The sequence below is a fragment of the Xyrauchen texanus genome, chromosome 5, assembly GCF_025860055.1.
Source record: "Xyrauchen texanus isolate HMW12.3.18 chromosome 5, RBS_HiC_50CHRs, whole genome shotgun sequence".
Classification (NCBI taxonomy): domain Eukaryota; kingdom Metazoa; phylum Chordata; class Actinopteri; order Cypriniformes; family Catostomidae; genus Xyrauchen; species Xyrauchen texanus.
In genome coordinates this window covers 23,890,576-23,962,415 of record NC_068280.1, presented here as the reverse complement: position 1 = coordinate 23,962,415, position 71,840 = coordinate 23,890,576, and the positions used below count along the sequence as shown (strand labels likewise).

General features: G+C 40.2%; 3 protein-coding genes and 1 long non-coding RNA gene across 7 annotated transcripts; 1 reads left to right on the top strand and 3 right to left on the bottom strand.

The window, feature by feature from the left end:
- Nucleotides 1-20,893: 20,893 nt before the first annotated feature.
- Nucleotides 20,894-23,069, bottom strand: LOC127643388 (uncharacterized). 2 transcript variants are annotated; one of them, XR_007970505.1, is made up of 4 exons: nt 22,992-23,069; nt 22,829-22,898; nt 21,785-22,288; nt 20,894-20,978 (listed from the first exon to the last, which is right to left on the bottom strand). It is a non-coding gene; the product is annotated as an uncharacterized LOC127643388 (long non-coding RNA). The 2 variants fall into 2 exon arrangements; XR_007970504.1 differs by lacking the exon at nt 20,894-20,978 and having other exon boundaries at nt 21,207-22,288.
- Nucleotides 23,070-31,157: 8,088 nt separating this feature from the next.
- On the bottom strand, nt 31,158-36,408 carry mzt1 (mitotic spindle organizing protein 1). The gene is made up of 3 exons (XM_052126077.1): nt 36,154-36,408; nt 35,693-35,838; nt 31,158-32,939 (listed from the first exon to the last, which is right to left on the bottom strand). The coding sequence occupies exons 1-3, from the start codon at nt 36,203-36,205 to the stop codon at nt 32,910-32,912; spliced, it is 228 nt and encodes a 75-aa protein (XP_051982037.1). The 5' UTR covers nt 36,206-36,408; the 3' UTR covers nt 31,158-32,909.
- A 162-nt stretch (nt 36,409-36,570) lies between these two features.
- bora (bora aurora kinase A activator) lies at nt 36,571-45,999 on the top strand. 2 transcript variants are annotated; one of them, XM_052126043.1, is made up of 12 exons: nt 36,571-36,608; nt 36,766-36,967; nt 37,046-37,152; nt 37,232-37,277; nt 37,381-37,462; nt 37,570-37,623; nt 38,166-38,222; nt 38,832-39,061; nt 39,198-39,351; nt 44,014-44,615; nt 45,219-45,359; nt 45,516-45,999. In XM_052126043.1, exons 2-12 carry the CDS (start codon nt 36,815-36,817, stop codon nt 45,534-45,536), a joined length of 1,647 nt encoding a protein of 548 aa, XP_051982003.1. In that variant the 5' UTR covers nt 36,571-36,608; nt 36,766-36,814; the 3' UTR covers nt 45,537-45,999. The 2 variants fall into 2 exon arrangements, with proteins under 2 accessions (XP_051982003.1, XP_051982004.1); XM_052126044.1 differs by lacking the exon at nt 36,571-36,608 and having other exon boundaries at nt 36,728-36,967.
- A 1,267-nt stretch (nt 46,000-47,266) lies between these two features.
- Nucleotides 47,267-56,374, bottom strand: LOC127643376 (interleukin-5 receptor subunit alpha-like). Of its 2 annotated transcripts, none has more exons than XM_052126063.1 (11): nt 56,258-56,374; nt 55,911-56,055; nt 55,558-55,601; nt 55,369-55,486; nt 55,148-55,259; nt 54,831-55,000; nt 54,031-54,167; nt 53,805-53,946; nt 53,612-53,717; nt 48,695-48,776; nt 47,267-48,613 (listed from the first exon to the last, which is right to left on the bottom strand). In XM_052126063.1, the coding sequence occupies exons 2-11, from the start codon at nt 55,987-55,989 to the stop codon at nt 48,542-48,544; spliced, it is 1,062 nt and encodes a 353-aa protein (XP_051982023.1). In that variant the 5' UTR covers nt 55,990-56,055; nt 56,258-56,374; the 3' UTR covers nt 47,267-48,541. The 2 variants fall into 2 exon arrangements, with proteins under 2 accessions (XP_051982023.1, XP_051982024.1); XM_052126064.1 differs by having other exon boundaries at nt 55,558-55,598.
- Nucleotides 56,375-71,840: the final 15,466 nt, after the last annotated feature.

The following is a 71,840-nucleotide window of genomic DNA, read 5'->3' as shown; positions in this document are numbered from 1 at the left end:
CAAGTTTTTATGCTTGTTTATGTTTCATTAACAGAAAATGCGTTAACCACATTTAAGAAAATTAACGCATTCAACTTAGTACATAGAGATTGAATCATTGCATGGCTTCTGTGGTTGTTGTGGTTGGCGGTAGTTGTTATTTTATTCACACTTTTAAACACAAACAATAAAGTCCCAAGCTGGAGATCTGGAGAGGAATAAAATAGCTGTTCACATGCTCAAACACAATCATGTTTAAGGCTGCCATCTTATTAGTGGCAATGACTAGCTGCCGTTGGTAGTGGGCAGGGCTTCATATAGCACAGAGTCATTAGGATTTTCAACATAGCCAAATATGAATACATGTTTGTAATTTATGAAAATATCTAATGACTAGGTGCTATCTATACAGATAACACCTAGTCATTAGAGGGAGAGCAATGAGGCAACTAATTTGTAAAAAACTGAACTTCGGTAAACAGGACATCCTAGCTTGGAAAATTTAATGGCAAAGGCACTGACTCAAGTGATGTATTAGGCAAAAGGGTATGCCAAAGTTCCACTGATTAGAGTTTGGCCAAGGTGGGGCCAAAGGCAAGGATGGAGACCATAGCTCTGGCAGAACAACAGCCCAGTGAGGAAGCCAAGAGGGGACAACAGGCAGGGGACGAGGCAGAGGAAACAACTCCAGAGGGACCACATGCGAGGGATGGGATGTAGGCCACAGTTCCGAAGGGACCACAGGTGAAGGAGGATGCTGAGGCTAGACCACAGCAGACACAAAAATTACAGTTCTAACAGGAACATAGGTGAAGGCCAAGGCAGGTGAACAGGTAAGGGATAATGCAGAGACCATGACTCCAGAGGGACAATAGGCTATGATGAAGGCCAAGGTGGGACCATAGGTGAGGGCAGAAGCCAGGGATGGTCCACAGATGAGGGCAGAGACCAGGGTGAGACCACATGCAAAAAAAAGAGGACAAGGCAGGACTTCAGGCTGAGGTGCAGGCTCCATAGGGACCACAGGCAAAGGAGAGGGCTTCAGCTGGATCACAGGCAAAGTAAGTGGCTCTGGCAGGAGTACAGGCGAAGGAGGCTGCTCCACAGGTGAAGAGGAGGATCCGGTAGGGCTGAAGGTGGAGGTCATATTGGAGGCTTTGCTGGCTTCTCTACACCAGCAGGAGTGAAGGAATAATGCAAAGGCTGCGGCTGAGCAGCTAGGACTACTGAGGTGGCCAATGGTTGAGGCGAGCATCCAGGACTACTGAGGAGGTGGCAGAGGGCCCCTCCTCACCAAATGGCCAAGACTACTGAGGAGGACAAGGAAAGAGCAGCCGGCACTACCAAGGAGGTGGCCAATGGCTGAGTGGCCAGGACCACGAAATAAGCCAAGGGCTGAGCAGCCAGGACTGCTGAGGAGGCCTAAGGCTGAGCAGCCAGGACTGCTGAGAAGGTTGAGGGGTGAGCAGCCAGGAATGCTGAGGAGGAGGCCAAGGGCTGAAGCAGAGTGGCTGAGGAGGAGGCCAAGAGATGAGGCTGAGTGGCTGGGAAAAAGTAGGCCAAGGGCTGAGTGGCCAGGACTAGGAAGGAAGCCGAGGTTTTAGGCTGAATGGTCGGGACTACTAAATATTCCAAGAGCTGAGGCTGAGCAGCAGGGACTTTGGAGGTTGAGGTGGGACCACAGGTGAGGGTAGAGGCCAGGGTGAGACCACAGGTGAAAAAGGATGACATGGTGGGTCTACACGCAGGGGTGGAGGCGGAAGATGAGGTGGGACAACAGGCAAATGAGGCAGCTCTGGGGGGACCACAGGCAAAGGAGGAAGCTATGGCTGGACCACAAGCAGAGTCAAAGGCCACAGCTTCAACGGGACCAAGGACGAAGGAAGAGGCCCAGGCAGGACTACAGGCGAGGGCAAAGGCAGAAAATGACCACAGGCAGAGGCGCAGACTCTGAAAGGAACACAAGCGAAGGACAGGGCTTCAGCTGGACCACAGGCAAAGTAGGTGGCTCAGGTGGGAGCAGAGGCGAAGGAGGTGGTTCCAAAGGTGAAGAGGAGGCTCAGGTAGGGCTGAAGGTGGATGTCATATTGGAGGCTTTACTAGCTTTTCTCCACCTGCAGGAGTTAAAAGGAAGAATACTGAGGCCGAGCAGCCAAAAGCACTGAGGAGGAGGCCAACAAATGAGCAGCCGGGACTACCAAGGCAGAGCATCCAAGGCTACTGAGGAGCAGGCCGAGGGCTGAGACTAAATGGCAAGGCCTATTGAGGATACCAAGGAATTAGTAGCCTGGACTACCAAATTATAGGCCAGGACTACGGATAAAGTTGAGGGCTGAGGCCAAAAGGCTGGGAATTCTGAGGAGGAGGCCAAGGAATGAGCGGCTGGTAATACCAAGGAGAAGGACAAGGGCTGAGTGGCCAGGACTGTTGAGGAGGCTGAGGCAGAGCAGCCGGGATTACTGAGGAGGAGGCCAAGATATGTGGCCGAGTGGACTGGAAAAAAAGAGGCCATGGGCTGAGTGGCCCCGGACTGCGGAGGAAGCTGAGGGTTAAGGCTGAATGGCTGGGACTACTGAAGAGGCAATTGGTTGAGCAGCAGGGACTATGGAAGCGAGGGCGGAACAGCTGGGACTGAGAAGGCTGAAGACTGAGTGGCCAGAACAGAGAAGGATAAGGGCTGGGGAGGACAAGGCAAAGACCGATCAGCCAGGACAGGACTGGGGAAACTCTTTAGGTGACCGGCAGGAGACTCAATGTGGGCCAATGCCAGGACAGGAGCGGAAGGAGGTTGGGGCGGATTATTGGGGAAGGTGTAGGAACAACAGGCTACTCTGGAGTTTGACCAAAGAAATCAACTAGATAGAGATAGAGATCTGATACTTGGTTAGGCTGTTGGAACAGAGCAAAAGGTGTCACCAGCCTCACCGGCTACTGTTGCTAGTAGTTTTCCAAGGTCACTAGCCACTCAACATTTTCACGATCCAAAATCCCTCATCTCGGAAAAAGTGATAAAAGGTAAATAGAGACTGTAACTGCATGCATTTGTTTGGACATTTTATTATGAACGAAAATTATATTAGTTTAGCAGGACACAAGCCTAATGATGTTAGTTATCTTTACAATATCTGAAGGCAAACATGGCCAGTTAGAAAAGTCATAGGATAGAACAGGAGGAATATTTTTCAATAATTTGTCCATAATTCATGTAAGTTTTAACCCTTTCATTCTAAATTGTACTTTCCTATGAAAGTTTACCATTGTTATAACATTGTTCTAACACTCTGGATGGCTCCACATTACTGTGTTTAGGTTAGTGTTAATAGTCTTTCATAAAAAATAAAAATAAACTATGGTATACTGTAAGTTACAAAAAACAACTAATAGCCTATAAACCATTCACCTTGTCCTTTAGCGAGAGCAAATCTGCACCATGGTTCAGGTGACCTGGAACGTGCATTGCATGTGTCAAATGGAGATGTTTTATAGCACCTGGGAAGGAACTAAACTCCTTCTTGGCAATATATGTATGCCACAACCGCTTTGTGTTCGGTTCGGATCAGGACAAGCTGAAGGGTAGAACTTTGAACTGGTAAGCAGTCCCCTCGAAGGTGAATCTCAAGAATGGCCTGTGGTGAGGGACTATGAGTAAATGAAAGTCAATAACTTTCAGGTCGATTGACAAGCTAGTCCATGGGACGTACGAGGGACAGAATTGGCTTCTGAGTAATCTTGGACATAAACTTTAAACATCTTAAAAAAAAATAGGACTTAAGCCACCGGCCTTTTTGGCGACTAGGAAATAGCGGCTCTAAAAACTGCTGTGAGCATCATCTGACAATATTGCCTCTATCGGGGAGAACCAGCGTGTAATAATGCAGTTGATTCGAGGCAACTGCCTTGTTTTTTGTTTTTTTAAACAGACATCAAAATGTCATGACACAACTTGTTCCCGACTTGCAATGGCAGAGAATGCGAGATGGCTATTAAGTAATATGGAAGCACCTAAAATCTCTATGTTGTGACATTGGTTAGCAACATGCCAGAATACTGCCATAGTAAAAAACCAGAGCGGACTGTGCTTCGTTACAGAGGAAATGGCACACTCTTGAAATGAGAAGATTGCTTAATTAGCACCGCAAGGCGACAGGGCCAGAGACCTGAACTCTCACTGACTAGGGAAAATGTCAAGTCATAATAAGCTGTTCCTGCAGCTCTGGAAAAAACAGCACTGGTGGTGAACATGTTGAGCACCTTTTTTTTGGAAGGCTTAAGTGAGAAAACTTAAAGCATCACCATCGCAGAGGCTGCTTAGTCCACCTGCGGGAGAAAATTATGTGAAGCTTCACACCTGAGTGCATACATGTCTCACTAATTAAGCTGCGCTCTGTATCCCATCCTCACTAGATTTAGGAAGGGGAGAGGACCTAGCAAAGAGGGTGTGTTTGAACATCACATGCTCGCAATGAACCTGATCAATCTCAAGGAGCGCTGCATGTCTGGCATAGATAATGATAGTGACATAGCACCCCTGAAATCATAAACTCCGTTGGGCATAATTGTATCATGTGCACCGCACACAGATCATCAAGGCCGTTCTGGGCAGGCAAAGCTACTTTAAATGGAGGAGAGGAGAAACACAAAAGCATGAGCTGGTGAAAAATTATCCTCAACTTCTCCATGCTCTATATCCTGTCCTCATGCGCCTCCCTCATGCAGTCAGGAGCTACAGAAGGATTATGGCAGGAGGAGAGGGTACCGGTTTCGGCTTTCAGAATGAAAAAGAGCAGAGAGCAAAGTATTCTAAGTTTTATGAAACCACCAGAAACGCAATCAAACTCAGCAAGAGCGGTCAGCGTGGGCTCTGCTCAGACAATCACAGCCTTTGTGCTGAATGGGCAAAGCCACTTGATGTGGAGATTCTCCTCAAATGTCCATGCTCTGTTTCCCATTCTCACGAGCCTCACTAGTACGGTTCCTTGGAAGCTGCAGAAGTATAGAGGGAGGAGAGGGGGACAGCTTCGGCTTTCCGAACGAAAAGGGGCAATACTTTTTGAAAAAAAAAGTTCTTATTGAATTATAATCCATTGCAGAGATGCCCAAACTAGGGCCAGCATTGACATTTCATTTGGCCCGCCTTGAAGTATATGTTTTTGTTTTGTTTTGTATAATGAAATTATAAAGGAGGGGAACCAGGGCAACTTTAATATTTTAATATAAAACAGTCAGCAGAGCCTGAAATTCGGCACGGGAATGCGGCACATTTTTAATAGTGCCCACAATTTCCACATTCATAATGTGGGAAATTCCCCCACACTTTTATTCACTTTACAGAGCAGCTGCAAATTAGTCTCAATATTAGTAAACCAAAGATGAACGTATAAAATCACTAAATTAGTTTTTGTATCAAACTGTAATTCCAGAAGCTGCACAAATAAATCCACTCTATCTCTCCCTCTCTCACACTCGTGCAGTTGTCAGCAGTGTCAGAAGTGAGCGTGCAAAGTGAAAAAGTGCTTTGGTGTTAAGCCACGTCTCCGTAAGTGAGCAACGCAATAAAACTATACCGTTCCTGTTTATAATCAATAAAGCTGTTAACATTGCAAGTTCGTGGTAGCGAATGCCTTTCATATCTTGGCACTCCCTCATTTTTCATAATGCAGCACATTTGCAAGAAAGGCAGAACTAGCAAAAATACTTTGTGTAATATACCAGCTGCACGATGAAGAGAGATGCTTAAACACCTGTTCCATCTCTCATCTCCATCTCTAGTTCCATCCAGGGTCGGAAAATGGGGCTCTGGGCTAAAAAAATCCTCCTGCAATCTGATACATTTCCAAATTAATATATATAGTAATATAATATATAACAAATGTCGCCAAGTCAGTGCAGGATGCTCACACCATAAACACGCACTCCACTTCTCATGCTTTGCATCAGTTCGGTGTCATGCTCACGCAATAAAATTATCAAATGATACAATGTACTTAATAATAATAAATCAAAAACAATATCTGGATGTGTTAAATAGTCCTGATGTTAAATAAAACAATATTAATAATACAATAATAATTTTAAAGAACATTAATCACTTCTCTATCAATATCTCTAACAATATCTCTAATTAATGTTCATTGTTTTATTAAATTGGATTGAAGGAGTTGCTAAGTTTTTTTTTCAAAAGCTCCTTTTTTCCAAATCTGGAGAAATGCTGTCATCTACAGCTACTTGGGTAAAGACCAGCGAGTCTACCTGTGCGAGTCCACCGAGCAAGGATACAGACAAGGTGCCACTCACCATAGCACTTAAATATCTTTTTATTTTATCCCTTTTCTTATTTTTCTTCTACATACTAACATGTCTACATCACAAATAACATATGCCTTCAAGCACATCCTTGTTATCTGTTACAGACCGTTTACATGATATAGATGCAGGACAACACACAACCCACACAATCTACAGCCACTTTGCACTTCAGCACCTGCTCCGCTCTCCTTCTCAGTTGGATTCTGGAATTGCCAGCTGACAAACTTTCTCAAGGAGTAGGATGTCCTGCTGTCCTCCTTCCTGGAGGATGGTAAGCCACTTGTGGTTCTTGGTGATTTCACATACACCAAGTCAAGCTCTGGACCACTGAACTGAATGCTCTTCTGGCCTCATTTGACTTAGAAAGACTAAGCACCACAGCAACTCACAGATAATTTTTACACGTAACTGTACCAACTCAAATATTCTTGTTACACCTTTACGTGTCTCTGATCACTACTTTGTTCAATAAACATGACTTTCCCATCTACATTAAAATGGACTCCACCTTTGGTTTACTTTCACCGTAACCTCTTTCACCCTCTCACCTTTCCACTGCTGTTGCTACCTCTCTTCCCACATCAAATTTATTTTCCACCCTTGATATAAACACTGCCACAGACACACTAATATCTACTTTAACAACCTGTCTAGACGACATCTGTCCTCTCTCCTCTAGGCCAGCTCGTACTACACCACCTAGCCCTTGGCTCTCTGACGTCCTTTGTGAACATTGGACTAACCTCAGGGCAGCTGAGAGTAGATGGCGGAAATCTAAAGATCCAGCAGATCTAGGTAATTATCAATCTCTACTTGCAACTTTTTCAGATTATGTTAAATCTGCAAAAACTTCCTACTACAACAACAAGATCAACAGCACCACAGACACTTGCAGCTTGTTTAGAACACACTTCTCTGCCCTCCCCCTACACCACCTGTCACATCACTGACAGCAGATATCTTCGCCACATTTTTTACTAATAAGTTTACAACCATCAGCAATACAATCTCAGCACCTCACCCTGTCTAACACCTGTCTCCTGTATTCAACTCATCTGTTTCTATGTTCTCTCCTCTGACTAACACTGAGGTCTCTAAACTCCTCCTCTCCAACCACCCCACCACCTGTTCCCTTGACCCAATTCTTCTCACCTTCTCCAGGCCATCTCTCAGTCCATCCTACCTGCACACACACACATAATTAATGCAACTCTACTTACAAGCACTTTTCCCACTACATTTAAGTAGGCTCAAGTAACCCCGCTGCTGAAGAAACCCGCACTTAACCCCACATAAACAGAACACTTCAGAGCAGTCTCTCTCATCCCATTCATGGCAAAAACACTTGAAAGGGCAGTTTTCAATCAAATCACGTGTCCAAGCCACATCAGATACTCACTGAGATACCTTAGGGTTCGTGCTTGGGCCATTTCTCTTCTCTATATACACAACTTTAAGGGGGTTAAAGGGAAAGGAAGAGGTGAGAACTGGCTTAATAATATAAATAATATTTAATTAAATAAAAATACACACACACACATGGCAGCTGCCCGTAATTCTCTCACTCTCGAACTGTCGTCACTGGCCGACTTTATCCCTCGTGCGCCCCATCAGGCTGATTGGGGACCGGGCGTGCATCGTTCCAGCCCAGCCCTGCCCTCCTCCACTGCCTTGTGCCCCGTCTGATGGCTGGTCATCCCCGCCCAATAGATTTCTCATTTGCCTTGTGGATTATCAAATATCCAGAGTACAAGGATTTAACTTTGTGAACTATCTTGAGTTTTTTTGGATTATTTGAAGAGCACTTGAAGGGTGATTTTCTATTTTTTGTGTGAGTGGATTTTTCTACAACATCAAAGGGATTTGGACATCTTCCTAAGCATTGACCATTTCAAACTTTCATTGTAGTGATTCTATACTTGCCTAAAGATTCCCTCATCTACGACTTGAACTGATCTGATAAGCCTTTTTTATTTTTATTGTCATTGCCATTATTTTTCTATTGGTTACTTTACATTACTTTACAGACCATCTTTTGGTATATTGTTTTGACTGTACTGGTTTAATTTCAATTAATTCTCTTTATCATGTACATGCATTGTTCTGTTTATTTCTTCTGATTTACCCAAAACCTCAATTCATATAAAGGTATAAAAGTTATTTCTTGTCTTTAGTGTTTGTGACAAAACACTGGAAAAACTAATAAGATATTGTGGCAGGGCAGAGGGCGGGGCCGGGTTGTGATCCTACACACCCGGTCCCGTATTGGGCTAATCAAGCCGCTGAGGTTTAAAGGTCGACTGCAGGGTGTCGTGCGGGAGAGAGAGAGATCATTTACGGACATGTCCGTCATGTGTGTGTTTATGTTGTCTTTTAAGTTTCTCATTAAAATATGATTTATATCGTCAAGCCGGTTCTCGCCTCCTCCTTTCCGTTGAATACCTTTACACTGGTGGCGAAACCCGGGAAGGAGGAGGGATACGCTGTAGTAGAGTTCTCGCCACTACCATCCACCCCAACGGAGCAGCCGCGGCCATCTGCCGGGGGACGAGGAGCCCAGCCACCTGAACGAGGACGATGGCCGCCGACTGCGAGGGGAGAAGGGGCTCCTAGCCGACTGCCTGGAGCGGTCAGGGCCGCTGCCAGGGGCGGAGGAGTCGCCTACCGGCCGCTGAAATGCGGCGGGGATTAAGACCACCGACCGCGAGCGGGGAGGGGCTCACTGCCGACCGCCTGGAGCGAGAGAACCGCTGCCAGGGGCGGGGGAGACCCCTTCTGTTCCCCGAGAATGCGGCGGGGTGTTCCGTCCGCCAGGGGCTGGAGGACTGCCTCGGATCCGCCTGGAGAGGCGCGGCTGTCGTACCATAGAGTGTGGATGAGTGGCCGAGGAACAAGCTGCAGCCATGTTAGAACAACTCACGGAATGTTTCAACAAACTTGAGGAATGGATTACCAACTTCAGTCAACGGGTGAGTGAAAAAGTTTCCACTATTGATTTTGAGTCCCAAAATGCAAGGATACGGAAGATAAGTTGTTATACTGCATAGACCGTGAGTGCGGCAGAGTCAGAAAACATCTAGAACTGCGCATTCAAGATCTTGGGCAGGCAGTGTTAGATTGTTTGAAGAGAAGAGACCAACAACTTGATCAGAGATTAAAAGCTCTCCAACCTTTTATATCCACCCCAATTCAGCCCATGAGTACCAATACTGTTTTCAATTCACTGAGAGATCAAACCTACAGTCTTCAGTCAAATACGCTACCAGTCATAGACAGTTCAAATCAGTACAACCCACCAGTCAAACTTGAGTTCCCCAGTTTCAGCAATATCCGGGAAGAAGATCCTATCTTATTCATCGAAGGATGTGAGGAGTATTTCGCTGTTCGACCCTTGAAAGATAGTGAAATTTTGGCTTCTTTAACTACCGTACTTAAAAGCACTGCAAAAGATTGGTGGATGGCTGAGAGAGGGAATGTCCGTGACTGGAAATAATTTAAAGAGTTATTTCTGCGATCTTTTTTGAGTGAGGTTTATGAAGAGGTGGCAGTGAGAAAGCTGATGGAGAGGAGACAAGGCACAAAAGAAAGTTTCAGCGACTTTTCTTTCTACTATCATGCTCTTTGCTTGAGATGGAAGAAGGGAATGTCAGAGAAAGAGTTGGTGAAAGCCATTTTGTGTAACTGCAATCCACGGCTTGCTAGCTTGCTATGCGAAAATATCAAAGATGTGGGAACTTGTAAGAGTAGGTACACAGATAGAAAGGGACTTTTGTGAGTCCAAGAAATACTGGAGTCAAGTCAATGTGGATGAGCAAAAGAAGAGAAATCCTTCAGCTCATGATTCACACCGCAAACCAACCATAGCAAATACCAGAGTTGTCCAAACTTGCCAAAGGTCTGTGCAACACAATATCAGAAATCTTATTATTCCCATAATGCTACAAGATACACATGTAACTGTTATGTTGGACACTTGCAGTACTTCGTCATTCATTCAAAAGTCATGTTGGAAACAGTTAAGCTGCCAAGAAGCATACCTACCAGATGGGGGACAAACTTTCCTTTTAGCCAACGGACAACGTCAAACTGCTGTTGGAAAGGTATTTTGGAAAAGTAAAGTGCAGGGTCGTTCAGTGTAGCTGACACTGTATATAATGAATGACACAGACTTAACAGTACCCATCATACTGGGCATAGATTTTCTGTTGAAATCAGGAATGGTGCTGGACTTTAATAATGCGCAGTATAGTTTTTCCCCAATAGAAGGCGCTGAAGCATTTCCATTCCTTCAGTCACATTTCCATTCCTTCAACAGGACATTCATTCTACCATTAACTTTTACCTAGCCATACCCTTACAGCCTTGCAGTGATTAAGTTTTACAGTCCATACGTCAACTGTCGCAAAACGCAGACATTGACATGCAGACACAGCAAGAACTGGAAAATCTGATGTTAAGCTGCCCCACTGTTTGCAACCAGAAAATTGGATATACCAACTTGGTCAAGCAACGTATCATCACCACAGATTAACTTCCTGTTAGAAAGAGAGCATACAAGGTTTCCATCGAAAAGCAGAGTTTCGTTGAAAGTCAAATCAGGGAGCTGCTAGATAAAAAAATAATTAGACCATCTAGCTCTCCATGGGCATCACCAGTGGTGGTGGTACAGAAAAAAGATGGAGGATCTAGACTCTGTGTTGACTACCAAAACTCACCTTGATGCCTATCCAATGCTACAAATACAGGACATCTTGGAGTCATTACATGAGGCAGCTTTATTCTCTACACTGGACTTAAAGAGTGGCTATTGGCAGCTAGAAACAATGTTAGATTGTATTCAAAAAACAGCCTTTATTACATCTTCAGGCCTATATGAATTTCTACGCCTTCCTTTTGGCTTGAAAAATGCAGCAGCATCCTTCAAGAGACTCATGGAACATGTACTTCAGGAGTTGAAAGGAAAATGTTGTATGGTTTACATTGATGATGTCGTAGTGTATTCCAAAAATAAGCAAGACCATCTCCAACAGATTTTCAATTGTTTCCACAAAGCAGGTCTCACTCTCAACCTAAAAAAGTGCAATTTCATTCAAAAATCTCTCACATTCCTAGGCCATGTCGTTTCAAGCGAAGGTATCAAAACCGAACCCACAAAGGTGTCAGCAGTTAGTTAATTTCCCATCCCACAGTCTCTCAAAGATGTTAAAAGGTTTTTGGTTTTGGCTGGTTGGTACCATCGGTTCATCCCCAAATTCTCAGAGAAGGCTGCACAACTTCACGCTTTGAACCAGAAAAACTCTACCTGGATTTGGACAGATCAGTGCCAACAAGCACTTGTTCTTATCAAATAAGACTTCATTCAAGCTCCCGTTTTAACCTCTCCAGATTTCAACCAACCATTTAGTGTTCAAACCGACACCAGTGAAATCGGATTGGGAGCCGTTCTTACACAAGAATCTGCAAGGGATGAACACGTTATTGCATATGCATCCAGACTACTGAGAGGGGCAGAAAAGTCGTACTCTGTATCCGAGAAAGAATGCCTAGCAGTAGTATGGGCGGTAGAGAAGTGGAGGCCATATCTCGAAGGGCGACCATTTGAAGTATTAACTGATCATGCAGCATTGACATGGGCTTTTCAGCACCCAAAACCATCATCACGCCTCATCAGATGAACCATACGACTACAAGGATTTAACTTCACTGTCAAATACAGAAAGGGTCAGTGTAATGTGGTACCAGATGTATTATCTAGAGCTCCATGCCTCACAATTTCACCAAACATCATTGCAGTTGCTCAAGCCTCCAATTCTATTTCAACACCTGTCAGTATGCCAGTAGACCTCCCACAAATACAGGATTTGATTTACAAAGTACTAATTCAGTTCCCACAAGATGTATCACGAGTTCATTATGTAACAGAAAATGGATTCCTATTCCATAGTGTTCCAGATGGACGAAAAGGTAAAAAACTTAAACTTGTCATTCCATCCATCCATCGTCAAGCCTTTCTTGAGTATGCTCATGACAATCCTCTCAGTGGTCACCTGGGTAAACTCAAGACCTTACTCAGACTACTGGAAACTGTATACTGGCCAGCTATAAGGGTGGATGTTTGGAGACATTGTAAAGAATGCCAAATCTGTCAAAAATACAAACCATACTTATCAAAATGATCTGGTCATCTACAGTCTACACCCATTGTTGAACCTGGTTACATGATGGGTGTCGATCTCATGGAGCCTTTTCCAAAATGTGTCAAGCAAAACAAGTATCTACTTGTTATTGTGGATTATTGTACTAAGTGGTTGGAGATGTTTACTCTGAGATCTGCTAAAACCCCTCAGATAGTACAAATTCTGGTAGAAAAGATATTTACCAGATGGGGAACTCCAGCATACCTAGTCTCAGATTGTGCTGCACAATTCACCTCTCAACTCCTCGGCCTGGTGTGCAAGCAGTGGGGAGTCATTCAAAAACTGACCACAGTCTACCATCCTCAAACTAATCTGACAGAGAGTGTCAATCAAAACCTGAAGACCATGATTGGCTCTTACGTCGGAGACCACCTGCTGAAGTAGCGCTTGGATGTAAATCAAAAGGACCAATGCAGAGAGCTCTACATAAACCACCTGACCCCAAAAACCCTGCATATCCCATTCTCGACAGACAACAACAACTCCTTACTATAGTGAAGGAGAATGTGAACAGAGCCCAAGCTAAGCAGAAGCGATACTATGATCAGCATCGTAAAACAGTGCAAGTCCAAGTGGGGGATGTGGTTTGGACACATCCTTTATCTAGAGCCGACGAAGGGTTCATGGCAAAGCTGTCTGCACAAGTGGAAAGGGGCAGCAAAAATTAACAAAAAGTTAGGGCCTGTTAATTATTCTGTTTCTTTTATTTCCGATCCAGACAGCACTGAAACGTTTTGTGTGCAAAATCTTATGATTTGTCATGGTTATGACAAATCTCCCTCTGAGGGGAGGGGAATGTAACAGTCTTAGCTGTTACCCTTGTATTTTGTATCATACTCATCACTAAGGGGCGCTTTAGTGCTAAAACCTCTGGTATTTAATCTTGTAGTATGATAGAAGAAGTCAGTTTGTTTGGAAGAGGGAAGCATGGGATTTTCCTTGCACCTCCAGCAAAACTCAATGGAGTCCTGATTGAGAAATTTGTTTCCAGTTCAATCATGTAAGTTTGTTTCTTCTTGTGTATTTGTTTTCACTTGATGTATATAGTTTATCTGTGAGCTCCCTAGCTAATGCTAGATTCTTTTTCTTTTTGTAGATGGACTCTTTAAATCTTGTTTTATGTTTTGTCATCTTGAAACTTTATATGTAGTTGCAAAGGCAGTACATATGTGAATATCAAGTGGTTTCTCCCCAATGGATTTCTCACTGCATTTGCCTTGTGGATTATCAAATATCCAGAGTACAAGGATTTAACTCTGTAAATCTTGTTTTTTTTTTTTGTTTTTTTTTTGAAGAGCACTTGAAGGGTGATTTTCTATTTTTTGTGTGAGTGGATTTTTCTACAACATCAAAGGGATTTGGACATCTTCCTAAGCATTGACCATTTCAAACTTTCATTGTAGTGATTCCATACTTTCCTAAAGATTCCCTCATCTACGACTTGAACTGATCTGATAAGCCTTTTTTATTTTTATTGTCATTACCATTCTTTTTCTATTGGTTACTTTACAGACCATCTTTTGGTAGACTGTTTTGACTGTACTGGTTTCATTTCAATTCATTCTCTTTATCATGTACATGCATTGTTCTGTTTATTTCTTCTGATTTACCCAAAACCTAAATTCATATAAAGGTATAAAAGTTATTTCTTGTCTTTAGTGTTTGTGACAAAACACTGGAAAAACTAATAAGATATTAAGCATCAAGTTAAGAGTTGGTGGGCCCCTCCTGTTATTCATATATATATATATATATATATATATATAGCTGCGTGCTGCTATTGTGGCCGGTGGTTATAGTAGGAACCTTGGTCACGTAGCCCAGTCAGGGTCTCAGGATGACGTGAGAGTATGACCGAACTCCAGGCAAGTGTCACTGACAGAGAGCACTTGCAGGTCCCCAAACCGCTTGATGGAAGTGAGCGCTGTAAGGAATAAATTAAATGCGACATTTAGGAGTGAACTTTAAATTGCCTTCATTCTTACACCATTATATGTAAGGATATTTGGTATGCTAAATTTAGAAGGGAATTTAGGGTCTTGAAGTATGTGAGCTATGGACTAAATTAAACGGCCCTTATTGTACATTATTAGGTAATGAAATGTATAACAGAATTATTCATGTTTGACAACCATTATAAATTATATAAACAAATAATCTAGTTATTTGTCTTAATAGATTCTCCACCATTGAAATCGTAATACAATGTCTAGTTGTAACAGCTCACAATTTCTACTGTAAGGAATTAGCTTTAATAAGTTAATTATGATTAATTCATTATTGGAGTGATTTTATTCTCATGGCTTATTGAAAATAATATCACACGTATTTAGTAGGGCTGTCAATCGATTAAAACTTTTAATCGAATTAATTACATGGTGTCCCGATTAATTAATCGCGATTAATCGCATATACAAATATTTGCTGAGAAAGCCCCTCATATAACAATAATTCAATGTATAAAGATTATACATATATAATTATACATAGTTATCTTTAAATATTAAAAATGTTATATATATTTATATTTATATATATATATATATATATATATATATATATATATATATATATATATATATATATATAAATAATAAAAATATTCAGATAATTAAAATGCAATACATTCTTGTAGCTAGAGTTAATCATTGATAAGACAATACAAAAAGCGGCTTTAGAATACAATGTACTGTTTACTAGCATATTATTGATCATAAGTCAATCATTGGCATACAGTTCACAGCAATCCATTTCACAAGTGAATTTGTCAATCAGTTGGAGATTTATTATGAGGGCTTGTTTAAGAGCCCGTCAATCTTCACTTGTGTCAGACATGCTTGTGTAGCCTCTCGGGTGCATCACATCAGAAACATAACATTTTTAGTTCACTGTTTCAAGTTAAATATAGTTTAATACTCAATCTTTAAACACATCTTGAGATCCCTTAGTTCACATTTGTGTTCCTTCAAGTGTTTTGAACGCATGAACGTTCTTCCTACTGAAGTGTTTTCTTCACTGTATAAACTGTGCGTTGCTCATACAGCTGAAATTTCACTTACTGCCCTCTGGAGTAAACAGGTGATACTACAAGCTTGCATTTGTCAGGAATCTTTCTTATTATGGTGCGATTAATTTAGTAAAAAATTTTTAACGCGTTATTTTTTGTCAAATTAATCGCACTGAATTAACATGTTAAATCGACAGCCTTAGTATTTAGGTACAGCTTTGAAGAGAAATCTTTTAGAAACAGGGATGAGATTATTTATCAAAATATTCCACAGTGACATCCTCTTTGAACACAGACAAACTTTATTACTATTCTAAGCGTAAATCTAATCTAACACATATATACATAATACAGGTTGGAGAACAGAGTGACAGAATGTGAAATAAATTATCAGTACAGTGAAAATTAACTTTGAGTCTGTTGACAATACCTTAAGAACCATTTATACTTCTTTGAGTCTACATCAATTTGCTATCGGATTACCCAAATTATTTAATTAATACACCAGCACTTTGAGCACAATATTGGAGATGTACTTGCGTGTCTTTGGGGTTTCCTTGCATTCTTTGTGTTGCTTGGTTCTTGGTCAAAAGTTCATTCCATCTGTGTTTTGGATCTCTGTGTGAATGATGATTTTGTCTGTATGAATGACATTTACATTTACATTTATTCATTTGGCAGACACTTTTATCCAAAGCGACTTACAAAAGAGGAAAACACAAGTGAATCATCTTAAGCAGACAGTGGTATGAAAAGTGCCATACTACAAAGTTTCACTCTCATCAGAATAGTATACAAAACAGAAATGTAAATAATAAAAATGTTTTTTTGTTTTGTTTTTTTGTTAAGTGCTTTTGGAAAAGATGTGTTTTTAGCCGTTTTTTGAAGATAGAGAGTGAGTTAGCTTCCCGGATTGAGTTGGGAAGGTCATTCCACCACCGTGGTATGATGAAACTGAAAGTCCGGGAAAGTGTTTAGGTGCCTCTTTGTTTTGGTATGACAAGGCGACGTTCCACCGACCACAGGCGGTTTTTAGGTATGCTGGAGCAGACCCAGTGACTGTTATGTATGCCAGCATCAGGGCCTTGAATTTAGTACGTGCATGAACCGGCAGTCAGTGGAGAGAGACAAAGAGTGGTGTAACATGTGCTCTCTTAGGTTCATTGAAGACCAGACGTGCTGCTGCATTCTGGATCATTTGGAGAGGTCTAATAGCACATGCAGGAAGGCCTGCAATGAGAGCGTTACAGTAGTCCAGTCTAGTTATGACAAGTGACTGAACGAGCAGTTGTGTGGCATGTACAGAGAGGAAGGGTCTTATCTTCCTGATATTGTAGAGTGTAAATCTACATGATCTTGCAGTCTTTGAGATGTGGTCTGTGAAATTTAGCTCATCATAAATGGTTACCCCTAGATTTCTGACCGTTTTGGAAGGTGAAACTGTAGTTGGACCCAGCTGCACGGTGATGTTGTGACTTATGGGGTTAGCTTTGAAGCGAGGCCATAGAGAGTGATGTGTTGCTTGGTTCTTGGTCGAAAGTTCATTCCATCGATGTTTTGGATCTCTTTATGAATGATGATTTTGTCTGTATGAATTATGGGGTTAGCTTTGAAGCGAGGCCATAGAGAGTGATGAAATTTCTCGGGACGTTGAGTCCCAAGCTTTTTTGGACTTCACATGGCGAGGACCTGGCCGCCAGCGGAACGACCAGACGAAGCACGTGCAGGCAGAAGAGTGGAAGGCCACAAGAAGAGAGGATGAAGAGAGAAGAGGGAAGAGAGATGAGAGTGTGTTCTTCCTGTTTGGAAATACTTGAAATGAAATTGGCTGCATCCCCAAAGGTGTCCTATGCCAATCAGAAGTCAATTTTCAGAGTCACATGGTCAACTGGGCTGACAGTTGAGTTATGGTCCTTTGTTTCAGACTCTTAAAAATGTCCTGCTCAAGAGACATGAAATTAGTTGTCATCAGCTTTCTCTGCAAACGCTTACATGCTAAACATGACATTTTTCTATGGATGTTATATGTGTAGGTAACAAAACATGAAAATCCCTGGTTACAAAATAATACTGATTAATTAATTGGTTATACAACATGGATGAAACATTACACACATTTTAAAGAGGTATATCAGGCTATAAATCATTAATTTGTCAGTTATACAAGTTACCACAGTTCAAAGCAATTTCAGAATTACCTAGCAAGACTAGGTCTTGTATAAATCATGGATTTAAATGCATTCTGTGCATTCTAGAGGTCTAAATCGGTAAAGTATTGTGACTTTTGTAAAATGTTCCTGGATTAAGATGAAATGTCTTGGTATTCGAGTCGTGCAAATCTGATGGTCCTTGAAACCTTACACAGAACAGCCTGGTTTAAATCTGTGTGGGGGGGAATCCAGCAGAGGGCCTGTAATTTATGATGTGGAAACATTCCAAACTGAAAGGCTGGGTTTTTCCTAAATCCTAATCATATTGCTGGAATTCTTCTGCATGTATAATCTTACATATCCCCTTTCGATTAAAGACGTTTGAAGTGGAAGCAAATATCAGCAATCGCTCGAAAATAAGCAGAAGGCGGCACACACAAACAACACCTCCATCAAAGCTAAAGCATTGGTGCAGAATAACAAATTATTCAATAAGTGTCCTTAACATTGAGGATTCTTGAGATGTTTCGTTACTCGTGGACTCTTCTACGATTGTTCGTGTTTCGAGTCATCGTTAAGTATCTTAAGTGGTTCAGAAACCTGTAAAGGGTCATTTGGTTTTTATTGGGGTGAATCATTGTGAAAATGAGCGATCGTTTGTAAAATGAAACCGATTAGAGTCAGTTCCAATAGGTGAATTCCTTCCGCCTTGTTTCTGACCTTTCAGAACCAAAGGTGAAGGAGTACCCATTTAAAACCAAGAGGATTGAGTTTCGTTTGACAAGGAGCCAATCCTGATATAATGCCCTTGACTTTCTTGCTAGCTAAATGGAATTAGCTTCAGCATTTTGCCTATTTGAGTATGTCCTATTGTAATGTGTATGTTACATAACCAATGTTGAGTGGTTAGGGTGATCTTATATGTACTAGTATTAGGTAGGGTTTCTGAGTACCATAAAGTAATGTTGAGTGCCTTTTCTATGAGGTTATAGTGTTTGGATGCATTTAAGGACTGTTGTAAACTGTGTCAGACTATGTCAACCTGTGTCAGACTGTTTCAAATTCCCCCCTTTTCTGGTCTTGGAGCTTGTTTTTGTGAACTTGGTTTTTGGTGAACCCATTTGGAGATTGCCGCTTTGTTTCCTGGCTAATCTGGATCCTCTAGGTGACTATGGGGGCTGATGAAGCCACTGTTCATTGACGTCTTTTGCACAGTTCTTGAGGTGTGTATATAACACGTCATGAGCTGTTGTATTACTGAGTTTCTGTCATGTTGGATTAAGATGTGGTTGAGGCTAAGGGCTGAGTTTCCAGTCCATAAGCCGGTGCCATGTCGGTCTATGATGTGCCTGGTGCCTGTATTCCTGTTGTTGAGTGTGACAGGAGGAGTTTGAAATGTCTTTATGGTCGGGCTTGTGTGGATTCTGCTTGAAGTATGCTTTGCGTAGCTTCAGCAGTTCTGGTGAGTTTTCTGCAGGTGGTTCATCTGGTTCGTGAGCAGGCTTTGTTCTGTGTTCATGTGCAGGCTCAGTTCTGTGTCTGTCTGCATGGTGTTGCAATGGCTTTCATCGTTGGTTGCCTTTTAAGTGTCCATCTGGGTTCCCATGTCGTCCTTTCTTTTGGACCTTTTGAGGGACATGGTCTGTTCCACGGTTTCTCCCAGTGGTTGGACGTGCATATGGGTCTGGCACAGATGTGGAGGTCACACTCTCGAACGCCACATGTTTTACTTCGCTCTATGCTGAAGAAACTGGCTTTGCGATGATGCCACATATATTCTAATGCCAGCCCTTAGTCTTGAGAGGTGATGCTTGAGACTGATGGCATGTTTGCCTTTCTTGAGGCTATTCTTTGCTTAACATAAGCCTTGTGTGCCAAGTCACGCAGTTGTTGAGCCGTCATTGTGCAAGGAAAGGCTGTTACTCCTAGATGATATCTCACCGTGGGATGCAGGTTTCGGAGGAAGATGGTTTTGAAGTCAAGTTCTTCTTCCATCTCAGGTTTGTTGCGAGACTGGAAGTAGTTTGACGTAGTCTACGGTAGTAGACTTGAATGGTTTCTTTTCATCCCTGTTTGGTGTTCAGGGTGGTTAACAGTTCTTGTCCAGACTCTGGGTCTGAAAATTCTTTAACCAGGGCCTCTCACAGATGTTGGTATTCAGACTTTGTGTGGTTTGATTGTCTGTCAAGAAAACGTTTTACCTCATGGCAGGATGTTAACCATAGTAGGCTGGTGTGAACTTGTCAATGTTCCTTGCCAGCTTGTCGAGGTCCTTTAGATCCATTCCATGTGCTGCTTCAGGGTTCGTTGGGAATTTTACCCTTTCACTGCGGTTGTACTCTTAGAAGAAAAGGTTCTATATAGAACCTTAAAAGGTTCTATCAGGCGCTACGTATTTGGAACCCCTAAAAGGTTCTATAAAGAACCCTTTTTAAGGGTTCATTCAAAAGAACCCTTTAGGGTTCTTTGTAACCAGGAAAAAGGTTCTATATGGAACCTTTTAGGGGTTCATTCATTATCATTTGTTTTGTCCTTTCCGGATTAAATATTTCATATTATTGACAAACATTAAGACCCTAAAATGTAAAAATGTAATTCACATAAATAAGTCACCCATGAATACTGAAAAAAAGCACACCCAAAGTGCATAGAACTAGTCATTTATTTATATCAGATCAACAAATCAACATTAAAACATCAACCATTTAAAAAATATCTCATAATGAAAATAGTTTCACCTACATCTACATATTACAAAATAAGTCCATAAAATGTACAAAATTACATTAATCTATCACTAATAAATAATGCAAATATACAGATTAATCTAAATTCCCATTAGTGTTAGAACAACATCAAGTCCCTCAAAACTACAAATACATATTAATATAACTCACAATGGAAATATACAGATATAGAAGTACTTCAAATATACAAATTCATATTAATATCACTCATAAAGAATGTGAATACATAGATTAAAATTCAGATCAGCATTTCAGAATAACATCAATCACCACATATTTACATTAGCACTATTCATGACATATCAAAGTATTATGATAATTGATTATACATTTTGAGCACTGGGACAGACAGTTTTTTTTGGCTGCTGGAGAGTTTAAACAGGTAGTGCTCAACAAAATTCATCATGTGAGTGATGTGCTTGGGGTATTCCACACTGAACACAAAATAAGCAGCAAAGAGGCACTCCATTGCCACCACATCCATTTCTGCGCTCACAATGTTGACACCCTCCATATTGATGCTGGCTCTTTTTGCATGGAGGGGGTTTGAAGCTTCATGAAAAACTATAGTCGGAGTTGGCTTTAATGATTCCTGCAAGTTGGAAAAACAAATTATTTGTGAAATAACTTAGAATGCAGGAGTCCCAAAAGTTAAAATTCCATCAAAAATTATCATTTAGTCAACCCCATTTTGCCCAAAATTTGCATGACTTTTCTTTGGTGAAAAACAGAATGATAGCCTTAGTCATGTTTAACTGCCTTTGCATACTTTCTTCCAAACAATTAGGGATGTGACTGACCATTTTGTACCACAGTGGTAAGGGCCAATTCACTGGCTAGGTTGCACACACAATCACAAACTGTCACAAACAATCATGACCACGGAAACTTCTTTTCAAGATCAATGCAATATTCATTAATAAAATAGCTTGGATAGCATACTGAAAAACTAAAACGCAACAATGTATCTGTTTTTGATTTAACTAAACTTGCGGCTTGATTATTGAAGAGACACTACACAAACATTCTGAAGTATGCTTACAATGGATACTTTACTACTCCATGAGACCACAGGAGAGGATTTATGAATGGCAGTGAAGCAATGCAACTGAGGTTGTAAAAAAAAAACAATTGAAATGCAAAATGTCTCAGTTCACATTACTTTAATCTCCGATCTCTGTGTGCAAGTGTTTTGTGTGGTCATTGAAAAGCAGCACATTAAACTTTAATTGTAATTAAACTGACTGGAACTACCTGTGAATCAAATTATTTTAATGCACACCTTTTAGCCAATCAGAATTAAATATTCAGACAAACCATGGTATAAATAGATTTATTACAGTAACCGTTCAACAAACCAAGCAACTAATGGTAGTGTTAAGGAAAAAAAGAACATACTTTTTGTATTTGAGTCAATTTGCTGAAGTAAACTGTTCAGCACATCCCTCTGACTTCCATGTCTAGCCACATTTAAGATGTTTGGGGCCAGAATTTGAAGAGCAGTCTCTAGATTAAGATGAAGGTCCTTCCCAAACCGCATCTTCACTTCATGCAGCAGCTACCAAAACACAGAAAAAAGAAAGAACAATTCATTAAAACAATTTTGACTGTTTTTATTCATACAATTTGTTTTTTGAAAAAGCAGTGGAAATACTAAACTCAAAGGAAACAACACTAAAAACAAATACTCACAAGTTGTGGAACCCGAAGAAATGGGAACATGTCCATGACCTCTCGTGTTGATTTTGTCATTAAATCGACTCTTTTAAAAAGAGTGCATCTCATTCGATTTTTTATGTTGGTGTAGTCGGGTTGTCTTTTACGTAGTTCAGCATTTATCACAGTAATGTGCTCCTGAAAACTCAATTGATCTTCTCCAATATTTTCCAGGTTTAATATAATCTGAAAAAAGTAGTAAATAACAAAGATACAGTGTCAATTTAATACACTTGTTATCAGGGCTGATTAATTGAAGTTAAAGGGATAGTCCACTTTAAAATGAAAATTCTGTCATCCTTTACTCACCCTCAAGTTGTTTCAAACCTGTATGAATTTCTTTCTTCTGCTGAACACAAGGGAATATATTTCGAAGAATGTCAGTAACCAAACATTTAACTGGAACCATTGACTTCCATAGTATTTTTTTCCTACTATGGAAGTCAATGGTTCCAGTTAACTGTTTGGTTACTGACATTCTTCAAAATATATTCCCTTGTTTTGAAACAACTTGAGGGTGAGTAAAGGATGACAGAATTTTCATTTTAAAGTGAACTATCCCTTTAAGCTATGTGTGCTATAGAAACAGCGGTACCCTGGCCTGCTTCCAGTTCCTTAGACACCACTTGACTTGAATATAAAATAATCATTCATACAGTTAAAAACTAAGCTTAGGATCAGAAAACACAAAATGTAACAGTTTGAAACAAGCACAACAAAACTTACCGATGTAAGGCAACTTGTGACATTGTTGCGGTTCAGGCTCTTTCGTGTTTAAAGTGTAACGTTAAATCCGCTGTTGAAACATTAACAACTTCATTAGTAATGGGTTTAAAGCTTATAACCAGTAGATTACTAAAAAAAATATCGATGTATTTCTCTGACTTACCACAACAATATTTCCGTCAGCCCATCAATTTAAATCAGCAGACACCAGAGACGGGGATCAGTCTCTTCTCGACCGTTGGAATTCAAAAACGCGCGTGCATGCACTCGCGAGACAGCGCTGCGTGAATATGCTCGCGCAAATGCAAACAAATAGTTTACTTTGTAAAATTAATGAAAATAATGAGTTTATTACTTCTTTTTGTTTATGTTTACTGTTCAACAGATAAAAAATTAAATCCATAATGCAAAATTGTTTAGTTGCGGTAGCCTACAATAATTTCACATACATGACAAAGAATGAAATGTAAGAGCAGCAAACAAGGCTAAGTAAGACAAGACGAGAGCCTATTCAGCTATAAATGGCTTAGAATGAGCCCTTATGCTTGTTTTTGTACTGAGTAATTTCTTGTTATGATGATAATAATGATGATGATTATGATGATGATGACGATAGGTCAATATAGGGGTGTGCGATATATCTATCGTCTGCGATAATATCGTATTTTTTGTTTTAACGATGTGCGCTTTAACGTTATCAAGTATAATTCAAAAACTAAACAAATCGTGCCTACAGAGTGCACGCATCTATAATGTAAAGTTACATGATGAAGTCTAGTTATACTAGTGCGGGTGTGCATTTTGAGTGCGTTCTTTCACTGCATTATTCAGTGTATTCAAATGCATTTATAAATGCTGAATGATCACATAATTCAAGATATGGGGGTTAGACAGTGTATATATATTTATATCATTTTATGTAGTTAATCAATATCACACGAAGAGTGCCATTTCAGTTTTTCTCCTCAATCAGCATGATTAAAATGTGATATTAAGTTACTACAACAGTTTAATAAACAATAATTTAATTACAACTCAAAATGCTGCAGAATAATGTAATATATGAATGAATAATAGCCTAAAGAAGCTTTGTGCCAAAAGGGTTCTTTCTTGTCATTATAGAACCTTTTTAGCATAAAAGGTTCTTTGGAGTTGAGTAAAGAACCCTATGGTTCTATATAGAACCCCAATGAACCCTTTTTTCTAAGAGTATAGGATGCTGCATTGTAGACCAGAGGTGCTGCTGTGTGATGCCTGTTCATCTTAATCTGTCGCCTTAACTCGTAAGAGTGTTTCAATTCATCTCTGACCATGTCGAGCTCATCTTTGGTGAGGTCAAGTTGCTGGGTCAGGGTTTTAACTTCCGTTCTGGATGTGTCCAGATGGCATTCCAAGGCCTTGTTTCAAGAGTTCATCCATTTCAAATCATACGGCCTTTTCCAGGTCCTCTTGGGCGGCTTAAGCCTGCTGCTTTCTGTGCTTGGCAGCTGTAAGGGCTTCCTGGGGCCATTCGATTTCTCTCTTTGACACTTGTTGCAGTTGTTTGGACACCTTACGTTGTTCTTGGGCTTCAGCTTCTAGCTGGTCTATGCGGCACATGGCATGCATTAGCACCTTTTGGGTCTTTGTGGCCTGCAGCTTTAGGTCGTTTACTTCCTGTGTCAGATGGGTGGCATTGATCTGATTCATCTGGCCAATGAGGACAGTAAGAAATTGATAAGTGGAAATAAAGGAAATGTGAAGGAAATTTAAACAACTCTCCAAACTCAGCTTAAATTCACTTCAACTCAATCTCTTATTGAGAGACAGTAATTTTTGTTATGAGATAATGGAGAGGGAGAAAAATGTAATAAAATACATATGAGAGATAGAGATGTTTGAGACCTCCCTAACTAAGGACCTTCTCCCCCGATCGCTCAGTTTGGCTGGGCGGCCAGCTCTAGAAAGAGTACTGGTGGTTCCAAACTTCTTCAATTTACAGATAATGGAGGCCACATTGCTCATTGGGACGTTCAATGCTGCAGAAATCTTTCTGTACCCTTCCCCAGATCTGTGCCTCGATACAATACTGTCTCAGAGGTCTACAGAGAATTCTTTGGACATCATGGCTTGGTTTGTGCTCTGACATGCACTTTTAACTGTGGGACCTTATATAGACAGGTGTGTGCCTTTCCAAATCATGTCCAATCAACTGAATTTACCACAGTTGGACTCCAATCAAGTTGTAAAAACATCTCAAGGATGATAAGTGGAAACGGGATGCACCTGAGCTCATTGAGTGTCATGGCAAAGGCTGTGAATACTTATGTACATGAGATTTTTTTGTTTTTTATTTTTAACAAATATGCAAAGATTTCAAACAAACTTCTTTCACGTTTTCATTATGGGGTATTTTTTGTTGAATTTTGAGGAAAATAATGAATTTCATCCATTTTGGAATAAGGCTGTAACATAACAAAATGTGGAAAAAGTGAAGCGCTGTGAATACTTTCCGGATACACTGTATATACTCTTTTAGAGGGCTGGCGAAATGCTCAGAGGCATAGTCTGCACTGATATGCAGAAGAAGAGAAAAGACGCTGAAATGCACCATATTTCCAATACTGTATGCTCTTCAGAGGTGAGTGGGTTTTACTCAGCTCGATGAAACACAACTGCTTGGCTCCGAAGAAATAAAATCTGTCCGAACAGATGCACGTTTCCCTCCTTTTATACCCATATTTCCCGAGGAGGGGGATGCAAATTCTGTTTGCCAATTCTCATTGGCCTTTTCTCAAAGATAAGAGGTAACCGAGGCTCTCAAGAGAGACTCCTAGTGTCACTTCATCGACACAACGTTGAGTGAGTGACAGAAGGGAAACCATGACCACTCACATAAAAAGACTCCAGTCATATCAGTAACCCTATGCAAGCTGTTTTATCCTACATCAGAATGAGCTTTTTGCATGTAAAATACAAATCTGTTGTATACAGATGTGAGGGAATGTATGGCCGAAGAGCTAGGGTATGTTGGATAAATATAAAAACATGGAGAGGGTCTGCTCATGGGGCCATGCGGCCATCTTAGAAACACGTGACCAGCCAAATACTACTTGCTTAATCTCAGTAACCGTCCTGTTATCTAACACTTTCACTTATTGTTTAAAATAATCATGGCTGACTTTGAATACTAAATTCCTACAAAAGACATCTGAAACAGAAAACTATTGATTTTAAATTATGCTGCCTCCAAGCTGCTAGGTCAGAGGTGCCCCTTCTTTTTCCTAGCGTGTTTATGGTGCGAGCATCCTCCACTGACTCTAATGTTTAGCAAAAATTCAAATGAAGAATGCAATGGATATATACATTTGGAACTATATCAGATTCCAGGGGGATTTTTTAGCCCAGAGCCTCCATTATTTTCCGACCATGGATTGAACTAGAGATGGAGATGCGAGATGGAACAGGTGTTTAAGGATCTCTCTTCGTCATGCAGCTGGTACTGTAATGTTGAGGTAGGCAGAGTGGATTCCATTTGTGGATATTTATTGGAAGGCTTCAACAAATAATACAGGCAGTGTTCCTTAAACGTAGTCAGGTCACAGGCTTGGGTCAAAACACAGGTAAATCGGTCCACAGGCAAACAAATCCAAAACCGTAATCCAGAGACGTAAATCCAATAAACGTAAGCAATGGTCATAACATTAGTCAGAAACAATGGCAGCGAAACAAACACATGGTATGGGAGTGGGAATGCAAGGCTTATATACAGAGCAAACAGGAAGTGACATGGCAGGAACTGATGTGGCAGGAAACAAGAAGAGACAGAGTTCACTAATCAGGTGAGGGCTCCCGTTGGTGGATGGGATTTCAAGGGTGTAGTTTGCCTGGGTTTCTGTGACATTGGGAAAGGACTGCACCAATTCCAGTATCAGAGGCATCGACCTCTATGATGAAAGGAAGTTGAGGGTCAGGATGCTTGAGAATGGGAGCAGAGGTGAAACTGGACTTGAGTCTATTGAGGGTGGTTGATGCTGCTTCTGTCCATGCCAACTTCTTGGGTTTTCCTTTAAGGAGAGAAGTGAAACTGCAGCAATTGTACTGTAGTTACGAATTAATCTGCGGTAGAAATCAGCAAAGCCTAGAAATCATTAATAGCTCCTTTACTGTGGTGGGTGTGGGCCAGACAATGACGGCTTTGACCTTGGTGATATCCATCTCCACTCCAGAGTGGCTAATATTGTAACCTATGAATGTGGTGGAAAGGAAATTAAATTCACACTTCTCTGGTTTGACAAAAAGAATGTTTTGGAGTAGAAGTGACAAGATGTTTCTAGATATGATAGATATGGTCCTCCATATACCATGAATAGATTAGGATGTCGTCTATGTTGGCAATCATATATTGATATAGGAGATCCTTGAAGACCTCATTGATGAAAGATTGGAAGACGGAAGGCGAGTTGGATAATCCATACGGCATTACCAAGTATTCGTATTGCCCCCTGGTGGTGAGAAAGGCTGTCTTCCATTCATCACCCTCTCGTATTCTGATGTGGTTGTAAGCAGACCTGAGGTCCAGTTTAGTGAAGTATTTACCCTCTCGTAATTGTTCTAGAGAAGAAGGAATGAGTGGTAGTAGATGACGGTTTTTGACAGTAATTGCATTGAGTGCACGATAGTCAATACAAGTTTTTAAGACGCCAACTTTTTTGCCAACAAAGAAGAATCCGGAAGCAGCAGAAATAGATGGTCTAATAAATCCATAAGACAGGGCTTGATGGCACAGTCACAGGATCGATGAGGAGGTAACTGGGTGGCCCTCTCTTTACTAAAAACCTCTGCCAAGTCAGCATACTCATTGGGGACATTGTTTGGCAATGAAGGGAGGTTCTTGGTGAGATGAGTTGTGCAGACAGTAAACTTGGGTGGCAGTTCCAGACAGTGTTGAAGACAATGAAGAGACCAATGGATTAAGTCCTTGTTCTTCCATAAAAACTGAGGTTTGTGAGCAGATTACCATGGATATCCAAGTTTTTTTATTTTATAAAATATTGAAGTTTTATAGGAAGATTTTGGTGAGTGATATCGTTGACAGCAGTTACAGTAATAGGTGGTTCACACTTGGTTGAGGGGATGTTCAATTGCTTCACTAAGTCTTGATGTATCACACTGGCAGCAGCTCCAGGGTCTATTAACACTGAAAAATAATATTCTTGGTTGGCTGTGGACAAAATGAAGGGTATGGTACAAGCCTTGTCTGATTACTAGAGGGTTAGATATGTGACTCACTTGATAATATTGTTAAGAGGTGGTTGTAGGTTTGGTGGAGCAGTTAGAACAGTGATGACCTGGTTCACCACAGTAGAAGCAGAGGTTATGAAGTAAACGTCTTCTACGTTCATCTTGAGACAAACGAGTTTGTCCTATTTCCATAGTCTCTGTAGTTTTCTGCTGACTTGGTGCTTGAACTGAAGTTGTAGGTACATGGCGATGAGATATTGAAACATGGTTGCAATCGCAAGAGTTTCTAGTATGATAGCGAGAGTAACATACTGAAAGGTACCAAGGGAGTGATCTCTGCATACTAATTCTACCTGGAGTTTGGTTGACAGTGTTTCAACGCAATGTCATTAAATCCACTCTATGATGCAAGAGTGCAAAACTGTATCACGTGGTCAGAAGCAGATTTAGTGCCTTGGCGTAACTGAGTGAGTTGAGTGTCTGCATCCATGCCTCCCGCAGGGTATTGAAAAACATCGCAAATTAAAATAACTGTAAGACTGTTGAACAAGTGCATCATGATCTCAAACAGCCGTAGCCCACTCTAATGCCCTTCCAGTTAGTAAAGTCATGATGAATGAGTATTTTAACGTATCTTGGTTAAACACATCTGGTTGGTTTGAGAAATAAATTGAACACTGTTGTAAGAAACCAGTACAGTTTCAGTTGGGGCACATGGTAATTTGTGCATGGATCGTTTTTAAGTGTGAAACGAATGAGATCTGAAAACAGGGCATTTCCGGGATGTGCCCCACACTTTGAGAACCACTGGCCCAACATATAAAGCACGAGACAACATCCCTGACACTCGTGAAAAAAACAAAAACACCCTTGTCTTAAGAACACATTTCAACATTATTAAGCAATAACACACAGGCAAGAGTGATGTTGTTCTGCACGAGGCTGCAGGTCAAGTACAACAGTACTTTTATTCAACAGTCCAACAAGTAAATAAAATTAAATAATTTACGTTTAGAGTAAAATTGGCCAGTCAACTTTATATTTCTTCTCCACCAGCGAAAATAGCTGTAAAAGAAGCCAAAGCATCAAGCACAACTCTGCTCACTACACTCATATTGTTTTTAAACTAGTGGTGATATGTGCATAAACGAATAAGTGTTTTTGAACAAATCATTCTCATTTACTTGCATTGTTTCGGTGGAGAACAATTGTGTTTTTAATGAATCAATTGAGACTGAATGGCTCACTCATAACACAAAAAACACTCATTTTTTGCCACCTACATGCACAAATATGCAATCTCCAGAAATGGTCACTGAATGTATCTGTAAATGAAATCAAAACGAACAATAGTTAAAAATCCCTGCGAACAAGACGAATTTGATTTATACAAATAAAGTGTCCCAGTGCTGTTGTATATCAGCACTCTTGAAACACTGCACATCTAATCAGATTCAGTGACTGGAACTGTTGAATAACTTCAGTTTAAACTTTTAAAAACTTTGATAATAGGCTATAGTTGTCACTTGCCTTGATGTATCTCAATGTGGTTTTATGGTGTTCCCTTGCTTACTCAACAGCTATTACAAAACTATGATATTAGAGTTTAACTTTAGAGAAGAAAATTCACAAAAACAATCCTAATTTAAACCAACATACACTGCCTGATAAAAAAAAAAAGTCAACATTTGGATTTAAATAAGCAGATACTTAAGAGCCTATGATTGGATCATATTTTGCAGGGATTAAAATGTTTCAGCTGGCAACAATTCTTTTGACCCTAACTGATGCAATATGTAGCTTATCATTTCTTTAACAACCATGTCTGAAGACATATCCCATTGTCATGGAAAAGATGATACTGTGTTTCAGAAGGGGCACATTTTTGGCCTGCATCAAACAAAGAAGACAATTAAGGAGCTGAAATCACTGGAATTGGGTTAAGAACTGTCCTGAAAAAAACCTGAAATGATAGTGAACCATCAGCTTCGCAGAAGAAATGTGGTCAGAAATAAATCATGAAAAATCAACAGTAGAACTCACGGCTGTTTCATAGTGAAAGTAAGTGCATTTCCACACACACACAATGTGATGAGAATTTACAGGATTGGGACTAAACAGCTGTGTGGCTACAAAAAAGCCGCTTGTTAGTGAGGCTAATTGGGAATAAAATGACTTCAATTTGATAGGGAGCATAAAGACTGGACTGGGAAAAAAGTAATGTAGTCTGATGAGTCTAGATTTACCCTATTCCAAAGCGATGAGAATAGGGTAAGAGGGAAAGCGCACAAAGCGATGCACTTATTGAGCATAGTGCCCACTTTACAAGCCTCTGGAGGCAGTGTTATGATCTGGGGTTGCTTTTATTGGTCAGTCTAGGCTCACCAAGGAGTCTTCCCTGACAGCACGGGCATCTTCCGGAACGACAATACCAAGATTCATCAGGCTCAATTGTGAGATTGTTTCAGGGAACACGAAGAATCATTTTCACACATGAATTTGCCACCACAGAGTCCTGACTTTAACCCCATTAAAAGTCATTGGGATGTTCTGGAGAAGGTGTGTTAAGTGGTTTGACTCCCATCAATACAAGATCTTCCAAAAATGTATGCAACTGAATGGAAATAAAGGCTGTCGAAACAATGCCATGACTAATGTGTGCCATATTCAAAGCTAAAGCCGGTTTTTTTCGTTTTTGTCAGTCAGTGTACATGGAATTTCAATGGAGAAAACGGGTATTAAAAAAAAAAAACTTGAATGGTCAAATGTCAATAACCAAACAACTGAGTTTGAGTAAAACTTGTAACCAGTCCTGATTGAGGAAGGGCTGAGACCAAAAAGGTCATAGACTTTATCATTAAAAGTTTTTAAGGAACTCTGTGAAAAGATAATGGGATTGCAGCCTACAATTATACATTTTAAACTTCCAATTAACCTTGTACAAGGGTTTTCTAATTTCCATAAGCTTTAAATTAATACCAGTTGTTCATCACATACCTGTGAACAAAGAACCCTGTTGCATTGCATGCATCACTTAGAAGGTTAAAACACAATTATTAAATTTAAAGCAAAACAACTGATAATTACATACTTGAACACACAGAATTCCCATTTAATAACAAACATTTCATTAACCTACAGCAAACACAGGGGCATTTACATAAACAGTTACTGAAGGTGGATGCTATTACAAAGCTTAGCATTGTTTTTTAATTGCTTTACTAATTAAAGCAATTAATGTATGAATTAGAGGATGGGTACATGATAATTACACATCAAACTAAGAATACTAAATAGTGTATTTGGTTTCATGACTTCCATCCTCAAATCATTGCTGGCTCACTTACTCTGCAAACACTTTGTAAAATCATACATTTTATGTTAGTGTTTTTTTTTCTCAAATGTAAAAAAATAAATAAATCCATTATTAAATATTGATCATGACCAGAATGTGCAGAGATGTGTATTGCTTAAAGACTGAAGGCCAATCAAACAAAGCTAACAAAATTATTTGATCGTATGGATGAGTGATATCACTGTCACTCCAGCAACCTTTATGATACTAATTCACAGTGAGAAATACCCCCTTTGTCATGCGTCATTACCCAGCCTTGTGAAGAGACATGCCTGGTCTGCTTTAGTTGATAACACCTGTCATTCCAACAAGCAGTTGCAATAATTCTCCACATGATATTGGTGTTTGTGTCTGTTAAAGGTGATTCCATGGAAACTTGAAAATGGCTTCTCCTGACCCATTCTTAGAACTTCCAATGCAAAGATTGTTTATTCCACAAAATCAACAAATATTTAAGTTATTAACATCAAAACACTGTAAAACAATGCATGGCTTTAAATAATCTCGCTTAAAAGATTTGTCCTGTTCAACTAAATGTGCATAAGGTGGAGGTGATTACGTACACATAAATGCTTTCTCACTGCAGGAGTGAAACATTAGGCCTCACTTCTGCAGGAGGCAAGGACATAGCCACCTTACCCTCTCAGTGCAGCAGGATGTTAATCAAGCTCACGCCAGGTAAACTGCCTTTTGGGCTGATCTAAGATCCACAGCTCATTTACCAAACGTGACCTTAAATATTCCCAGAGAACAAAGCCCAAACTATGTTCAGACCTGTGCAAAAAGGCAACCATGGAGAGGAGAGCAGAGAAGAAACCTGATGATCTTCACAAACAGACATACTAAATGGGCTTGTTGCTTTGAAGTTATAAGCAGAGTTGCTGACTATTACATTTATTATAACTGTTTATAAGAAATTAATAAATCTCAAAGGGTGAAATGCTAATGCTACGAAACAATCCAATACAAGAGGAACAATCCCTGATATAACAAATGCTCCATTGTCGCCATCATGTGGTTTAAAGACACAAATACACATGGAAATAATGTATATATTGGGTTAGGGATAGGGTTAAGGGTTCTCAATATTTGCAGAGTCTGAAATGTTAGAAACATATTCAAAAAAAATGTAATGTGTGATTAGACACACAGAGACCACATCAATAAAAGAGCATGTTGCATAACAGACCACACAAAAAACTAAAACTGAAAGATAATATCTGTTGTTTTGAAGGCCCATAACTGCTTACAAAATTGCTTTTATCATTGAAATGCATTATAGTTATTGGTATATCACAATATCAAGTGGGCTAAAATGATAGGGAAACAGCACACTTAAGAAGTCCAGTTGTACATATTTAGGCACATGAAAGTAGATCAAATGCAGGTTTAAAACCTACTGCTTTTATACGTTAAGCATATTAACATGCTTCTGTTCAGTGTATCATGCCGTTTTCATTCTTCTCAAACAGGGGTGTCTATCAGGGAGAACATTTAGGCTGGTTATCCTTGACTAGTGCTGTTTTCAGAGGCCTAAAAAATAAAACAAAGTGTCCAGTTAATGACAATATGTGTTCACTAGGATTTATATGAAAGAAGTGTGAATTCTAGTAAATTGGGCCACTTTTTGACAGTCAACTCAAATGGAAAAGGCACACAATTGCCCAATTTACTGGATTTCACCCAACATCAACATAATGAGCATCTATTTATGCAGTTGTGCAATGGCTAGTGAACAATTCCACAATCTTGCATGTGAAAAATGTTTGACTTGCAAAATAAAAGGTAAAATAAAATTATGTATCTTGGAACCGTAGTCATTTGGAATTTAATTTTTACATGACCTACAGTTACATTAAATCCAGAGTTAATGATGTCAGGGGGACAGTGCAAAAGTGAGTCAATCAGGGCACAGAGGAATTTTACTTAAGTGGTCTTAAAGGGATAATTCTCTCAAAACTAAAAATTCTCTCATAATTTACTCATGCCATCCTAGATGTGTTTGATTTTCTTCTGCTAAACACAAATTAAGATTTTTAGAGGAATATCTCAGCTCTGTGGGTCCATACAATGCAAGTGAATGGTGACCAGAACTTTGAAGGTCCAAAAGGCATATAAAAGGCAGTAATCCAGACTCCAGTGGTTGAATTCATGTCTTCAGTATTCATGTGGGTGAGAAGAACATATCAACATTTACTATCAATGTTGCGTTGTAAGTATTTATTATTAATAACATATGTTATTTAATCACGCATATAAATTTTTTGATCATTAATAACGAGCAGCAGATATATAACCAAGCAGGATGTTTCCTCTCTGATTTTTTGACCCTTTTAATATTTCAAGTTTGTTTTAAGTACTAAAGCGCAGACTGGTTGGCTTGACACTGTTCAAGATGGTAGATGTAGCAGAGATTCATATAACACCCGAAACTCCGGGAAGACCAACTATCTCAAACCCGTTTGAGAGCCCAAATGACTACCATAGCCTGCATGAATCTCTGATGCCTAGCCCATCTGTGTTCAGGAGCTCCATGAGCTCTTCAGCGGTGAGTATCTGACTGTGCATTTGAGGAACATAAAGAAAAAGGAAGAAACTTAATTTCTATTTTCTTTATATTTTCCAGACACCAGCCAAGTTCAAATGGTCCATTGATGAAATGGCAAATTTACTTCCTGTGGAAATAGGCCCAGAGGATATTCACCGCCAGGCTGTATTTCTGAGCCAATCCAGGTATGTTTAGCTGTAGTGTTTTACGTGAAAATATAGAGTCAATACTGTATGTAACTCAAGTTTGTTTTAATACAACAAGGGCTGATGCAGAGATATGAGTGTGGGTGAGAAGGACAGATCAACATTTAAGTCCCTTTTATTATAAATTCTCCTAATGTCCTTAGGTGGCAATATCCACAAAGAATGTCAATTCAAGAATGTTGACAAAAGATTGTAAATGTGAAAGTGGAGATTAATAGTACAAAAGAACTTGAATATTGATCTGTTTTTTTCACCCACACCAATCACACTGCTTCTGAAGAAATGCATTTAACCACTGGAGTCATATGGATTCCTTTTATGCTGCCTTAATGTGCTTTCGGAGCTTCAAAGTCCTGCTCACCATTCACTTGCATTGTATGGACATACAGAGTTGAAATATTCTTCTAAAAATATTTTTGTGTTCTACAGAAGAAAGTAAGTCATACACAGCTGGGATGGCATAAGGGTGAGTAAATGCTGAGATAATTTAAATTATTGGGTAAACAATCCCTTTAAGGCAAAAAAGGAATAAGTTATCTATCAAACAAAACTTAACCTTGATTCCATAAGAACATTTTTAACAAACTTAAAAATGATGTAAAACATAAACTGAATCCACAATATGTGATCTGGGCCTGGATTCACAAAAACATTCTTAAGAAGAAAAATAATAAAGTTCTTAGGATAAATTAAAAGAAGTTTTTAATAATGCTCATAAGTGCAATTCTAAAATATTTTTTTAAGAATGTGTTAATTTTGTTTCTTATGGATAATATGACAGGCTTTGACATTGTCTGATTATATGAGCCTGCCCATGAGGTTGCCTTGTCTACTCCAACAAATTCAATACTTCACACTGGTAAATCGTAACGATAACTTGATCTATTCCACTTTTTTTAAGTAGCAAGCACCTCGCAATCATTTTATTAAATTTTTTATGTAAAGTGCATGAGTGTTAATTTAATGACATTAAAAGTCACAGGAGAATTTACTTGGTGGTAACCATTTGACAACTTTTTATTTGATATGGAGGAAAAGAAAAGAAACACATTTCAGTAAACAAGAGCTGGAAGTTCTCATTAAGGAAATGTAATATATAACGTCAGAAAGTACGAGGCGGGCATGGGAAAGGGTGGCAGAATAATTATGTTATGTTATATGCAACAAATTTCATTGTTCATGATGTTGATGATAGTTTAAAAGCTGAAAATAAAGAGAGCAAACAATCTTAAGGAGAAAAAAGAAATGCATACAATTTTTCATTTTTTTCCTTGTTAGAAATTAAGAAGAAAATGGTAGTTAAGAAGATTTTACTTAAGAATGTTTTGTGAATCTAGTTAAGAAGATTTTACTTAAGAATGTTTTGTGAATCCAGGTCCACTTCAAATAACCAAGTTACTCTATCATACAAGGATTTTTGATTTAATAACACAAAAAACATGAAGGATTGTTTGGCAGACCTCACCTGATTTACCAGGATACTTATGAAACAAACAAAAAATAAAACTTATGTGTTAATGTAGCTCGGTTACCTTTAATGACTCAGATGCTCTTCTTAGTTCTTTAATAACTGATGACAGAGCCTCAGGATTGATCCCCTGCTCACAGAGGCGGACACATATGGACAAAGACTCCATGTCCAATCCAGTATTCAGAAGCCTTGATATCTCCAGGAGAACTGAAATGTATGAATATGTCATAATAACACAACTGCCCAATTAAAATGACAACCAGTTTAATTATTGGTATATGATAATGAACCATGCAATGATGCACTTACAAACCACAATCAATACCAAACATTTTGAGAAAGCTAAATTCGTGTTATTTTATGTAATATGCCTTTAAATTTGTCACAGCGTTTCACCCATTGACAGACTGATATGCTTCAAAACAACACACTGCATACAAGTGTTTATTCGCTATATACACATGTAAACAAGATCTATTTAGTTCAAATGTGTTCTTAAATCATTTTTATTTTTTATATTACCATCCATAGTCTCGCGGACAGCATTCATGTTTGCGCTCGCGGGACTGGCCATGATGCTATCCTGCTAAAGCTATCCAATGACAATAACAAAACTATATCTTCCGACCAGATGCCACAGACACATTTATCTACTTAGTTCCTGATGTTTTCTCACAATTTGCGCATAAAAACCGAGTACAAGTTTGCGAGTTATGCACGAAACTATAAAAAAAAACAGACAACGATTTCAAATCATTCACGCCCCCTGCTTGTTGCGGTGGTAACCCGTTCAATAAAGTTTTAAACGTTTTAAAGGAAGTTACGTCGAGACGACTTACTGGCTGCTCTTGTAACCTGATTGGTTGTTTTGCACGGACAGCAGAATTTTGATTGGCTAGGGCAGCCTGTGCGAAAATTAAATCAGACGTTGGATCCATTCAGAGATCACTGTTGCGTTTGTTGAGTTTCGTTGCGTTGTAAGTATTTATTATTAATAACATATTAATTATTTTTATTTAATTATTGTTATTTAATCACGCATGTTAATTTTTTGATCATTAATAACGAGCAGCAGATATATAACCAAGCAGGATGTTTCCTCTTCTGATTTTTTTACCCTTTTAATATTTCAAGTTTGTTTTAAGTACTAAAGCGCAGACTGGTTTGCTTGACACTGTTCAAGATGGTAGATGTAGCAGAGATTCATATAACACCCGAAACTCCGGGAAGACCAACTATCTCGAACCCGTTTGAGAGCCCAAATGACTACCATAGCCTGCATGAATCTCTGATGCCTAGCCCATCTGTGTTCAGGAGCTCCATGAGCTCTTCAGCGGTGAGTATCTGACTGTGCATTTGAGGAACATAAAGAAAAAGGAAGAAACTTAATTTCTATTTTCTTTATATTTTCCAGACACCAGCCAAGTTCAAATGGTCCATTGATGAAATGGCAAATTTACTTCCTGTGGAAATAGGCCCAGAGGATATTCACCGCCAGGCTGTATTTCTGAGCCAATCCAGGTATGTTTAGCTGTAGTGTTTTACGTGAAAATATAGCGTCAATATTGTATGTAACTCAAGTTTGTTTTAATACAACAAGGGCTGATGCAGAGATAGAGGAAAAACGACAGCATGCTATTGAACAGGTAAAACTGCTTTACCTATAATATCACTTAAATCACCCCTGTGGATTTTTATTTATAGAATTGAAGCGAAAAATACTTGACTGATTTCCCTTCTCTTTTGCAGTTTTTCACTAAAGGTGCCATTGTTCCCTCTCCATGGGCACCCCTAACTGCTAAACAATCAGTAAAGCTGCCTTATCAGAAAAGTGAGTCATGATGCATTTAAAGAGATAATTGTTCTGAATCTTTTGATGGTAGTTTATTACATCAAAAGTGATATTTCAGATATTAATTAAATCTGTTCTGGATTTAGGTTCTTTGTCCCCACTGGTTACAAAGGAGCTTCAATCACCAAAGAAAATCAATGGTCTGTCCAGTAATTCTACACAAGGCATTTCTTAAATGATCCCCAACTGTTACATTTATGTACATGCATGTATTTACTAGAGATGGGTATTTAGAGTAATTTGTAGTCAATTATTCTAACACAAAAAAAAGAGAGTAATCGATTACTTGAAATTTAGAATTGTTACACCTTCAACTCTTTAACCGGTTTTTCTTATGAAAAAAAGAGTGCTATGCATAAAGAACATTAAGATACAAAAAAAATTTGGATGGAACCTACTTTGCAATTCTTCTGAAGCAATACAGTCACTTTAAATAATGGCAGAATTGTCTTTTTGGGGGAAGTAATGGCAAGAATTATGTGAGAGAAGCAGTTTCAATGTTGCTCATGGCAGGCAAAGGCACAAAGGAAAATCAAATTGCAGTATTCAAGTACTGTTTTAACTAGTCTAATATTTAAAGCTGAACGAGTAATCGATTACTTGTGCACATCCCTAGTATTTACATAACACAATTTAATTATGTACATTTAAAATAATGGGTCTTCCTTTGTGTGTGTTATAGCCATCTGTCAGACAGTCCTGTCTCTACCTGTGGACTTCAATCTTGAAAAAGTTCTGGGTAACTATTTGATTCTTGATGAATTGTTGTAAGAAACCATTTTGTATAAAATTTCCAAATCCGGCCACAACAAATTTAGATATGTGTAAAATATTAAATCTTTTTGAGAAGCTGACATCTTGCTGTGTGACATGGTATGCTCCCTATAAAACTATTTTAAATAGCATTTTGATCAGTTTTGTATGTTTATTATGCATGCAGTTTTTATGAGCTAGTCTGCAAGGCATATTTGTTCTTTTGTCACACTGCAGGGCACACAAAATAAGCTAGTCAAGGCAAAAAGGTGATTAAAATGGTATAAACTTAAAGAAATTGTGTCCAGTCACAGCATATATGCATATATATATATATATATATATATATATTACACCTTATATACTGTATATATCCATAACCTGATCAAGTGCTGTTTTGACGAGCCTAGTATACAGAGGTAATTTACTGTATTTGCCAAATGGATGGAACATTCAGACTCAATAAGTTCACTGAAATTCTAGAATTTTTGTCAGATCTTGTCAACAGGTGATTTCAATATGGCAAATAATGGCATGTTTCCTCGATTGAGCACTTATTGATATTAATTTCTGAACGTATTTTCTATTTTACCAGTTGATTACTATAGGACAGAGGAGTTAACTGAGCAGGTGCAGGAGAGCCTTAGCTCCTCTTCTTTGCGGCGAAAGCTCTTTCTTGATGGCCATGAGAGTGGCTCTGATTCCTCAAGCCCTCCGAGCCCGGACCGAGATTCTCATAATATTTCTCCCGGCAGTCAAGATATGATGTCATCAGTTATAGTCTCTCCTCTTCAGTGTGGCATTCCAACAGGGACACCCTTGTCTGTATGTACCAAATCATTTTGGATCAGGGCAGTTTCCTAGACTTAAGTTACATGTCCTTGCTGACACACAAAATCTGAATCAAGGGATAATTGCATATAACATTTTTAAATGTTACGTTTCTATCCTTAATCCTCAGGGCCAGTTTTCATCAAGTCCTATCCAAGGTCAGCGGCGAGCACATAGTCTGGGCAGTTTTGGCAGTCCGATGTTTTCAGAGAGATCATCGCCTGCTTTTAAATCTCCTACTCTGTCTCCCATTAGACTTCAGCATTCTGTGACACCTTTATCAGGTAAGTGTAAGATGGTGCCTGTGTCAGTGGCTAGTTTTGATTAAAACACTTCATGCAAGACTTGTGACTATACTAGATATATGACTAGATGTAGGCTAATATATCGGCGGTGATTGGTTCTTAATTTTGGAACCAATATGGTTATTTTTTATTAATTCCTAAAACACATTTTATGTGTTCCACTGTAGCCAGTGCTGGAGGATTCTACTGTAAAGGCCATAGTATACTATGTTATGATCGGAAAATGCACAGTGTGCTGATGACGAAATTTGCATTACACATGGTCTATGCGGACTGTCCGCGTGTGGCCCAGATTTTCTCAAAACGCTGATAGTCCTCAACAGTGCACATCATCGGGGCATGCACCTAACTTTGAGTGTAAAGAGTCAGTTTGTTTGAGATAAGCAAGTTCTTTGCAGAACCAGTCAATGGTGATCAACAGCAGATGCATGCCATTGGAAATGTGTTGGACTTGCTGTGATGGCATCACAACGTATGTCAAAAATTCTTCCCAAAGAGCGAGCCTGCACAGCTGCATTTTCCGAGCTGACCAAACTGCAAGCATGATGGGAAATGACTTGCTGATGTCAGATTAAAGGGGTCATGACATACTCTGAAATGCTCTGTTTTAAGCTGTCTAGCCCATTAAGACTTCTCTGTAAACGGCCACTGTTGTGATTGGCTAACATCATGCAGCCCCTCGAAATCAGCATTTTTTTTTTTTTTAACTCAATCTGAAGAAAATTAAACTCCATTATAAAACCACACTTCAGGGTTGAAACCATGTACACCCAACACATTTAATCTTTATATATATATGAGAGAGAGAGAGAGAGAGAGAGAGAATTATTTATTTCAGATTGTATTTCTTTCATTACATTCCCAGTGGGTCAGAAGTTTACATGCACTTTGTTAGTATTTGGTAGAATTGCCTTTGAATTGTTTAACTTGGGTCAAACATTTTTGGGTGGCCTTCCACAAGCTTGTCACAATAAGCTGGCTTGTTGAAGCACCCAACATCACTGTGGATTGTATTATGCTTGCGTATTCAAAACATTTCAACGTGAATTGTGTGTGTTTTCAGCTCATATCAGCGTGTATTGCTTGTGAACCAGTAACAATTATTCAAGCTTAGCAAAGGAGTTGTTATTGAAAGATGGGGCAGTTAATGTTGGACCGTAAGTAACCAATTAATTCACAAATGTTTCAAATGTCAAGACTGTTTGATAGTTTATGCTGTGTTTATGCTGTGCTTGAGTGAAAAGTTTGATATATTAAGATTAAATGTGTTGGGTGTACATGGTTTCAACCCTGAAGTGTGGTTTTATAATGGAGTTTAATTTTCTTCAGATTGAGTTAAAAAAAAAAAAATGCTGATTTCGAGGGGCTGCATGATGTTAGCCAATCACAACAGTGGCCGTTTATAGAGAAGTCTTAATGGGCTAGACAGCTTAAAACAGAGCATTTCAGAGTATGTCATGACCCCTTTAATCTGACATCAGCAAGTCATTTCCCATCATGCTTGCAGTTTGCGCAGCTCGGAAAAAGTATGGTCTTTGTCTCATAAGTATCTGCTTACCAATAAAGTAAAAGAAATAACATTTAAATTCATTCAAAAATGTTACCCAACCAAAACCTTTCTTAGGAAATATAAGTCACATTGAAGTGAATTGCTGTTTTTTCACACTCATGAGGAAGATGTCATTCACTTGTTTTGGCAATGTACCCACACAGAGAAATTTTGGTAAGACTTGTTCATTTTTATCCAATCTTATTTTGTAAGTGACTTCTTTCTGTTTTAAAAAAGTTTTCTTTGGATTGTTTGATTTCTCAAAAGAGAATACGGGACAATATTACATAATTAATTTGTGTTTCCTTCTAGCTAAATTTCACATAAGCAAAAATTGACTGGCTCTAAACCTCTCTTTTCTCTATTCAAAGATGATCTAGACAAATACATGGAAACTATCCAAAGCGCTTGTTAATCCCAAAGCATTGAAAACTGTATCTCTATATTCATCCTTTTTGTCCTCTTAAAGTAAATGCATTGCATTGTTCTTGTTTATTTTTTTTCTTTACACTGGCAACTTATTTGTATTTGTGTGTCTTTGTCTTTTTAGTTTTTTCCATGTTTATCTGTTTTGCTTTTATGCCTTGTGATATTTAATAAAACAAAAACGGCACTTATTTTTCCCTCACTCTGATTGCAACCGCCTACGCTCTATTCTACTTTCAAGGCAAGGCATTTGGCATCTAAAAAGGGCCTAGTTTCACAATGAAGGCAAACGCGTTCGAAAGAGCATATTTTCGAAAGAAACACAGTCGACCGGGCGCGATCCAGAACAAAGAAAAACGAAGTCTACACAAGATTTTAAAATGGTTTGGCTGTACAGTATAACAGCGGCCTCTAGAGGTGAAATAAAAAACATTCCCTGACACCTCGTTGGGATTTGCTGCATCTAAATCGTTCATAATTTGACAATGTTCATCCATATTTTATCCTTGCTTCAATGCATTTTTTATTTTAATTAGATAAATCAAGTTTTCAAAATTTCAGCAAGGGTATGCAAAAAAATGTGACTATGTACTGTAGAAAAGTGCCCTGTAAGCACATGCATTGTGTCTTCATATCTTGTGAATAATAACAAGAATAATAAAAAAAAACCTCATCTGGTAAAATATGTGTATATATAATCCTTAATCTGGTGAATTCATTTTAAAATAAGAGCCCTGAAGTAAGCATATATACAGGTGAAACTCAAAAAATTAGAATATCGTGCAAAAGTTCATTAATTTCAGTAATTCAACTTAAAAGGTGGAACTAATATATTATATAGACTCATTACAAGCAAAGTAAGATATTTCAAGCCTTTATTTGATATAATTTTGATGATTATGGCTTACAGCTTATGAAAACCCCAAATTCAGAATCTCAGAAAATTAGAATATTGTGAAAAGGTTCAGTATTGTAGGCTCAAAGTGTCACACTCTAATCAGCTAAACATCTGCAAAGGGTTCCTGAGCCTTTAAATGGTCTCTCAGTCTGGTTCAGTTGAATTCACAATCATGGGGAAGACTGCTGACCTGACAGTTGTGCAGAAAACCATCATTGACACCCTCCACAAGGAGGGAAAGCCTCAAAAGGTAATTGCAAAAGAAGTTGGATGTTCTCAAAGTGCTGTATCAAAGCACATTAATGGAAAGTTAAGTGGAAGGGAAAAGTGTGGAAGAAAATGGTGCACAAGCAGCAGGGATGACCGTAGCCTGGAGAGGATTGTCAGGAAAAGGCCATTCAAATGTGTGGGGAGCTTCACAAGGAGTGGACTGAGGCTGGAGTTACTGCATCAAGAGCCACCACACACAGACGGGTCCTGGACATGGGCTTCAAATGTCAAACGTCTTACCTGGGCTAAAGAAAAAAAGAACTGGTCTGTTGCTCAGTGGTTCAAAGTCCTCTTTTCTGATGAGAGCAAATTTTGCATCTCATTTGGAAACCAAGGTCCCAGAGTCTGGAGGAAGAATGGAGAGGCACACAATCCAAGATGCTTGAAGTCCAGTGTGAAGTTTCCACAGTCTGTGTAGGTTTGGGGAACCATGTCATCGGCTGGTGTTGGTCCACTGTGCTTTATTAAGTCCAGAGTCAACGCAGCCATCTACCGGGACATTTTAGAGCACTTCATGCTTCCTTCAGCAGACAAGCTTTATGGAGATGCTGACTTCATTTTCCAGCAGGACTTGGCACCTGCCCACACTGCCAAAAGTACCAAAACCTGGTTCAATGACCATGGTATTACTGTGCTTGATTGGCCAGCAAACTCGCCTGACCTGAACCCCATAGAGAATCTATGGGGCATTGCTAAGAGAAAGATGAGAGACATGAGACCAAACAATGCAGAAGAGCTGAAGGCCGCTATTGAAGCATCTTGGTCTTCCATAACACCTCAGCAGTGCCACAAGCTGATAGCATCCATGCCACGCCGCATTGAGGCAGTAATTAATGCAAAAGGGGCCCAAACCAAGTACTGAGTACATATGCATGATTATAATTTTCAGAGGGCCGACATTTCTGTATTTATAATCCTTTTTTTATTGATTTCATGTAATATTCTAATTTTCTGAGATTCTGAATTTGGGGTTTTCATAAGCTGTAAGCCATAATCATCAAAATTATATCAAATAAAGGCTTGAAATATCTTACTTTGCTTGTAATGAGTCTATATAATATATTAGTTTCACCTTTTAAGTTGAATTACTGAAATTAATGAACTTCTGCACGATATTCTAATTTTTCGAGTTTCACCTGTATTCCAGGCTTTTTTATATATATATATATATATATATATATATATATATATATATATATATTAGTTAAATGTCCCACGTTATGCACCAGACCTTAATTCTTTTTTCTGGTTATTATTGGGATTTTAGTTGGACAATAAACTGTATATGGGATTTTGTTTTTTCTGTACTCTTGTAGCCTCTATCTCAGTGCCCATCTTAGAAAGCAAAGATCGTCTTATTCTATAATCAATTTAAAATAATTACGGCCTATTAATCTGTTATCAAAATCTACAATTGATCGACCTCTGTATATGTTTTTTCTGTATGTGAAATGAGATAAAAGGATGTGCTTGTATGTAAAAGATTCTGTCTTTATAGGTGAGCGAAAAAGATTGACGTTTCTGTCTCCTGATGGTGTTCCTTTGGGCAGCTCGAACATGGATGTGGATCGATGCGGAGAAAGCCCATTTGTGGAGGGCTGTTCCCCTATTCACAGCTGCTCCCCCCTTCAATCTCGACCCAGAAACAAAGCCTGCATCTGGGCCTCGCCTGCTCACATTTCCCCTATCCTCCACCCCACCTTCCAGGACAAGGAGAACATCCATCACAATGAACCTTTTCCCACCATGGACCTGGACACTAGTTCAACAGAACCGCATGGCCAGCAAGATGGACTTCAATCTGTGGGGAGTGTGTGTGAAGCCTCCCTAGATGTTTCAGAGCAAATGAATGAAGATGAACTGGTGTTGAAGGACATGGGAGGAAATATTGAGACTGGCAGGAGGGAAAGTGATGAGGAGGAGGTGGTCACTAGCAGGAGCAGAGAGGAGTCCTGTGGATGGGTTCCTGTAGAGGACACAGCGTCACCAGTTAGACTGAGCAGTGCTCGGACTGGCAGCATGCCTAATGCTGAGAGTACGCACATGTTTGTATCCCTGCAGGCAGAAGAGAGCATCACACCTTACGATGCTAGCATGCAGGTTAGTATGGTACTGTCAGGTGACCACTATACCAGCTGCTGATCAGACATTTTGAAGTAACTTTCAAACATTAAATGACTACATGAAGAGTTTTCTGTAAATTGTAGCCCAACATGTGTAGATGACATAAAACGGCCACAAAATTGAGTGGGCAGTAGCAGCTGCTGGTTTTACTGAACCGCATCAGCTCTATCACTGACACATCCACCCAAAATAACATTTGTCATCATTTACTGGTACCAAATCTATGAATTTCTTTCGTGGAACAAAAAAGGATATATTACTCTGTCGCCATTTACTTTTATTGCATCTAAAAGTTCGTACAATGAAAGTGAACGATAACTGAGAATATCATTCTGCTCAGCATCTCCTTTTTATGTTATATGGGAAGGTCACTAGGGTGAGTAAATGATGACAATTGTAATATATGGGTGGACTAACCCTTTAACATTATTTGTATTTTATTCATATTCATTCCATTTGGAGTATGGTGATACTATCATAGGTTCCGATCAAATTCTACTAAGCATTGTGTTTTACAGACTTAGGGCTTAAACTCTCATGTCAGATTTATCTAATTTGTCCCTCATGTTCTCTGTGCAGGTGGATAGTGGTTATAACACTTACTCAGTGTGCACCACCAGCTTAATGGACACCATCATATCAGACAGCCAGAGTAAAGAAATGCTGGACACACATGCTGTTGAAGAGGGTGTTCTTTACACTAGACACACTAAACCAAAGGTAATGTCACCCACTGCAATAGATCACATATGTTTTATTACTTGTTCACAGTGTTATCCACCATTTAGCACTTTATTTACTGCTTTTTGTCACTTCATATTGCATTGGAAATACACTACATTCACTTGATGGAAAAAAATTGTTTTGTTTCTGCAGTTGTTCATCCCACCACACTGAGCATGAGGGACAAATCAGGCACTTTACACTATCCCAAAGCTGTGGAGAAGACACAAGACATGTACTGTTTAATACTCATGTAATCTCAGAGAGAATGTTTGATGCTGTTGAATTGTTTGAGCCTTGTTTTAGTTATATATAACTTGACTAATGTACAGTATTAAGCATTTTTGCTCCAGAAATGACATGAATTTGAAAAAATCTGAAATGGACAGTTTCTAATTTTCTTTTTTTTTTTTGGACGGTTTTATTGATTGTGAAAATTAAATGTGACTGTTGACATTATTTGTAATTTGTTAAGAGGATGGCAGGTGTGACCATTTCCTCTTGCTAATTTTTTACTGGGTCTTTTTTAGAATCTTATAATTATTTATGAATAATCAGAACCACTAACAAACTCATGGAGATACAACAATCTGTGCAGTTATGCATGCATATGGTGGCATGTATACAAGAATTGTAATAAAAGAGTCCTGATATAAATGGAGCCAGTGTCCTTGATCAGAGATTTTCATTTTTTTCTCTTAAGTTTCTGCATCAGATTACTTTTGCTCATAAGAAGCACACATTTTTAATCTAATGTTTTAAAATGGAAATAAATATATAAAAACAACAGTGGTTCTGATCACCATAAAGTTTGTCTTTGGGAGAAACACCAAGAAACCTATTTAAGTTTTTATATTGAAACTATGAAGTCTATTTTCATCCGATGTGCCATTTAAAAAAAAATTATTTGAGCCATTTATTGCGAAATGGCACACTACTATACAATGTACACTAAAGTGTCCTCTAGCGCATTTTGTCCTTAGAAATCCTTTGTTTACTGTGCATTATCATATTGAGAGTCAATGGGTTCCTCCAAAAGCTGAAAATGTTGCTTCCAGAGGCTTTAAGAAGGTGCATTTTGAACTGTTCTGAAGCCAGTGCAGACAGACAGAACATGGGAGGTTAATTCATTCACTAAATAGGGTGCATCCGATAGCTTTCCAATGAAGCCAAGCACATTCAATCCAAACATCTTATCAAAGGTTCAGTTTCAGGCTGCAGATGATTTTTTAACCACTCATCATGGTTGACAGACATGAGACAATGGTAATCAGTACTTGGATTCGTAATTAAAATGTGTCAAATTATTTCAACATAGTTGGCAGTGATTGGACATAGATTGCCATTATGTGTATCAGAATTATTTTAGCTAATTTCTGATTGGTCAAATTCTTCATCACTTGATTGTTTTGGCAGTGCAAAAAGAGAACATTAAGCAATGTCTTTTTTTTAAAAATTTTTATAACACATAAAAATTCCCTAAATGCTAAAGAAATCAAAATTTTCCTCTAAGAAAGCCTTAGGCTTTGTAAATGACTAAAGAATATGGTCGTGCCCCACAAGTTAGTCAATGAGAACCCACCCTCTGTGGTTAAAAGGCAAAAAGTAAAATGATTGGTTATTGGTATCAGCCCTAGAAACTCTATGTCTGTGTATCCCAAATTACTACTATTCCATTTGGTAGCACTAGTGACACAGAAATTGCTTGCAGCATTGTGATTGTTTACTGCACAATGTGAGCACAGCCATTTCTTTAAAAACTATTCATTTGCGGGGATGCCGTGGGTCAACAAAACCTTTGTTAGCAACATGTCTACACTAATGACAGCAACTAACATAATGACATTTAAATCATTAGAAATATGAAAAAAACTAAAACTGGAAGCCACAAAATATCCAGCAATTCTAATGATCAAGTCATTTTTATTTGTATAATGCCTTTCACAACACACATAGTTTCAAAGCAGCTTTACAGAAGATCTTGCATTAACAGAAAATTAATCTATTATCTATAATGTCTGGCTAACATCATGAATATAATACCAATATTACTTATATATTGTGCAAGTTATGGTTTAAAATTATTAAACTAAGTGTTAAGGGCCAGTGTAAGATTAATGGAGTGGTGGTGGTGTAGTGGTCTAAAGCACATAACTGGTAAACTGGTAATCAGAAGGTTGTTGGTTCAATCCCCAGTCACCACCATTGTGTCCTTGAGTAAGACACTTAACTCCAGGTTGCTCTGGGGGGGATTGTCCCTGTAATAAGTGCACTGTAAGTCGCTTTGGATAAAAGCGTCTGCCAAATGCATAAATGTAAATGTCATCCTGGATTAAATGGAGGAGTTCACAGATACAATTGTCCTTGTTAGTTGGCTGTTGAAGGGATTTGTTGGCAATTAACTGATATTCTATGTATTCCATTTCAAAAGTGTAGTCCATCATTGGACCGTGGTGATGCAGGCAGAGATCAGTTAAGTATAATACATTTAGAAGCAGACTGGATTTGAGTTTAAACATACAGGTAAAATTATTCAACTGTGAATGTTATGACATGAATCGAATGTTAATTAGCTACAAAACCACATAAGAATTGTTTGACCTCTAGCTCTGGATTTCTCACATTTATATACCCATGTACACATTATGTTCATAAAAAATCACCAAAGAACATTTTAAGTTCAGCTATTTTTTATTTTTATTTTCCTTAGTGGCTACTTTTACATGCACCCTTTTAATGTGATTAAGCAAGTACTGTATGGAGTTAGAGCATATGTAAACAAAATCTTGTTATGTTATTATGCTCATAATAACTCATAGAGTAACAATCACAGTAAAATACTGTATGTGGCATACTGCAGTTTTAATTGCGCTTTACAGGTACCGTATGTACTTTATATGCTTAAATCACATTTCCACTCTGACCAAAGTGTGCATGTGCAGCAAACAGATGACAAGTTATGTCTATGCACAGGGTCAAAAACATGGCTTAAATGAAGGAACCAGCCTTCTGTTTGGAAGTCATCCAATCATCAATAAAACTTTTGTTGTACAATAAAAGACAGCTGGAGTCCATGTAAAGGTAGCCAATGAATATAGGATTCCAGAGTCTTCCCAAATCCTTTTCATGTATTTACAAATCTATATACTGAGATTATTTTAAGATCTTTATGTTATGATCTAACCATTCCTTTCCTCAATTCCATACACTGTGGTGACTTTGTCATACCCCATACAACTGTGTGTAACATGCTGAAAAAAAAAATAATAGAACATTAATACTTCACTTTTCATGTGTTAGGAGTATGTTGAAATAAAGTCTGGTAATTTTACCTGGCAGAAGTCGTCTTTCTCAAGAAGTTTATTCACATTTACAGATGGGCTTGGGATGGGAGGAAAAAGCTTTTCTGTGAGCCTGTAAAATTAACAATGCAAAAGCCTTCAAATATAGCTGAATACAATGTTGTCATTTATCAATTCAATTAGGCCAAGTACAGAAAAAAATGTTGCAACTTAAACAAGACATTTCAATAAGTAAATGTCTGAATGGCTCAACCATTTGTCAGTCTCCACTATCTTGATTTGAAACTGATATTATATGAGCCTTAAAACAGGCAGTGTTGGGGAGTAAATAACTAAATGTATATGCAACGCTAATAACTAAGGCTACCTCCAAATTAATCTGGATACAGTACATTTGAAAAGTTTCTCGTCCACTCTGAAACATATGGAAACTCTTAAATCCTCTTACTACGCATGCGAAAAATTGCCGTTCCATGTACGGTCTGAAACTCTGTATCTCCTGTCCACACTACAATGCTACGACGCCATTTTCAAATGAATTGACTTGGGAGGGCGTATTTGAAAAGCTCAGTTTTCGCTGTCAAAAATGCAATCTAAGGTAAATGCAAAAAATAGTGTAGCTTTCCATTAATGAGCAACAAACCCAAAAAAGTAGTGGTGTAGCATGACAAAATGTAACACCACTGTGTTTTGTTGCATTGAATTGTACACAACCACTTTACAGCCAATGAAGCAAGCTTAGGCAATAAACTCTTCACATTTCTTGGTTCAGAATGCTGAAGAAGACAGTGGCACCGTGAACTTCAGATGATACATGAAAGACAGTGGTGCTTTCTCAGAGAAGAAAATGGAGGCAGATTCTCTTTAAAAAACTGAATGAAAACTGAGATCAAATAGTGTGTAAAACACACATCTGAATGTTATGCAGAAAATGTTTCTACTCCCTGAAATATATTACTGAAATATGTCACCTGAGATATCTAACCGGTCTCCGTGACAGCACTAGACTGTGTAAACAGCAAACAAAAATGTGTTCCAGTTTGATGGTTGAAGAAGTGCATCATCCAGGTACTCATAGTACATTTCTATTTGTAGCATTTTCGGTGTTAACATACTAATCGCACTACTTACACTTTAAAATGACATAGAATAGTGCAGAAGTGTGCAGTTTGGTATACACCTTGTTTATTTACAGTTGCAAACTTTGACATGGGGAAATAAATTACACACATGTATTTGATACCAGAACTAACATTTTACATCAGTTGTGTTTCGGCACTGCTTTTCTACGCAGATGAATCTCATGGTTTGTCATTACCTGGACTTCGCCTGTGATAGTTCTGAGATATTTACTTGCAGAGCACAAGTCATGATTTTCACTTTGTAATTATGTTATTAGACTAAACATTTATAAAATTTTCATTAAGGTGGCATGAGTCTGAAAGTGTGTGTCTCACGCAAAATGCTTAACAACAAAAGTTAACTCAACAGCTAAAATGGGTGTGTTGCACTTATAGAGGTTGAGAGGTTTAGTGTTTAGTCACTTTCCCTTTCTGGGTGTTTTTCTGTTCTCTCATTTTAAATCCATATTCTTAAGAAGAGTGGGTATTTGCCAGTCAAGCTGTTTGGGTTGTACAAGTGCACTAGCATCTGTCAAGTCAGCTGTGCAACAAGTTTGACAAAACAGTGAGAGTTGTGGTCTAAGAAATCCTAAAAATAGATTGAATTCACACATTGGGGTTTTCTCAGATCTAAGAACATGCTCTCTTTCATTCTTGTGAAAATCAGTCTTGTCTAACTAACTAAAGAGCGAACTCAGAAGAATGAGGACCTAAAACGCATCTATGCCAGTTTTGAGATGTGCTGCAATGTCTATTTTACAACATCTTCACTATTTTCTTTTTTTGGAAGTGGGTAATGACGACATCAAACACGTCCACAAGAATGTAAGAAGACAAAAATAAAGGACATTGAGAAACAGCTATTGTCTTTTTTGCACAGGAGACAGCATAGCATGTGTTGGTGGTCTGAAAACTGGTTGTCTAAACAACCCTAAAAATGTTATTGTCATAGATATGCACACCAACATCAAACACATCTTAAAGACACTTTGAAGAATATTTTACATTTTCATTTGTGTATTGATCTGAAGTATACAGCATAAAGGCCCTTTTACAGTAAATGTAGTGCAATTCAGTGCAAATGAGATTTTGAACAAGGAAAAAGAATGTATTTTTTTAGAACTATTTTCACACGAGTTATGTGAGAGCCCTAACATCAGCTGTTGCTATGTTACATGGATGCTATACTTGACAGAAGTGGCCCAGGGAAAGATCAATGACAATCAGTGTACATTTTCTCTCATGTTTTCTGTCATTAAAATGGCAGCATTTTGTCTAAATATAGCATTCGAGTGCATAATTGTTTCCAATCAGTGTAATTAAGTACATTGTACAACTGACTTGTTGATTAGTGACTAGTTTCTCTCTTTCTCACAAGATGTATTCTTTCGTTAAAAAAAAACCAAGATGGAGCACAACAGAATGGAAAATAATGCAGGGGTCTTGAGACAGTTTTACAGAACCACTTGATGCGCCACAGCAGACAAAGCTACATGATCAACATGGAAAATCGACATGTTAGTTCCAAATGTTAATGTACGTTACAATCAATCCCATTTTGCTGAATTACTTAGAGACATGGGTTCTGGTCCCATTGAAACCAAGACGTAATCATTTTCATATAAACAAAAGTGAGTGCAATTCGAGGTTGCATTTTTGCTCTAAAATAAAATTTGTACTCCATTGACAGTTAGGGTTATTGCGTTGGGTTAATATAATAAGCATTATGTTGTCAGTAGTACACCACCTACAGTTTAAAATACAAATCACTTTTGGCACCACTCTATGGACATTTCACACAAAAATGTTTTCTTGCATAGCCAGACATATTACTCTGGCATAGGTCGGGGGTCTATAGCTGCTTCAAATAGCCAAGAACTGCCCATTTAGACAGGAAAAGCCACCTAACTTACATGTAAAGCAACCAATCACAGTCAGGGTGTTTAGGGGTGAGGTTATCTGAGATGTATCATACCATAATAAAAAAACTCACATGGGAGAAAAATAATTGATTTATTGGTCTCTGCGAGCTGTCCAATTATCTTTTAAGGTTGAGATCTATGCAGTCGCTTTTCTTTGATTTAATCTCTTTTAATAACTGTTCTGTTATTTACAGTTAGATTAATTCAAACACACAGCCTGGATTTTGTAAAGAAACCGCTCATCTGAAACAAATCTTTTCTAACTCATCTGAATAATGGGGTGCGTTCCATTCAGAAGCGGTCATCCCTACACCCTATTTCCTTCAAAGACTTTACCCTCCATTGTGAGAAGGAGTGAAAAGGGGTGGGGCTAAAAGAAATCTGTTTGGATCGACCATACAGCTTGGCTACCATTATCATTCTTCCATCGAAAAGCCCTGCTAATGCATCATTTAAGCCTGTTTAATGTGTCCAAAAATCCCCTAGACTAGAGTACATTACATTGACAAAATATTTAAATGAGCTATGAGTCGGTTTTGGAATGTTCGTCATTTCAAACTTAACTGTCAAAACTTACACACAAGCCATTTAATCTATTGTAAGATGTTCTCTTCTTTCTTTCTTTCTTTCTTTTTGTTAAACCTGTAAAAAAAACTATTTAAAACTTTCAGACAAGCTTTTGTCAGATCAACATTGTAGTTTGTCTCAACAAAATATATGTATCCAGTTTAATCAATGCTTTTGAACACAAAGAAAAATATCAGTATTTTCTTTTTCCCAATCACCTATGCCATGTTATTTTTGTATTGTAGGGCAAACAAGCAGTTAAAGCAATGAATAGTGTAATACAAGTTTTTCTTCAACAGCCCTTTTATACAAAGAATAAAGCTTAGCCAAATAAAGCCTAACACATAACATTTGTATTTTTAAACCTGTTTAAACCTATTTTTCAAACAAAATTTTGTTGATAAGCTGTTGTATAAGCATTGGGGCCCACATTTTTAAGCATATACAAACAGACATGGTCAATGGCCCCATTGGCCGGTCTGTAATTCACCTATGGCTCATGGATATCCACCTTTTTTGCTACATGCCTCAAACGAAACTAAAAGATCTGATGTCAATAACCTGGCATACTTGGGCAAATTCTGTGATTATTTCTTCCTCAAAAGCGCTCATTCTATCAACAATGAATCTTGTGAACACAACTCGGCTTCCAGGGAGACTGATAAAATGTCCTCTGTGCATCTACTTGCAGAAGTTCCATCGAACCAACCAGTCGGGTTTGCGCTAAGTTGATCGAGAAAGTGTTTTCCATTTGTGGGCTATAAGCATCAGATTGTTAGAGTATGTCATTTGGGCAGTCCGTGGGCCTGCCGTCTGAGGCCGAGCCTACCAAAAACTAAACCTTACATGTGCCAGAGGTTCAACAACACTTCCAGCATCAGCCACTAGGGGCAGTGGTATGAATTTCAGTAAGCACAGACCAACTTGTGTAGCACAACTTTTGACCTTGCTGAATTCACTGTGCAATCAGTCTGGGGCAAAGACATCTGTCTGACAACAGCACAAGTCTACCTTGGACAGACTGATAAACTTGAGTGCAAAATGGATTGCTGTGGACTGTAGGCCAGTGACAGGCTTATGTTCGATTATATACAAATAAAACAAACAATACACTGACTTATAAACCACTTTTTCTAATGTCGACTCAATTTACATGTCTGTCACAATAATGCAATGTCTTTCTTTTAGGGCTTATCTCTACAAATTCTGATAAATGTGATTATTTATTATTAATTACTCAGCATATCATCTAAATAATTCAATTAGTAGTTTTAATCGATTGACAGCTCTAACAATAATTAATAACACAAGAACATAATTGGTTCAGCATACTGTACCTTTGACACTTGCAGATCAACAGGAAAGACAAAAGGAGCATAGGAAGGACAAATGCTATTATCACCCATGGATTTACATTGTACACCTTTTCAAATGGACCAACCTCTGATTTAAAAACAGACAACAAAAAAGGAATGTAAAACTCACTTCTGCTGATACACATAATCGTTAATATAACAAAGATTTACTTACCCTGCACATTGCTCCAGTCACTCCAATAAATGGTACCAGAGCACACCGTAGTTTGAATCACTCTCATCTTAATAGCATACTTTCTTGTCAGGTCTATATCTTTCTTAATATATGACAACTGTCCTTTTGACAAAGGAACCACCTTGATAAAAAATGTTTATTATGAATTTTTGCAGCTGTGCATAAAGTAAATATTAAGTAAATATTAATTAATTAATGTCCATACCTCATCGTTGATCTGCAACTCATACATATAACATATAGTATTTTCAGAAAGATTTTCACCCACAGGAAGTGTCCAATTTATTTCCAACTCATTTGACCGGTTTGAAATGTTGATGTTATTTGGGGGGTCAAGCTTTACTGAAAAGAAAAAACAAATATTTCTATTGCCAAATGGCTTCATATCATTTAGTTTGACTGTAGTATATAGTAAGTATTTGTAGCAGAATAATATATAATGTATTAATACTTAATATACACTCGCTTAGCAATTTATTAGGTACACCTGTACAACTACTTATTAATGCAATTATCTAAAGCATAAAGTCATGCAGATACGGGTCTTCAGTTAATGTTCACATCAACTATCGAAATGGGGGAAAAATGGGTCTCAGTGATTTTGTCCGTGGCATTATTGTTGGTGCCAGACAGGCTGGTTTGAGTACTTCAGTAACAGCTGATCTCCGGGGATTCATGCACAAAAGAGTTTACTCAGATGGTGCCAAAAACAAAACAACATCCAGTAAGTGGCAGTTATGCAGACAGCCTTGTTGATGAGAAAGAGCAAAGGAGAATGGCCAGACAGGTTGAGCTAACAGAAAGTCTACAGTAAATCAGAATAGTTTCTCAGAATGCACAACACGTCAAACCTTGAGGTGGATGGGCTACAACTGCAGAGGTCCACTTCGGACATTTTAGGACCATAGTGTTCCTCATAAAGTGCTCAGTGAGAGTATATTTGCATTTGTTACAATACCTATTCATACATTAAGTAGGAACTTCTATGCAAAAAGAATTTCTTACCTATATTTTCTTTTAAAATCTCTTTCCAAACAATGTACCAGTGAGTTGGTGTTGAAACATTTACTTTAACAACCATACATTCTAAAGCAAAATGACCATGGCATTCTACAGCCTCATTTGCCACAATATGAAAACAATTCAATTGATGGGTTGAATTGTCTTGGACTACGCTGATAAATGAAGACAAAGAAAGATATTATTAATTATAGATTTTCAGGAAGCTATAAAATGTGAAGTAGAGAGAAGGTTGAGTGGAATTGTTTAATTAAGATAGCTTTAACATAATTATGATCATGATAAAATAAATCCATCCTTACTAAGCCGAGTACTGTGCATTTTTAGGGAGACCAGTTATATTCCAAGAACAGTTGAGTTGATCTCTCACGTTCAGGATACAGGTGATGTTGTCAAAGTTGAAATAATGGAGGCCTTTAGAGGGTAGAGGAGAAATACACAGGATTCACATGGAAAGAATACAAAGAGCATTTAAACAGTTGGGGGGTGTTGGGGGAGACAGTACAAAACATAAATGCCTTACTGGGAGGAAGTTTTAAGTAAAGATTTGTCCGATTGTCCGTGTCTTTGAATGAGTGTTTAAAGTGAAAATCCATAATCCCATCAGACTTCCTAATATAAATGTCTGCACAATGCCTGTCCTGGATGAAAAACTTTAATTAAACCAATTCAGTAACCATTAAACATAATTGTCTTGTGTAGTACTCATTACCTCACAGTCATTAAATATGCCATTCTCTTCACCTGATGACTCTTCTGGGAAAAAGAAATGTACTTACACCTTAGAAAGTTCAAGCAATTTATATATTATTATTGCTGATTCGCATGAAGGCTAAATGATAATAAATAAACAGGTACTTTACAATAAGGTTGTCTTCGTTAACATTAGGTATCACAAATTAACAATATATTTTTTACAGTATTTATTCATCTTTGTTAATAATAGTTATTACAAATATAACTGTTCATTGTAGTTCATAGCACTTTTACTAATGTTAACATATACAACATCAGTATATGTATATCAGTCTCTAATAGTCTATAATATACCAAAAACACACTGACCAGTATCTGCCCTGGAAAATGACAGAATTAAAAGTCCAAATGTCAAAATGAAACTAGGCAAATGTGCTTCACAAATCATCTTTTCTGAAGTAATGATCCGTCAGACAAACTGTGGAATCCTTAATCAGAATCAAAACCAGAAAGTCTGTGAATACAAGACACACAAATCAGAAACACTTTGTTACACTTCAACAATTGTGATAAAACAAAACACACACATTCACTCAACGTGTGTTGGGTGTGTAACATGTGTAGGCCTAGAGTGTTATTTGTCCGCATGTTTTAAGAGTGTGGAAACATTGTTTTCTAGATAGATTGTTTTCTAATAATATTACATTTTGCATTACCTTTAGCCAATATTTTGATGGTAGTATGCTCGATGTGACAACTAACTTCCCTTATGAGAATTTACGTAGCACTTATAAGTTGAAAAGCGGAAACGCAGCCCACTCTTTACTGGAAAGCTTCCAGACAGGAAGTTAAAAAGGGGAGGGGGATTCTATTTTAGACTGTATAGGGTGGTTCGCAATACTCAAAATAATGCTTAATTTTCTGTTAAATTCAATAAACTCAAAATTACACAATTTGTATGATTATAAACATTGACATTACAAAATGAGTGCATTTTTCAACTACATAAAAACAGTACCTTTAAACACAAAAGGCAAAATATAAAGTACATTTAGAATGAAATTCAAATAAAAACTTTATACAACCTTAATAATTAAGTCTTGATAGCTTTTTCTCTAACTGAGAGTCTAAGAGTCTCTAACTGTCAATGGGTTTTTAACTTGGAAATTTGCATTTATGAATCTGAAATTTGGACTATTGAAACACTATTGAATTCTGTATTTGGAGTTTTTATTTGTATAATTATTGGATTATTACTGGATAGGATGTGTGTATAAGTTTAAAAGACACCAAGTGTAAAATCCATTTATATACTGTATCAAACCAGTTCTTGTAAAGGAAATATTTGTATAAATAAATATTTTTTGTTGTATAAAATATCTATTTTACACGATCAGCCACAACATAACAATCACCTGCTTAATACCCCCGTGCCGCCAAAGCAGCGCCAACCTGCATCTCAGAATAGCATTCTGAGATGATATTCTTCCACAATTGTACACAATTACACCAGAAATGTATAGAATGCTTATCTGAGTTACTGACTGTGGCAGCGGGGGCGTGGTCAAGCGCCATCCGGGGGAGAAAGCGGTAAGGGCGCTTGCAGCTGAGCCAAATTATTGTTAACAACTGTCTCTAATTTCAGTGAGCATTGACAGAACCTCCAGACGGGAGAGAAAAAGAGCATACGCGTCAGTCTAGTGTTGGCTTGTACAGAGGTCCTGCATGTTTGTTGAATGCTGTAAAAATATAAAAGTTGTGAACACTGCTGTGGCCATTAAAAGTCTGCTTAGGAAAAGAACTCTACGTCTTCGTTTCCTCCTTGACCATCTTAACTCGTTCTACACTGACTTTGTCAGTTCGAAACCAGTCTGGCTGTTCTCTGTTGACCTCTCTCATCAAACAAGGCATTTCTGTCCACAGAACTTCGCTTACTGGGTGTTTTTTGTTTTGGGGATCATTCGGAGTAAATTCTAGAGACTGTTGTGTGTGACAAATGTGAAAATCCCAGGAGATAAGCAGTTACAGAAAAATTCAAACCAGCTCGTCTGGCACCAACCATCATCCACGAGATTATCAAATCAGACAATCGTGTGGCAGCAGTGCAGTGCATAAAATCATGCACATAAGGGTGAGGAGCTTCCGTTAATGTTCACATTAACCATCAGAATGGGGAATTTGTTTGATTGGTTATAAATGTAATACAATTCTTGTGAAAGTCATATTTACAGACTTTTTAGGGGCATAAACGGAATCAAATAATTTCTCTTAACAAAATATTCAATAAAATTTCTAAACGAACAAGAAATATATATAAAATGTAACCATGAAAATCATCGGGTTCTGAACAAGAACTGGTTCTAGATTCCCAACCCCAATGTTTGGTAAATTATGTTTCAAGTCATGGAAAATTCATGGAAATTAAAAAAAGAGGACTGAAACCCTGAATTTATTAACAGTGTTCAGTGTTATGTTTTTGAACAAAACAAACCACAGATTATGGATTAGAGGCATGACCGAAACGTATTGCTCAATTAGAAACAATGTTGTAATTCCACCATTTTCACAGATTGTAGATATTGTATGCATTAGCCTGTTAAAAAAATTGATAGAAAGTGCAAAAAAAAAAAAAAAAGAAAAGTACTGGATGTACATTGAAATCATTCATTGACATGGAAGTTTTTGTAGTTTTGCCTTTAAGTTCTTCTTGTTTTTATAATGAGTAGTAAGATGGTCCTAGGTGCTCAGAACACTAACCCCAGAGATCTGAAAGAGAAAACGCATACAACATCTATATAACCATACCAACTCTACAGTGGTATTTCACTTTATTTTGTTTATTTTTGAATGTTTTCAACTGGTCTAAATCGTTCAACTGGTGCACTGATCTAGAGCTAAGCCTGAGAAATCTGACAATCATATTTATGTATGGCAGATATATACATTTAATTATTTCTCCCTGTAGCCATATTGCACTAATGTCCAAATTCTTTTGTTCTGCCTTGAATCCCATTCCATTTAGTACAGTAATATATTCCTAGTGGCCATTTGTCTAAACACCTACTTACTATGACTGGATGCTTATAAGTAATTTCCCCACCCATGTACTCTATTAAATGTAATGTTTATCTTGGTGGCCACATCCTCTTTATTTGTAACCAAGAATATTCTCTGCAATGAGAAGGAGAAGCTATCTATCTTCTGGAGTCTGCAGTTGTATGTAAGTCAGTTTATTTAATTGTTTTTAAAGTTGTTAGAGTGGTATTCATTGCTAGATCAGGTGCTGTTTGTTTACTGTCTTGAACTCGTGTCGCTTAAACATGTGTTTGTGTGTGTGTGCTATATTTGTTTTGACTTGTCCCATAGTATTCACTGCTAGATTTAGGGTTGGTTATCCAGTCCGTGTAAAACTATCAGTGTTTTAGTGTCTGCAAACAGTGCTTCACTTGTTTTAGAGTATTATTTATTGCTAAAGTGCAGCGCAATTTATTTGTGGTGTATGGAAGTCACCTTTGTTCCCGCGCTTGGCACCTCGCACGACCCTTTCAGTTGACCACGTGACTAGCTTTGTTGTGCTAAGTAGCATTAAGGCGTGGCTTTTTCCACTGAATGGCTCGTTAAAGCATGTATTTATTGGACTGAACGCTGACACTGAAGCGGCAGCGGAAGTGGTAGCCCTCTTGTCAAGCCCTCCTCGTGTGCAGACCTACTTGAGTAAAGACCAGCGAGTCTACCTGTGCGAGTCCACCGAGCAAGGACACCGACATGGCACCACTCTCTATAGCACTTAGGTGTTTTTTATTTTATATCTTTTATTATTTTACTTCTACATACTAACATGTCTAGTTCACGAATAACACATGCCTTCAAGCAGATCCCTGTTATCTGTTATAGACCGTTCACAAGATACAGATGCAAGACCAAACGCAACAAACACAACCTACGGCCACTTTGCACTTCAGCACCTGCTCCGCTCTCGTTCTCAGTGGGACTCTGGAACTGCCAGTCTGCTGTGAACAAAGCTGCATTCATTCCAGCCTTTACCACACAGTCCACCCTCAGCATCCTGGCACTGATGGAGACATGGATACGTCCTAAGGATACAGCAACACCTGCTGCTCTCTCCAACAACTCTCCTTCTCTCACATCCCTCGACATACTGGTATGTCGAACAGGTTTGCTCATTCATAATAACTGGACTTTTTCACCACAGGCTTCACTATGTAACAATACATCTTTTGAATTCCATGCTGTTACTACAATGCATACCACAAAATACATGTTGTTGTCATCTATCGCCCTCCAGGTCAGCTGACAAGCTTTCTTGAGGTGTTGCAAAAACCTGCCATTACTTGTAGCTTGTTTAGAACATTCAACACACTTCTCTGTCCTCACCCTCCACCATCTGACACATCACTGACAGCAGATATCTTCGGCACATTTTTTACAAATAAGGTTACAACCATCTTCAATGCATTCACAGAACCACACCCTGTGAAACACATGGCTCCTGTATGCAACTATTATTTCTCTATGTTCTCTCCTTTGACTGACACTGAGGTCTCTAAACTCCTCCTCTCCAACCAGCCCACCACCTGTTACCTTGACCCCATTCCATCACACCTTCTCCAGGCTATCTCTCTTTCCCACTACATTTAAGCAGGCTCGAGTAACCCCACTGCCGAAAAAACCTGCACTTAACCCCACACAGATAGACACTACAGACCAGTCCCTCTCATCCCATTCATGGCAAAAACACTTGAAAGGGCAGTTTTCAATCAGATCTCTGCCTATCTCTCACAGAACAAGCTGCTGGATGACAATCAGTCAGGCTTCAAAAGTAGACACTCCACCTAGACTGTCCTGCTGCCTGTCAGAAATCCAGATAATCTGTTCTGATTCTGCTGGACCTTTCTGCTGCCGTTGACATGGTCAACCATCAGATCCTTCTCTCCACCCTCTCTACTCTGGGCATCAGAGGAACTGTGCTTAACTGGTTGACCTCCTATCTCTCAGATAGGTCCTTCAAGGTAGCCTGGAGAGGTGAGGTATCCAAGCCACATCAGTTACTTACTGGGGTACCTCAGGGATCAGTGCTTGGGCCACTTCTCTTCTACATATACACAACATCACTGGGACCCATCATTCAGTCACATGGTTTCGCTTACCACTGCTACACTGACGGCATGCAACTCTACTTGTCTTTTCAGCCCAACAACACCACAGTGACTGCTCGAATCACTGCCTGTCTGGTAGACATCTCAGCCTGGATGAAGAAACACCACCTGCAACTTAACCCAGCCAAGACCGAATACCTGGTCTTTCCAGCAAACCCTACTGTTGAACACAACATCACCTTGCAGCTGGGTTCAAATACAGTATCACCTTCCAAAATGGTTAGAAATCTAGGGGTAACCCAAGATCATGTAGATTTACACTCTAAAATATCAGGAAAATAAGATTTCCTCTGAACATGCCACACAACTACTTGTTCAGTCACTTGTCAAAACTAGACTGGACTACTGTAACACTCTCATTGCAGGCCTTCCTGCATGTGCAATTAGACCTCTGCAAATGATCCAGAATGCAGCAGCACTTCTGGTCTTTAATGAACCAAAGTGTGCTCATGTTACACCACTCTTTGTCTCTCTCCACTGGCTGCCGGTTGATGCACGTATTAAATTTAAGGCTCTGATGCTGGCATACAAAACAGTCACTGGGTCTGGTCCAGCATACCTAAAATAATTTATGCAGAACTACACTCCCGCCAGAAGCCTGCGGTCGGCTAAGGAACGTCGCCTTGTTGTACCAACACAGAGGCACCAAAACACTTTCCCGGACTTTCAGTTTCATTATACCACGTTGGTTTATTGACCGTCCCAACTACATCCGTGAAGCTGACTCACTCTCTCTCTTCAAAAAACGGCAAAAACACATCTTTTCCAAGAGCACTTAACCAGTCACTTTGTCACTGAAGGTCGCTGGTTCAATCCCCACAACCATTGTGTCCTTGAGCAAGGCACTTAACTCCAGGTTGCTCCGGGGGGCATTTTCCCTTTTATAAACGCACTCTAAGTCGCTTTGGATGCAAGAGTCTGCCAAATGCGTAAATGTAAATTAATTGTGAAATTTCACCAGTGGTTTAAGAACATACAGTATTGTCCGGCCAAAAATAACTATGCAGATTATCGTGTGGATACTTTCAAAACTGAGCTCAAAAGAAGGGAATGGGACTCTGCACTCACAAAAAACATAAACATACCAAGGAGGGCTGGGTGATAGGACCATGTAATCAGATATCGATGATATCTTACAAATATCCAGATGCTGACTATGACACTCATTGGCAGACGAGGATCAACAATATCAGGAAATTACAAAACCATGGAGATGGGAAGTTGCCAAATATATTAAATGGTAGCCCATGGTGTGAAATTAGCACACACCAAATGGGGCTAGCCTATATCATGTGCATGGCAGCTAATTTTGCAAATCTACCAGCCACTGTATCTGTCTAACTTTAAGACATCTCGGAATGACACACGACAAGAAATGTTGTTAGAAGAAACACACTTATTATACCAATTATCATTACATTTATAATTGTCTTTAGATCATAATTTGTATTAGTAATTTTCCACCTGTTGTAGGCAGATACTTGCAGGATGTTAAATGGAAGGGTGGTTTTATACAATTGTTTGACCACTTCATTATTTTAATTGCTTTTTCATTTCGTTTGAAGTGCAATTTGAATTTTTTTTTGTGTTTCAATAAGTAAGTAACATTTTTATTGCAGAATCATTCAAGAAGAATCTTCACTGATCCCTCTGCCTGGGGGTTGACGATGAAATCGGATATCGCTAATTTCTTATAAAAATATTGTGAACATACTCTTACCAACCACATCATTAGGTACACCTGTACGCCCGCTTATTCATGCGATTATCTAATAATCCAATTGTGTGGCAGCAGTGCAATGCATAAAATCATGCTGGTCAGGAGCTTCTGTTAATGTTAACAACAACCATCAGGACCATGGCCAGAAGACCACATCGGGTTCCAATTCTGTCAGCAAAGAATAGCTAGCTTAGGCAGCAGTGGGCACAGGCTCACCAAAACTGGACAGTTAAAGACTGGAAAAATATAGCTTGATCTGATGAATCTCGATTTCTGTCGAGGTACACAGATGGTAGGCCATTTAGGGATTTTTTTTGCGCTATTTTCGTCTTCCGGATTTAAAATCAACATTGAATCAACGATGAGGAGGAGGACTGTCTCTGACGGTTGCTCGTTAAAGGGCGGTTTACGTTGATTTTACCAGACACAAATGCTATCCATCCATCTTGTGAGTGTATTTACAGATATTGTATTAATGTCGGATGTAAGTTAACTAAAGAGATTGTAGAGCAGAGAACTGGGGATAGGGTAGATGAAGTGAATATTCCTAGTAACATCCAATAAATTTTTGTTAAGGGAGCTGATGAAAAGGAAATACTTGACATTGTTAATAATAGTAAGAATAAAAATTCTATTGATTGTAATGACAATGACATGTCATTATTAAAAAAAAATTATAGAATATATTATAAAACCATTTACATGTATCTGTAATCAGTCCTTTTTAACAGGTATATTTCCGAGTAATATGAAAACAGCAAAAGTTATTCCTGTTTTTAAAAGCGGAGATAGACATCTCTTTTCCAATTATAGACCAATTTCTCTGCTTCCCCAGTTTTCAAAAATCTTAGAGAAATTATTTGTACGTAGGCTTGATAATTTTATAGATAAACAAAATTTGAGTGATCATCAATATGGCTTTAGAACTAATAGGTCAACCTCAATGGCTGTGATGGATCTGGTAGAAGAGATTTCCACTGCTATGGATAATGACTATACTGTGGGGGTGTTCCTAGATTAAAAAAAAAGCTTTTGACACCATTGATCACAGCTTATTAATGATGAAACTGGAGCGATATGGTATAAGAGGAAAAGCCTTCTCTTGGTTAAGTTACCTTGCTGATAGATATCAATTTGTACAAATAAATAATGTTAAATCAGAATTAATGAAAGTCACCTGTGGGGTTTCACAAGGTTTGGTGCTAGGCCCAAAATTGTTTGTACTTTAGACACTACATATATAATTTATATAATGTATTAAAAATGGTCCTGTTTGCAGATGACACATTTATGTTGTTCCAGTAAACATTTGGAACAGCTTCTGAATACAGTGGGAAATGAATTGATAATCTTAAAAAAAAAAAAATGGTTTGATGATAATAAACTTTCATTGAATTTAAGTAAAACTGTCACGGTTAATAAATCCTGTCTCTTCCTCGTCTCGTGCTCTGTTGTTTACGTGTGTGTGTGTGTGTGTGGATGTGTGTGGGCGTGACTGCTCGTTACGTGTTCAGCGATCAGCTGTAATCACTTCCCTTCACCAGCTGCTACCCATTTCATTACCCTTAAATACTCACCACTTTCTCATCTCTTTGACAGATCGTTGTTTTGTGATGTCCGGTTGTGTTGATCCCTCCAAGCTCCAGTCCTGTGCCTTCATTGTTCCTGTTCGTGTGGATGTTATGTGGATTTGTCGTGTTTGTTCAGCACTCCTCACCACGCTTCTCACCGGATTCATCTGACCATTGGAGTTCCTGCGCCACTAAACCGTCACCTTGGACTTTCTTGTTTCAACAATACAGTTAATAAACTGAGTTTTACTTGCACTTGCTTCCGAGCTTCATTCGTTACAGAACGATCTGACCCAAGATGGAAGCATTGAGTAACAGTTCAGAGAGTCTGGAGGAATTCGTGAACAACAGCAGACTTCGTATGGAGAACCAAGAGAAGAATCTCAATGACACAGCTCGCGCTGTTCAGGCTTTAGTGGCGCAGGTGTCCGGACTCACCCAGCAAATCCAACTTCTGCGAGCTCCCACTGCGTCGCCCACACCGCCGATTCCCCAACCACCACCAGCGGATCCCTCCCACTCAGAGCCCCGCCTACCGGTTCCAGAGCCGTATTCAGGTGAACCCAGTTTTTGTCGAGCTTTCCTAACACGATGCTCAATGCATTTTTCTCTCCAGCCCAGAACATTCCAGGATGAGGAATGGGGAACAGCGGTGTGGGAAAACCAGGACGAATGCTGCGCCTCGTTCCAAGCCCTGTCTGCCGAGATGAAGCAAGATTTGACCGTGCCGCTGCCGGTAGAGAAGCAGCCAGAGTGCTGGCCAATTTGCGTCAGGGAGAGAGATCCGTATCGGATTTCTCTATCGAGTTCCAGACCCTAGCGGTGGAAAGCCAATGGAACGAGCAGGCGCAGTGGGACATGTTCCTGCATGGGCTGTCTGACCGCGTCCAAAGTGAGATATACGCCATGGATCTTCCCACCAAGCTCAACAACCTCATCGCACTAGCGTTAAGAGTGGACGCAAGGCTGTCCAGAGTGGAACAGCGAGCACAGACCAACCGTCCTTCAGGAGGACTTGGAGGCCAACGCTCTGGAGGCGGGGCCGCAGTCAGCCCCGTCTGCGATCCCGAGCCCATGCAGGTTGGTCGAGCCCGGCTTTCCCGGGAGGAGAAGGAAAGGCGGAGATCCCAGGGCCTCTGCATGTACTGTGGAGGAGCTGGACATTTCGCTTACAACTGTCCTTTAAAAGGTCCAGCCCGATAGTAAGTATGAGGCTACTATCGGGTGGTATCTCCGCCGGGAAGACCTCATCGACATCTACTCTCCATCCGGTAAGACTCCAATGGTCCACCCACCGTCACAACTGTCGAGCACTCCTGGATTCTGGGGCGGAAGGTAACTTCATGGACTACACGCTTGCACGCTAACCACCAAGTTCCCTCAGGTCCCTCACACATCAGATTGCTGTACACGCCCTCAATGGCCAGGAACTTCCCACCATTTCACTAGCCACTGAAGACATCACCCTCATCACGCCAGGCAATCACACCGAAACCATCTCCTTCTACATCCTGGACACTCCTCTCGCCCCCATCGCCCTTGGTCATCCCTGGCTCACCCGTCACAACCCTAAAGTGGACTGGCAATTGAAGTCTGTGTCTGCGTGGAGCACTCAATGTCATAAGTCTTGTCTAATGTCTGCCTGTCCGTCTGTTTCTGTCCCTGTGTTTCAGGAGGAGACCGTGGATTTATCTAACGTGCCCACGGAGTACCTGGACCTGAAGGAGGTGTTCAGTAAGTCTCGGGCTGCTTCTCTCCTCCACATCGCCCCTATGACTGTGCCATAGAGTTATTGCCAGGTACGTCTCCCCTAAGGGCAAGTTATATTCACTCGGTTCCAGAGAGGGAGGCTATGGAGAAATATATTTCTGATGCTCTAGCAACAGGGTTCATCCGCCCTTCCTCTTCTCGGCGGGGCGGATTCTTTTTGTGGGGAAGAGGGATGGATCTCTGCGACCTTGTATTGATTACCGGGGCTGAACAGCATCACGGTAAAGAATACTTATCCTATGCCGTTGATGTCTTCGGCTTCGAGAGGTTGCAGGGAGCATCTATCTTCACTAAATTGGATTTACGCAATGCTTATCATTTGGTCCGCGATCAGGAGGGGGATGAATGGAAGACTGCTTTTAACACCCCAGGGGGCACTTTGAATACTTGGTCATGCCGCTCGCCTGTCCAACTCCCCAGCGGTCTTCCAGGCACTTGTTAATGACGTGCTGCGAGACATGGTCGACCAGTTCATATATGTCTACCTGGATGACATATTGATTTTTTTTCTTCTTCTCTCCAGGAACACGTGCAGCACGTCCGGCAAGTGCTTCAGAGGTTGCTAGAGAATGGGCTTTTTGTCAAGGCGGAGAAATGCACTTTTCATGCACAGTCTGTTCCTTTCCTAGGGTACATCGTGTCGGTTGAGGGAATGCGCATGGATGCGCATGGATCCTGGTCACCAATTTTTCCTAGTCTGGAATCCGAGACTACGCCTTCGTCCAGAGGTGTCACCGCACTTGGACTAAGGCCCGTGAGACTCTACTCCAAGTGGGGTCGCGCACCAAGGCCAAAGCCGATCGCCACCGGTCTAGGCCTCCCGTATACGCCGCTGGTCAAAAAGTGTGGCTTTCTACTAAGAACATTCCTCTCCGCTCCGTATCTAATAAACTTGCACCCAAATGCATCGGCCCATTCACTGTCACCAAGATTGTTAGTCCGGTGGCAGTTCGCCTCAACCTTCCTCCGGCGTACAGGAGAATTCACCCCGTCTTTCATGTATCCAAAATAAAACCCTTTTTTTTTATTCCCGCATTAATCCGCCGGTTCTGGTTCCCCCGCCGCGACTCGTAGATGGGGAACCTACTTATTTGGTCAATCGCATTCTGGACTCAAGACGGAGGGGACGCAGATTTCAGTACCTGGTGGACTGGGAAGGTTACGGTCCGGAGGAGAGAAGTTGGGTACCAGCCAGGGACATTCTGGATCACTCCCTTATCGATGAATACAATCGGCAGGTAAGGGAGCCTGGGAACGCCAGGAGGGGAGGGGGGGTAATGTCACGGTTCATAAATCCTGTCTCTTCCTCGTCTCGCGCTCGGTTGTTTGTGTGTGTGTGTGTGTGTGTGTGTGTGTGTGTGGGCGTGACTGCTCGTTACGTGTTCAGCGATCAGCTGTAATCACTTCCCTTCACCAGCTGCTACCCATTTCATTACCCTTAAATACTCACCACTTTCTCATCTCTTTGTCAGATCGTTGTTTTATGATGTCCGGTTGTGTTGATCCCTCTAAGCTCCAGTCCTGTGCCTTCATTGTTCCTGTTTGTGTGGATGTTATGTGGATTCGTCGTGTTTGTTCAGCACTCCTCACCACGCTTCTCACCGGATTCATCTGACCATTGGAGTTTCTGCGCCACTAAACCGTCACCTTGGACCTTCTTGTTTCAACTTTACAGTTAATAAACTGAGTTTTACTTGCACTTGCTTCCGAGCTTCATTCGTTACAAAAACAAAGTTCATAATATTTAGTAATCGGCAATGTATTACTAAAACTAAAATTAGACTTAATAATGAGGAAATAGAAAGAGTGTATGAAAATAAATTTCTGGGTGTTATAATAGATCATAAATTAAGTTGGAAACCACATATAAATAATTAACTGAAGTGCACCGCACATCTCCGGTCAGCCTTATCCCTCTCAGGCTTAATCAGCCAAATTAGGGGCCGGGTGTGTGGAATCACAGTATTTAAATTGTAAATAATCTTCACATGTTTTCAATACAGAGTACATGTCTTGGCATTTATTTGTGCATTAAATTACAGATATAAAATGACCAGTGTGTTTGTGTAATGTATTGTGAGCTACGAATAATTTATTTGTGAATTTTGTTACGAGTTTGTGAGAATCTTTGATTCTGTTAACTGCATTATTTAAATAAAGCTGAGTGACTTGATCAGACAGTTGTTGTTTTTACTTCCCCTTTTCCCCTGACTCTGCTGCTGATTACGACAACTTTGAGTGCATTTTTTGAAAATTTTGTGTGAACTTAACTGTGCTGAAGTTGAGGGTGTCCTGACCCTTTAAATGTGGCTTTCATGTCTTTGCTCATATACAAACAAATGAAGGAGCGTTGTTTCTCATGTTTTCATTCATGACAATTTCATATTTATGTGAATAAATTAGGGGACATACTGTAATTAAATAATATTTTGTGCATATGTCTAAATGCACCAAACAAATAAAATAACACTGTACCACTGGTTCGATGAGTGCCATCCTGATTCTCTGGTGCTGGATGTTGGGAGGGGATAAGTAGGGTAGGTTCAACCACAGAATATTCATACAGAAACATGTAACACAACAAGTAAGGCTATCATAGCCTGGCTATAGGTAACACCGCCTGATGTCGCATTTACAAGTGTAACGCTTGAGTAACGAGGCAGACGAGGAAATGCGGATCCAAACGCAGTTTGAACTTTATTAGATGAACAAAACAGGAAAACACAAAGGAACAACCCACGATGGGGAAATGAAACATAAAATAGCAAACTAAACACGACGTAAGCAAACAGAGGACTCGAGGAGGAAACACACACCAGGTTGACATCAAACAACGATCGACGAAGACTGAACAAAGACACGGGGTATAAATACACAAACATGGGAAAAGGGGCCAATGAAAGAACAGAACTCAAACAAGATAATAAGGTGATTAACAGAAGCAAACGGCAAACTAATGAGGGCAGGTGAAAACAATGACAGGGAACACGAACGCTAACAGAGGACTATGGAGTTACATAAGGGACTAAAGTGAAAACTAAGAAGTGCAAAAGTGACAAGATGGAAAACAAGACGGCAACAGTGAAACAAGACAGGGTAACCATAACAGAGCCCCCCCCTAAAGGATCGGCTTCCAGACAATCCTTAACAACAAATAACAAAAGACAAAAACCCACAAGAACAACATGAGGGCACCAGGGGCAAACAGACAGTCCAAGTGGGCACATGGGCAGACAGGCAGACCAGGGGGGCACACTGGGCAGGCAGGAAGTCCGGGGGGGAAATGAGACAGTCCACGAGGGCACAAATGGAGGTGAGACAGTCCACAGGGGCACAAGTGAAGACGAGGGTTAGGGGGCCAGGGAGGCATCGACTGGGCAGGGACAGGTTTCGATGGTCTGGGAGCTGGCCACCGGGCAAGGGTAGGTGCAGGAGGCCTGGGAGCTGGCCACAGAGCGATGACAGGTTTGGGGAACCTGGGAGGAGGCCACTGGACGGGGACTGGGTCAGGAGGCCGGGGGGGAGGTCTCAGGACGGGAACAGGGTCAGGAGGCCTGGGTGGAGGCCACCGGACAGGGTCAGGGGGCCTGGGAAGAGGCCACGGGACAGGGTCAGGGGGTCCGGGAGGAGGCCACAGGACAGGGACCAGGTCAGGAGGCCTGGGAGGAGGCCATAGGATAGAGGCCGGTGAGGGTGAAGCCGTCGAAGGCTTCACCCTCCCGAGCCATCTCCTTCTGAGGGTGAAGCCGTCGAAGGCTTGAGTGGCTCGAGAGGCGGAGCCGGAGGAGGCTCGGGAGACGGAGCCATAGGAGGCTCTGAGGGCGGAGCCGTCGAAGGCTTGAGTGGCTCGAGCGGCGGAGCCGTAGGAGGCTCGGGAGGCTCGGCGGGCGGTGCCGTCGAAGGCTTGAGTGGCTCGAGAGGCGGAGCCGTAGGAGGCTCGGGAGGCTCTGAGGGCGGAGCCGTCGAAGGCTTGAGTGGATCGAGAGGCGGAGCCATAGGAGGCTCTGGAGGCGGAGCCGCAGGAGGCCCCGGGGGCGGAGCTGCAGGAGGCTCTGGGGGCAGAGCCGTAGGAGGCTCGAGAGGCTCTGGGGGCAGAGCCGTAGGAGGCTCAAGAGGCTCTGGGGGCAGAGCCGTAGGAGGCTCAAGAGGCTCTGGGGGCAGAGCCGTCGAAGGCTTGAGTGGGTCGGGAGGCGGAGCCGTAGGAGGCTCGGGGGGCGGAGCCGCAGGAGGCCCCGGAGGCGGAGCTGCAGGAGGCTCGAGAGGCTCTGGGGCGGAGCCGTCAAAGGCTTGAGTGGATCGGGAGGCGGAGCCGTAGGAGGCTCTGGGGGCGGAGCCGTAGGAGACTCAAGAGGCTCTGGGGACGTAGCCCTGGAAGGCTCGAGAGGCGGAGCCCTGGGTGGCTCGAGAGGCCTGGAAGGCGGAGCCCTGGAAGGCTCGAGAGGTTCGAGAGGTGGAGCCCTGGGAGGCTCGAGAGGCTTGAGTGACGGAGCCCTGGAAGACTCGAGAGACTTGAAAGGTGGAGCCCTGGGAGGCTCGAGAGGCTTGAGGGGCGGAGCCCTGGCAGGCTCGAGAGGCTTGAGGGGCGGAGCCCTGGCAGGTTCGAGAGGCGGAGCCCTGGCAGGCTCGAGAGGCTTGAGAGGCGGAGCTCTGGGAAGCTCAGAGGGCGGAGCTCTGGAAAGCTTGGGAGGCTTGAGAGACGGAGCTCTGGGAAGCTCAGAGGGCGGAGCTCTGGAAAGCTCGGGAAATTTGGACGGCGGAGCTCTGGAAGGCTCGGGAAACTCGGATGGCGGAGCTCTGGAAAGCTCGGGAAACTCGGAAGGTGGAGCTCTGGAAAGCTCGGGAAACTCGGATGGCGGAGCTCTGGAAAGCTCGGGAAACTCGGATGGCGGAGCTCTGGAAAGCTCGGGAAACTCGGATGGCGGAGCTCTGGAAAGCTCGGGAAACTCGGATGGCGGAGCTCTGGAAAGCTCGGGAGGAGGAGCCCTGGGAGACTCGAGAGGTGCTGGCTCTTGGACGATCGAGGCTTCTGGTGCTGGCTCTTGGACGGTCATGGCTACTGGCACTGGCTCGTGGACGGTCATGGCTACTGGCACTGGCTCTTGGACGGTCAGGGCTTTAGGCACTGGCTCTTGGACGGTCACGGCTACTGGCTCTGGCTCTTGGATGGTCATGGCTACTGGCACTGGCTCTTGGACGGTCATGGCTACTGGCACTGGCTCTTGGACGGTCATGGCTACTGGCGCTGGCTCTGGGACGGTCGAGGCTACAGGCGCTGGCTCTGGGACGGTCGAGGCTACAGGCGCTGGCTCTGGGACGGTCGAGGCTACAGGCGCTGGCTCACTGACGTCTGAGGCTAACGGCACTGCCTCACTGACATCTGAGGCTAACGGCACTGGCTCACTGACGTCTGAGGCTAACGGCACTGGCTCACTGACGTCTGAGGCTACTGGCTCTGGCTGGGTTACCGTGGTATGTGCCGGCTTAGGTTCGCCGGGCGCTGAGGGCAGAGTCAAGGGGGGTTTAGGGCATGGGGCTGCGGCAGGCGGAGGCTGGAGCACAGAGACCACTCCCTTTCTCCTCTTCCTCCGGGCTGATGTGACTGGCGAGGCTGGGATGCTGTTCCTGGTCAGCGTGGCTTCAGGCTCGCTGGCCGTGGTTGACGACGACTCAGGCTTGCTGATGGTAGAGGCCGTAGGCGCTGGTTCGCTCACTGTGACATACGTGGCCGCTGGCTCGCTCACTGTGACATACGTGGCTGCTGGCTCGCTCACTGTGACATGCGTGGTGTTAGGGGTATAACAGTTATGACCCGATCAGATATGGAGAAAGAAAACCACCAGGAGTCAGAAGTTCAATCAAAGAATCCAAAATTTACTGAAGAATAGTTTGCAGTGAAATTGGTACAGCCAGCGGCAAAGTCTCACGAGGAGATCGAAAACTAACTCGTACATTACACAAAATCTTACATCAATTATACCATTTGCAAGGACGTACATTCTATTATTTAACTCCTGATTGGCTAACAGAGCATAAAGTCACAACATATAGATAGCTATAGCAC

What these genes read in the sequence shown, in the direction of transcription:
- LOC127643376 (XM_052126063.1), bottom strand. Translation starts at nt 55,989, where the DNA reads ATGATTTGTGAAGCACATTTGCCTAGTTTCATTTTGACATTTGGACTT. An exon ending in GATTTTAAAAGAAAATATAG is followed by an intron (nt 54,168 to 54,830) that starts GTAAGAAATTCT and finishes TTTTCTTTTCAG; the next exon opens with TAAAGCTTGACCCCCCAAAT. An exon ending in AGAAAGACGACTTCTGCCAG is followed by an intron (nt 48,614 to 48,694) that starts GTAAAATTACCA and finishes TTTTTTTTTCAG; the next exon opens with CATGTTACACACAGTTGTAT.
- bora (XM_052126043.1), top strand. Translation starts at nt 36,815, where the DNA reads ATGGTAGATGTAGCAGAGATTCATATAACACCCGAAACTCCGGGAAGA. An exon ending in GTATTTCTGAGCCAATCCAG is followed by an intron (nt 37,153 to 37,231) that starts GTATGTTTAGCT and finishes TAATACAACAAG; the next exon opens with GGCTGATGCAGAGATAGAGG. An exon ending in CTTACGATGCTAGCATGCAG is followed by an intron (nt 44,616 to 45,218) that starts GTTAGTATGGTA and finishes TTCTCTGTGCAG; the next exon opens with GTGGATAGTGGTTATAACAC.
- mzt1 (XM_052126077.1), bottom strand. Translation starts at nt 36,205, where the DNA reads ATGGCCAGTCCCGCGAGCGCAAACATGAATGCTGTCCGCGAGACTATG. An exon ending in TGTCCGCGAGACTATGGATG is followed by an intron (nt 35,839 to 36,153) that starts GTAATATAAAAA and finishes CATACATTTCAG; the next exon opens with TTCTCCTGGAGATATCAAGG. An exon ending in GAGCATCTGAGTCATTAAAG is followed by an intron (nt 32,940 to 35,692) that starts GTAACCGAGCTA and finishes TTTATTTTTTAG; the next exon opens with GCCTCTGAAAACAGCACTAG.